Source organism: Thalia democratica, chromosome 5, assembly GCF_965202585.1.
Source record: "Thalia democratica chromosome 5, ktThaDemo2.hap1.1, whole genome shotgun sequence".
NCBI classification, from domain to species: Eukaryota; Metazoa; Chordata; class Thaliacea; order Salpida; family Salpidae; genus Thalia; species Thalia democratica.
Window position 1 is genome coordinate 76,478,766 of NC_139169.1, and position 72,089 is coordinate 76,550,854.

The 72,089-nt window shown below is 27.3% G+C and overlaps 2 protein-coding genes across 5 annotated transcripts in view; one reads left to right on the top strand and one right to left on the bottom strand.

Annotated features, from left to right (window-relative positions):
• The first annotated feature begins 11,074 nt into the window (after positions 1–11,074).
• LOC145835589 (uncharacterized) lies at positions 11,075–56,908 on the top strand. 3 transcript variants are annotated; one of them, XM_082943255.1, is made up of 29 exons: positions 11,075–11,176; positions 11,793–11,843; positions 16,277–16,748; positions 18,451–18,517; positions 18,862–18,970; positions 20,724–21,122; positions 21,837–22,280; positions 26,331–26,412; positions 27,260–27,400; positions 28,834–28,957; positions 30,748–30,970; positions 31,355–31,488; positions 31,776–31,952; positions 33,444–33,518; positions 33,740–33,947; positions 35,095–35,182; positions 35,725–35,977; positions 37,179–37,230; positions 37,552–37,659; positions 37,952–38,053; positions 38,515–38,742; positions 40,338–40,471; positions 43,687–43,772; positions 44,970–45,112; positions 46,519–46,762; positions 48,117–48,283; positions 50,235–50,360; positions 52,376–52,544; positions 55,393–56,908. In XM_082943255.1, the coding sequence occupies exons 2-29, from the start codon at positions 11,841–11,843 to the stop codon at positions 56,583–56,585; spliced, it is 5,751 nt and encodes a 1,916-aa protein (XP_082799381.1). In that variant the 5' UTR covers positions 11,075–11,176; positions 11,793–11,840; the 3' UTR covers positions 56,586–56,908. The 3 variants fall into 3 exon arrangements, with proteins under 3 accessions (XP_082799381.1, XP_082799382.1, XP_082799383.1); XM_082943256.1 differs by having other exon boundaries at positions 33,743–33,947; XM_082943257.1 differs by having other exon boundaries at positions 18,871–18,970.
• Positions 56,909–66,685: 9,777 nt separating this feature from the next.
• Positions 66,686–72,089, bottom strand: part of LOC145835450 (zinc metalloproteinase-disintegrin-like berythractivase) — an 18,242-nt gene continuing 12,838 nt past the window's right edge. The window contains exons 19-24 of one of the 2 annotated variants that reach the window (XM_082943043.1): positions 71,719–72,024; positions 70,366–70,495; positions 69,621–69,659; positions 68,596–68,765; positions 67,860–68,281; positions 66,686–67,592 (exon numbers count right to left, since the gene is read on the bottom strand). In XM_082943043.1, the coding sequence (XP_082799169.1) occupies positions 67,389–67,592; positions 67,860–68,281; positions 68,596–68,765; positions 69,621–69,659; positions 70,366–70,495; positions 71,719–72,024 (1,271 nt within the window). In that variant the 3' untranslated portion in view covers positions 66,686–67,388. The remainder of the gene's footprint in view (positions 67,593–67,859; positions 68,282–68,595; positions 68,766–69,620; positions 69,660–70,365; positions 70,496–71,718; positions 72,025–72,089) is intronic. The other variant, XM_082943044.1, reaches the window with a different exon arrangement.

Consider the following 72,089-nt stretch of genomic DNA (forward strand, 5'->3'; position numbering starts at 1 on the left):
CTTTTTATGTAAGTAAGGCAAATTTAATAGTGAATAAATAATTATCTATAATAGTTAATTTTCTTAAACAATTTGAACATCCTAGAATACTTAGATTACCTGATTGAATAAAATAGATAAAATAAATCACCTCCATAAAAAGTTAACACACAGAAACATCTGTCAGTGTAATAAAAGAAGAATACTGTATAATTTGTTATTATTAAAATAAATTACCTCCATAAAAAGTTAACACAGTTTTTACTTATATTACGAAAAGTTTATTTGAACATTTTCATAATTATATATCAAAATTTTAAAGTTTTTCCAGAAACCAATATACAAAACATTCTTATATACTGTGCTTTTTTAGAACTATCGGAGCCAGGAAGACACTGGGTTGGAGTCACAGACATCGAACACGACAAAATTTTCAATTTGTTAGACGGAAGAGAGTACGATCCGAGCGATCTCAGACAGTCTCATCTTTATTACTGGGATCCACAAGAACCTGGTTATCACGATCAAAGCTGTTGCGTGGAAATTTTTCTAAATATCAATTATAGACGTGGTCTAGCTGATGTAGATTGTTTTAACAAGCAAATGGACGGTTATCCGAGGCTGGAAATATGTGAAATATGCGTTGATTAAACTATAAAACAGTTGGTTGTTCTAAAAACAATTTATTTTTGTTAGTTAATGTTAAGGTTAGCTCGAATTTTTTAAAGAATTTTTTTGTTGTTTAATTATTTATTAAAAATTTTAATAAAAAGGTGAAAGGAATACTTTATATATAAATTGCTAAAGTCAATAAAATCACGATTGGTTTTGAATTTATGTTTTTGATCACTTAAAAATAATAAAGTGTAGTTATTTTTGAAATGAATTTAGTTTTGTTTATTTATGTTCATTTATATTTACATTGTGACATATAAACTTGTTTTTTTTTTTCAAAGTTGTTTCTCTTTATATTTTTAGCAGATATTATAGTAAGTTAAATTGATTACAAAATACTATATGAATCCTTTAGTTATTCTTTGTGGTAATAAGTCTTCAAATTCAACTATTTCTCAAGTTTTATTATCATTTTTTAATTTAATATCTGTGTTTTGTTTACGTGTTAACAACATACATTTTAAATTGTTCAATATACAGTTCTTAGGATTTATCATTACGGTCACAATTTCATCTTATTGAAAAAAATTATAGTTAATTGGTATTAGTTAATCAAACTACCAAATAAAATAATTATAAAAAAGTTAAAAATAAAAAAAAATAATTGAAAAATTATATACTTGCTTTAAACTACTTACTAGCAGATGGATACTGTGTTTTACAATGATTGAATTCATTTTTTATTTAGCTATAGTTTAGGAAATTATATGTCTTTATGTTTTTTTCTTAACATCATTCTAAAAAAATATTTGCTTTATATATTAACAAAAGGGTTGATCATACCAATTCGATCATCAGACAACAAGTTTCAGTAGACTGAGACCGGTTTCGTCCTTATTAGGACTCACCAGTCAGTCACAACCGAGAAACTTAACGTATATTAACGACTGCAAGTTTTTCGGTTGTGATTGACTGATGAGTCCTAATAAGGAGGAAACCGGTCTCAGTCTACCGAAGCTTGTGGTCTGATGATCGAATTGGCATGATCAACCCTTTTGTTAAACTTGAGCTTGTCTCACGGCAAACGAAAGTCCAGGCTTCTGCTCTGCAGACTTTCGCCAATGTTTTTTGTTGCTGTATATATTTTGGTTGAAACGAAGAAACACATGCCATGTTTCTCATGATTTTTAATAAAAAAGTAATAAGTTATACAAGTGTAATACTACTAAAAATAAACTAACTAAAAAAATCATTGAAAGTTTGTTTAAAGTAACATTTTTTTTCATTATGCGGTATTTGTTGGCTTTTAGTTATAAACATTGTATAAAACATAAACAACCATAACTAAAGTAATTTATTGTATTAACAAACATCAGTTATCAAAAAGTTTGTATAAGAAGTACTATGTACAACAATTTTACACTTCTTATTTTTTTGGTTAAATAAAAAAAGTATGTAAAATATAAAACGTTTTTTTAATCACAAAATAATTAGACTTATACATCTTTTATGATTTTGTATGACTCTTCAAAGGTAAAACATAAGCTTGCTAAATTGTATATCTCTTAAAATCAAATTAATTTGTAATAGAAGCTTATACGAGTCTAAGTATGTTATAACTTTTTAGCTCAATAAAAGTACCGGTTATACTAAAATTAACTTGATTGTTTTTGTTTTAAATAATGGATAATTACACTTAAACAAAATAACATTAATATAATTTCAATCAGATCCACTCTCAAAAGAATTATGTGTTTTCGGAATAAAAGTATTAAATTCAAAAAAAAAATTTATAGATAAAACATTTGTTCTTTAAAACTTATGTTTAATAAAAATTGGAGACAGAAGTTCATTTTGCAATTTTTTTTTTGTGAACTTGAAATTTTTCAATCTACGCTTATCAAAAGTTCATGTAGATAACTAAACATATTTGTAAAAAACAGTAAATTTTATAAAATTTTAAGATTATGCGTCATGATAGGTAAATAAAATTATATGTACTATGCGATTCTATTAAAAAAGTTGTTTAACAAAATTTAAAATATAAAGCTAAAGTACTAGAAATTGAAAGCATTAATGGCATTTTTAATAAGAGGAAACAGACTTATTTAAACTTTTTTTAAAATAAAATTAAACAACAAAAACAAAACTTAGCAGCAAATTTAGAATAATTTAAACAAATTAGAATAATAAACAAATTTTTGTTTGCATAAACTTGGCTTATTAGTTTTAATGAATAAAGATTCTAAAACACTTAAATGATACATATTACGTTCTTTACGAACAATGGAAAACATGTTATCGTTATAGTTTTTGAGCATTCTAAGTTATTTAACAAATGTTCATCTATTTCCGATTGACTTTTTATTGGCTTGTTTGTCCCATAGGTCATCCAGCTTCTTAAGACGTTGGTAACATGTTGGTCCCTTCTTGTGTTGAATTGTTGCGAAGTTCTCCCAATATACTCACTATCACAGTGGCATTTGTACTTAAAGACTATGTTGCATTTTTCTGGATCCGGAGTGAGACTTTTAACAATCCCGTTAAGGGGTTTTTTGGTGGAATAAGTTATTCTTAAATTTACTGCCCCAAAAGTATTATCTACGGTTTCTCTAATTTGGTTTTCAAAAAGCTTAGCTTCCTTTCCTAAATAAGGAAGTCTTAAACATACTGAACATTTATTTGGGCCGTGTTTCGTAGGGCTGATAAGTTTTTGCTTTAGTTGTTTTTTCGATAACTTCTAAAGGGTAACCTAAGGAGCCAAAAATACTTTTAATGTTATTAATTTCTTCATTTAGTTTCACCTTGGAACATGTTTTATGTGCTCGTCGAAAAACTAAGCATATATTAAATTGGTTTTTTGTTAGGTGGGACAAAAAGCCTGCCAAGGAATATATTGGCCTACAAAAGTTGGTTTTCTATAAATGGATGTGTTTAAGAAGGTTGGTGTTCGTTGAAGTAATACATCAAGGAAAGGTAGAAAGCCTTCAGCTTCATTAACATAACATTTTCTTATTTTTTGATATATCTGCATAAAATTGATCAAAAGAAAAAAGAAACTTTTGTTAAAAAATTACAACGGATTCGTATAACTAGTTATGTTTACAATTTAGGTAAGCTTATTTAATTACGTGCCATATTTGCCGTGCTATTTTTAATTTATTTTAAATATAACATAATGTTTTTAGAAAGCTAAGACGATGGCCGATTTAAGATGATAGCGAGCCATGATTGTTAGTTGAGTAGAAAAAAAATTATACAAAAGATTTATAAGTAAAAATTTTAGAATTAAGTTAACTATAGAAGCTTAAAGAAAAAAAAACTGCTTGACTGTATATCTAAACGTATAAGGTAAAGTGGACAAAATATTTGAAGTTTATAAAACATAAAACGCTAGAAATCAAAGGTTTAAGACATAAACACTGGTATAAATACAAGTAAGAGATAATGTAAAAAGAGTTAATTCTTAAGAGGTTAGAGGTTATACCTAGGGCTTGAATATTACATATTATGGCTGATACTAATAATTAAAGATATAATGCTTAAAGTAAAATATTTTAGATTATATATCTATATATACATATTAATAATATAAAAAAAACAACTAATTTTCAATTTGTTTACTTAGTTTCATTGCTTTGTGCATCTCCTCAGAACGAAATAAAGAACAAAGTAAGATTTTTAAAGAATTACACAAAAAAACACATTGTGACGTTTCAACTAAAATTGAATGATTTTAGTTAGCCTATTTTAAAAACAACTTCTGTACGAGTTAGCTTATTTTTGCTTTGTTTGTTCTTGTTTTTGGATTTATTTTGTTTTATTTTTTTGACATTATTTAGTGGTTTTTGTTCTTTTAAAACAAATATATATATATTTAGTTATAACCAGACTCTACCACTGACTGTAATGTACATCTGCTTAAATTTATTACTCCGTTGTACTCAATTTTAAAAGACTAACAGTTTGCATTAAAATCCGAATGTTTTTCAAAGTCATATTACATTTATTGCTCTTAGACAGTAAGTAATAGTTTGATAAACATTAGAAACAAAAAGTGTACTTAGAAGCATCATTTAATTCGATTTTATTTGAAATGATATATAAATTGAAACAGGATCTTGAAATGTCAGCGTAAAGTTGAAAAAAAATATGAAAAAAATGCAGATAAAAATAAAAACTCATTCATAAAGCATAGTGATTATCTTAGTAAATTCAAAAACACGTGTTAACTACTTTGATAATAGCATATATTTTCAATGTGTGGAACAGTAAATGTAGTTTTGAATGTTGAACTTTTAATTCAACAAGCCAAGCTTGATTTAAAATCAATTCTAGATATAGAGTTTAACAGTGTTGGTTCACTGAACCTTAATTATTTTTAACTGGTTGTCAGAAATGTTAGTTAGTTTAATAAACTTACTTGTATTTCTCTAGAAATTCTTGAGTTGAAGGTTGCAAGATCAAAACCTAGGTGTTGTCACAAAAGTTTGATCACAAATGCAAAAAAAAAACTGTTTAAAAAATATAACTATTCAAAATATAAATTTAAGTGTTTGTTAACAAAAGATCCTAGTGAAACAAGTCCACTGTAATATATAAAAAAATATATATATATACAGTATCTTCTTTTATTGTACCAACATATGTTTCTATGTGTTAACAGATTAACACACTTCAACTAAGTTATGAATGGAACAAAGAAAAACAATATATAAATCAACAATATATACTAAAAAATATATCAAACTGAAAAAATATTATATTTGATGTCTTTTTTAAATAAATATGGGTTATGGTTAGCTTTAGGTGAGCACCAATATCCAGCTGAATCTATAATACATTTGATGCATTATTTGATCATTATTTCAGACTAAAAATTTATCTTTTATAAATACATAAATAAAATTAAACTTATGAATCTTAAACTAATAAACTTCAGTATTTAATTGCTTTTATTTTACAATATAAAGTGAATATATTAATACAATAATTTGAGTTGATTATGATATTGTAAAATAAAATTGATTTGATGTTTTAGTTTATAATATATCAATTTAGTTCTTTCTTTGTATTTATATAGCTTGTTTAAAACAAAGTATCATTTTTTTAGCCTAAAACTATGGTTAAATAAGACATTGAATGTATTATATTTTCAGTTTGATATTGGTGCTCACCTAAAGTTAACCATAACCTAAATATGTTAGGCATTAACATTAATTTAGCCTAAAATTATGGTTAAAATAGACACAGAATATAATATAATTTCAGTTCAAAATTGATGAGACTTATTCCTAGTTAATTTCCCATTTTTGTATATGTTAGAGACAACTTTATAAATATGTATTTATTAGTTTTGTAAAATTTAATTCAGTATTTTCTAAAATGATTTAATATCCTCAGTCTTTAAAAACTTTTTAGTATTTTTTTTCTCTGTGTGTAAACCACTGGAATTCAATCATGCAATCTTCAACTCAGAGTTTTGGTGAGGTCCGAAGCTCAGTTCCTAGTGCATTAAACTTGCAAGGTGCTTGATGCTAGTATGCCAGGGTTCAATTCTCATTATTGACCCCTTGTACATAAGAATATTGTTTTAACGGGTAGTAGAGCAAGATTTGCTGTGCTATTAATTAAAACATTGATTTAGCCTAAAATTAATCGAATATAAAGACATCCATTGGATTCAAATATGAATATAAGGGCAACTATATAATTTCAGCTCATTATTGGTGTGACATCATGCTAGGTAGTTACCAGAATATCTAATTAAATACTTAATTATCAACCTAATCAACATATTGCAAAGTTCTGTAGCACACCTACAATAACAAAAAAAAAACTGTGGTTAGGACCACTACACATTAACACACATCAAGTTTTTTTTAGTAAATATTATTTTTTATGGTGAAGAAAGACCAGTCTTACTCTTCCATCTACAAAGATAAATGTACAAGCAAGCTAATCAAGTGAGTGATGTTTAGCTACTCCTTAAATTTTAATAACTAACAATAAATTCAAAATAAAATACTACTATAATAACATATACCATAACATAGGGTAAGGTAAAACCTTTTCTTACGAACTTAACTACCAGTAGCCTTCTGAGTTTTTTGAAATTCAAAGTTTAAAGAGATTGATAAGTTATTATTTTAAATTTTATATGTCTACTAAGGTGTTTTATGTAGGAAAAAACTAAAAATACAAACAAAGACTATTTAACTAAAAATCTATTTCATCCTACTTTTTTTGAGCAATTTTTTAAAGGTTTTCAGTCTTATCTTCATAAGATTTTTTAAAAGTCAGTTCAAGAGAGGTTTTTCTGGTAGTTTTTAACCTTATTTCTTAAGTTAAGAATAACAAATTACCTTTATGCTGAAAAATTTTGCATTTTTCAATCCAAAGAAAGTCATTACAGGGTTGCCTAAAATCCTTGAAAAACCTGGAATTAGAGAAAATAAAAAAAAACCTGGAATTTTAATCGATTTTACATGTTATGTAGTAAAAATTTGATTTGACACATAAAATGTATCATATAGATGAAATTTTTTTATCATCATCAATTTTTTTTTTGTTAAGATACACATTTAAAGTAGTTTTACAGTATCTTTTCAATGTTGTTATACTACTTAACATAGTTTCTTACTATAAACTTAATTTTAAACTAAAAAGGTGTACTTGAAAAAAAATTGAAAACCTTGAGAAAATTTGCCAAAATTATTTGGCAACTGTCATTATCACTAGATATTTTGAAATATTGCAAGAAAATAAAAAACTGGAGGTCTCTTACTCAGATTACAAAAAAGAATATATTTTTAGTGAATTTCTAATTTTTCTTAAAGTTGAAAAAAATGTTATAGGTTTGTATTAAATATTAATCAAAACAATTCTATTTTGAATATTAATTAAGTTTTATATTATATAGTTTTTTTTGTACTTTAAGATATCATTGGAGGGCTAGTGTTAATACTAGCACAAGAATTATTTACATCCCTATGGTCTTAAAAAAGAAAACCTTTAGTGACTTGTCATTTGGCAAACACTAACCAAGTCAAGTTATCATTACTAGAAACCAAAAGGGGACATGTTCAAAATCCACCCAGTAAAGTTTGAGAACCTCTTACCAATTGTGGGTAAGAGTTACCGTTGTAGTGAAAAATAAATAAAAAATAAATAAAGAAATTGCAAAAAAAAAAAATTAATAAAAAAAAAATAATCGGGTGAATTTTGATCGGGTGGATTTTAAATGCAGGTGGATTTTGATAGTATACCAACAAAAAGTATCTATAAGCTCAGGTACATGAATATTTTATATACATTCAGGGTTGCCACTTTACCTGGAAACCTGGAAAAACCTGGAATTTGAAAATTTAGGCTAAAATAACTTGGAAAAACCTGGAATTTGAGAAATTTTGAAAAAAACCTGGAAAAACCTGGAAATTTGATCAAAAAATCTGGAAAAACCTGGAATTTTTAATAACTTTAACATTTTCAGTTGTAAAATTTTGATTTGACACAAAAAATCTATCATAAAATTAAGATTTTTTGTCATCATCAAATTTTTTTTTTATTATAAAACAGATTTAAAGTAACTTTACATTATCTTTTCAATGCTTTTATTCTATTTAACACAGTTTCTTTAATAGAAATTAACTTAAAATTAAAAATAGACCGAAAAATGTGTACTTCTAAAAACCTGGAAAAAATTTGGAAAACCTGGAAAAAAATTTGAAAAAATGAGTGGCAACCCTGATACATTGCCGGGTAAAAAAATACTTACACTTTCAGGCAAAATATTTAACAGTTATAACTATTTATTGATTTCATGAATAGTAGCAGAAAAAACTAATTCATAAATTCATAGGTTAAAATTTTAATTATAAGTAGCATGCTAGCTATCATTTTGTTTTACTTTTTAGGTTTTTTTTTCATGAATTGTACAGTACTAGTTATAAAAGTTATTCTAATATCTCTAAGTGAAAATGCACTTATTTTTAGAATTTTCATAAACTATGCAGTTACAAATGTTAATAACTTTCTTTTTAGTATTGATTTTATCAAATAAGTTAATTAAATAACTTAAAATACAAGGTCTTAAAGTCGTGAAGTGTATACTAAAAAATTATAAAGAATACTTATTTTGATTTGATGTGTAACAACTTATGTAAACAAATAGTTAAGCAAAAACTCATTCACAAAATGTATATAATTTCCTGTTTTTTCTGATGTGCTTCAAAAATATTATAAATAAAGGTCAATAGTTATACTTTTATTATATTTGAGAACAACTGTATTGATTAAATTCATTTATACAATTGTTGGCAGGCGTTTTAAGATAATTTTGTTGAAAATATTGCTGAGCTGATTCTACAAACTGAAATAGAGTCTGTTTTAATCTCTGAAAATCTCATTTTCTTTACAATATAATAAGATAATGTGCTTGGTATAAATACATCATGTGCATTTTGATATAAAACCTTTCAAACTTTTTCAATTCAATAAAGTAACTTGCAAAACAAGAAAGATATTTAATAATAAATACTATCATTTCAAGTCTTCTTGTTGAAACTAGATTTAAAACTACATTAGAAATTAACAGGATAAATTAAACTTGATAGTTTTAATTGAATAAGTTCCGAACTTATTAAATTAACTGCTTAACAACAAATGGTCCATTTTAGCAAAAAGTAAGAATTGTATAGTGTTAAAACTTTTGTTACTATATGATTGTTACTCTTGAATTTAACTACAAGTATACAATGTTTTGATTTGATAGTTTGGTCAAACAAGTCATGATAGAGGGATCATTTGTCTTAATGATCAAACTAACTTCTGTCTTGAGTTTGAAGTCATACCTTGTTGCATGTAATAGTACTTTAACGGTTTGATGTTGCCAAAAAACATTTATACTCTTTAAGCAAAAGTGTTTAAGACTACCCTGTCCTTTGATGACATTAAACTTCAATTTAAATTAATTGTTATTTTTTGAAAAAAAAAACTTAAACTGCACCATTACTTAAGTCGGTTAGCCCAATTTTTTGTCAGATTAAACTAAATCTACTGTTTTCAATATTTTAAGCAAAAACTAGTCTTACTGGTAAGGAATAAAAAGAGTTGGTTTTTGGTATGTTAAAAAACTTTAAAGCTAAAAAATATGATTCTGACAATTTAGAATTTATAGTAGTAGTTATTAAATTTTTTACAGCTTAAAACTTTCAAACATAAGCTAGTTTTAAAAAGTTACGGTTTAATTGTACTATTAAAAAAAGCTTAATTAAAGTTAGCCAATTTTTTTAAAACTAATACTTTCAACCCAAGTGTTTTTATATGAACTATATAACTTAAGTGTAGTATAACTTTAAATATGTTTTTTAGTTTCTCTTTTTACAGTTGAAAAAATGACTCTAAACATTTTTTTTAATTATAAGAAATTGTAAGCTTATTAACACTCAATTAACAAAGAAGTATCAAAAACGTTAAAATTAAGTGTTTAAATTTTAATATAGCTCAATTTATTTAACTAAAGTAATGTTACTTAATAAGTTAAGCCGAATTGTGTCTGTTTTATCACAAAAAATGTATTGTATCTACTGGTCAATCAATAAATAATTTATAAGTAAGGTTGAAGATCATGTATACTTCAAAGATGACTAAATAATTTAATATTACTTTTTAAAAACTTTAAAGAATAAGTTTTTAGTTGTTTCTTATATTACCACTTCTTTTTTTTTTCGTTTTTTAAAATGACTTGGCAATTTAAACTTTTATACTAAATAAGGAAATTTTCAACTCACTTTATTAGCCTAACTATACGCGTTGCTTAAAAAGTATTTAATTGTTTACATATAATATTAAAAATTAAAAGCAAATGTGAAATATACACCTGCTAAATCTTCATTTAAAATAGTTCAAAAGTTTACTGAAAGTTTGGTCTTAGTTTTTAAATAAGTATTGAGCAAATATGTTTCAATAAAAGCTAGGAAAGCTTAAATTTTAATTAGTTCTAATGTTCAGCTAACATTTTTTTGTTAAAATATGTTGCTAATTATAGTTTGTAACAAAAGCTTCAAAACACAAAACAAATTACACAAATTATTTGTTCTTTTTTCAATAATAAATGTTTGAAAAAAAAACTTTTTGTTTTTGTACCAAAACACAAACAATTATGATAGTTTAAGTAATAATGCCTATTCATAGGTAGATTAATTTGTGTTCTAAAACTTATCATTATATTTTATTGTTGTCTACTTCTTATCATTCATATTCAAAATGGTTATAACTTGGTTCTTTGAAACAACAATCAACTTTTAAGTAAATTTTTTAAATGTATTATTTAGTTAAGTTTGTATGATGGCTTTTTAAAATAAGTAAGTAAGAAAGTTATATTGTTCTACAAATGTAAATCTAACTGCAGGTTTTGATTGTTTAGTGTTCTTCTTAAGATTTTCAATAAATTAACTTTACACTTTGATTTATTTTTTGCAGAGTTTTAAAAGCTGGTGACACATTTTATAAATAAACACTATTTTGAACAAACTTTCAGAGCTTTTCTTTATAACAGAAAAGAAAAACTAGTCATAAAACAGTAAGTGTTTCGTTGTTGTTATAGTTTTAAAATTATGTTTTGATTAAAATATTTTTAACATTTTAATTTTTTTTTATCTAGGGTAAACTTTGCATTTAAGACATAATTTTTTTAATAGTTATGTTAATAAATATTTATTAAGAAAAAAAAAATATTTCAATATAGTTATAAACGTTATACAATTAAAACTAAAGCGTATAAATTTTAAAGCTTGTTAGTTTAATTTTTTTTCGTAAAATTATTTCAAATATTACTGTGAAAATTTTGTTTTTAAATAGCTTTTTCAATATATGCTAAATTAAATATACCTACAATTTTTTAACAGTTTGTAAGTTTAAACAGATGATGCAAGTAGCTTTAAAATGCCTTTATTGAGTTTAAGTCTTATAACTAATCTTAAATAACAGTTTATTTATTGTACTTCATTTTATTTATAAACAAAAATTACTTGACTGCCAACATGAGTTAATTTAAAACTGATGTAAAAATTCAAATTTTTAATTTACAACTTTTGCATGGTTGCAAACAATTAATATTGCTCATAGCACAATTAAAATGTCACACTAAAAACCGACTGTAAAGCTTCTAAAACATTTTATTAACATTTTGATTGCAGATTCAAACAAATTCTACCAAGACCTCTATGCTTGCTGCCCGTTTTTAAATGGTAAGCCAAACTCTTGCATGCCTTCATTTTTAATTAAAACTAGTTAATTTTTCTTTATATGTAAATTAGAAATTTTTAGTATGAAACCCCTTTTTTTCTATATATACTTTAAACTTTTTTTCTATTGAACGGAGCTTAATAGAATAGCAATAAACTGATATATTTTTTATTGATAGTTTAATTTATAAAAAATAAACTAAAAACACACATTTTTTTTTGTTAGTTGCTTTTAATAACCTTTTTCTACTGATAAAGTAAATTGAAAATAAAATTTACATCAAATTTTAAGCTATCATTTTAATGATAAAAGTTTCAGTCAGTATGAAGATAACAACCATTTTTCACAATATAAAGTTACTGACAGAGTATTATTGTTAACATATTTAAAAAGTTTAAAAGTTCAGCTGCTTTGATTGAAACAAGGTTATTGAATATTTTGAAACAAAAATACATTTTAATGGTTACTTGTTTAAATTAGAGCTTTGGCCTTAACTAATGACTTATTAACTGACAATGCTTTATACTTTAAATGCAAAAAAAAAATTATGAAAAAAGTAAAACAATTTACAAAAGATTAATTAAGATATAATGCATCATTAAAGTTTAGCTGCGCACAGCTGCAATTTGTTTGAATATAGTTTCACTTTTTTGACAATTCAGTTTGATTATTGTTACATTTTCAAACTGTAAAAAGCTATTTACAGTTATAAAGTTTATCATCTAGGTTTAAAATCTAAATATAAATTATTTTTAATGTATAGTTTTTAATTATTGTATAAACCTATTATAAATCTTTTTTAACTCTACAAAAGAACTTGTAGCTAAACAAAAAAAAAAGTTTGGTAAAAATTAAAAAAAGATTAAGGATTTGCTTTATATTTAATATTAAACATTTGATGTTGTGTATCATGTTATGTTGTTTTTATCATTTATACTTGACCATAGACAAAATTTTAATTAAAAATTTTAATTATAATTTTATTTTAAAATATTAAAAAACTATAATTTAATTTAAAATTTTAATGATGTTTTTAATCAATGAAGTGTAACTATAACATAAGCAAGCTTCGTTTCCGCCAAACTAATTATGCTGTTTTAGTTGATTAACCATCTTAAGTGTTAAAACAGTGTTTATGTGGCTTAACTTTTCATCAGTTTATATGCTTTTCACCGCAGCCAAGCTCAAATAAGTTTTAAAGATAAACCAAGCAAGGTGTTCGAAAAATAAAACGTTGCGACAACCCACCCTAGCGCAGGGGCAGAGAAATATTCCGAAAACACAGCACGCACACATATATACAACGTAGCACAAGGTATTTGACAAATTCAAAAGCAGCACAAAGTATGCTGGGAATGTTCACTTCAGCCGTCACGCTCCGCCGCACACCACTACTTTCCTCTTGAGAGGTTAAATTTAGAAAAGTTTTGCTGCTCGTGTTCCGCTGCGTGCTTTTATTTGTTTTTCGCCCCCTGTTTGTTCGGATTCGGCTCTCTCAGGGTGTTTGATTAATGCGTCTTTTGTGCTTGAACGTCGCTGATCTCTCTTTTTCACACTTCAATTGAAAAAATCTCTCTCTTAAATCATTTATACTTGAGTGAGTCTCGGTTTAAAGATGGTTGGTTTGTGTAATTGATAACATGACTAGAGTTCGTTTTCAGTTTATTTGTTTCCATATAATTTGTTATAGCTACATTTAAATAATTACGTAACTTTTTTATAAAAGTTGTATTTTAAATAAATTAAAATTTTATGAAACCATTGTACAATTGCAGTCACAGTCTACTAACTGCTACTTGTACAAATAATAAAAAAAGTTAAACACTTGTAATAATTACAAAATGCCCACTTGAAGACTTGTGAAGAAAGAGAGATTTATACAAAGTAGTGAAAGCGTTTCTGTCAACACTTTTCTCTGATACATCGCCCGGGGGCTTCTTATCACAGTTCAGCTTTTAAAAAGAGCTTATCTTTAATGCTGCGCCTTTTCAACGCTCCTACTGTTTGAGTGTAAAAAACCTACTTTCTGCTTGTAAAGTGTGTTAAAAAAGTTTTTAAAACCTCTGAATATAATGTTGTAATCAACTGCTTTTTTGAGTTTATAAAATAGTTAAAGTAACAACTAGTTTCTGCTCAACTAAAGTTTTAAATAAGTTTTTAAGAAATTTAGTCTTTAACTAATTGTAAAACATTTAGTATTTTGTAGTGAAGTCGACTAGAAAAATGTTACAATAAAAATACACTCCTATTTTGTAGCTCCCGGCTTTGAAATCTATCAAAGAGATTTGAAAAGTATTTAAACCTCTGTGAGTTTGTTCAAACTCCTTTTTCTGTTAGCTGGTTAAATTTACAAAGTCATGTTTTCGGTATGTTAATTGCCACAATTTTCGTTTCTGTAAACACTTTTGTTTCATACACTTTAATTTTCTAGCGTCTAGTCTTGCTAGATTAAGTGAATAAAGTATAAAATAAAAAATATTAACATTTAAGGAAAATTCAATTTTCAACAGTTTTGTGCCAAAAAACAATTTATATTTATATAAATTGTTGCTCATTTACACACAAAAATTGCATACAAAATGTAGATTAGTTTGTAAAAATTAATAATGAATGAAAGCTTACATACATTCCTAAGATTCTCGATTTGTATTTAAGCGTAAAAACAATCAATAAATAGCATAGTATTGATTTTGGTTAAAACATTACCTTTACATTTCAAATTTGTTTAGTATTTAGATGGAGTATGTAGTTAATGAGTCAGAGTTAATTTAAATCACATTTACGCGTTATTCTATTTTATACAGTTATAGCTGTTAATTTTGGAAGCTTCGTTTATTTTAATTATATTATACAATATAATTTAACCAATGTATAACAAATAGAAATTAAGCTTTCCTCTTTATTCAAATAAAAACCAATGTGTTATCAACTCGAAAACTTTATCATATCTGAAAAACCTTCAATGCGTTGAGATAGTATTACGAATTTATCAGCAATTGGCTCAATAAAAAGTGCGTTCTTGCCACAGCTGCTAAGCCCTTGTGATAAACGACTTGTGGTGACTCAGACTTTTTATCAGATTTGTTGGTTTTGTGTGTCATTTCGCCTTCAAATCTGATCCCTGCTAATCTGAACAAATAAACAAACAATTTGGTTTAATTCGCAAATTAGTTATTTGCATACATAGCAGCTTAAAACTAAAACAAAGTTTGTTTTGTTGTAAAAAATGTTCATGATTTTTTGTAAATATTGTACAAAATCAATGTTGAAAAGTTTGGTAAAAATAATTATGCAAATATCTGTTTATTTTTTGTTACCTTTAAATAGACTTACTTTGTTTGCTTGCTTACACCTAGTTGTTTTTTTGGTGGTTTAAAAAAACACTTTTAATTATTTAAAGTTGTATTGGATGATTACCTATTTCTTAATCTTTACCTTTTTTATATATACAGTATGAACTTAGTATTATAATTTTAAGTTTTTCCAAAAGTTTGCATTTATATTAACACTTAAACCTTGAATAATTTGAAATAAGTGAAATATATTGTAAACTGTGCTTTGCCTCAACTAAAAATTTCAATTTTTTTTTTTTTCAAATTAAAAGTTTTAATACTGATAGGTACACTGAAATGCACAAACAGCTTATTGCTTTTTATTTGTGCATACTTTAAATAAGATTGTTCAAAGTCATATTTACTTTTGTTGGTCAGTGACACAAAATCATGGCTCATTTAACAAAATTTCAAAACCAATAAATTTTTTCACAGGCATAAGTAAAGCTTTAACTTTTTTTGTGGTTTAAACAATAGCAATGTTTAATTTCTTATAAACATACATATGCATGTTTATTATTAAAAGTAAAAGTATAGAGGCTCTCAAAAAAAAATAAGTCATTCTAAAGTATCTGCCTAAGACTCAGTGATTTAATAATGTATCAACAATTGAAAACTTAAATTTTCCTTAAACTCCTTTTCGATTTAGGTTTTTCAATAGTGTGATTGTGCACCTGGCTTACTTTAAAAGGCCCAGTGAAACAACTGTTCTTAATAAGATGTTTCATTTAAACTCATATTTATTGTTGTAATACGCATTGAAACTGCAGTAAACGATTTGAAAACTAGTTGCTTATAGTTTTTTGTACTATAATCTCCCTCTCTCTCTATATATATATATGTATAACTTGTACAAAAGTTTTTTTTTAAGATTAGCTACCTAAAATTTATTCAAACTTTTTTAACACTTCATAATACATATTTTTGTTATCATCTAAACAGTTATTAACTTTAATATTGTTCTGATGACACGTTTAAAGCATGAAAAACTGTAATAAACAAATCGAAAATTATTTTTTTTGTTTATATAAAATATATACATGTAAACGTATATTAATTTATAAATATAAACGATTTTTAAAGCTCCCTTCCTCCCCACACAGGCACACACGAAACCAGCGTTCGAACGCTCGCCAACGTTAAACAGCTCGAACCTGCAGCAAGCGGGCAGAAACGCGCTGGTGGCCAGCAGGAAGAACCTGTTCGAACCGAGGCTCCCACCAACCAATCAGGACACCAGCAGCAGGAACAACAGCAACAACCATGTTTACAACACGCTAGACAGCGCGTACGAGACGGGAGGGAGCAACTACAACACGTTGGACTCCTCCGTCATATTCCAAGGAGGGGATTCCTTGAAGAGGCAAGTGAATCACGCCAGTAGAAAGCCGCCGCTGCCGGAACCAGCCAACAGGAGGGGATTTTTTCAAGAGTGCGCCTCGAGCAAGGGATCGTCGAAGAGCAGCGGGGAGATGTCGTACGTCCCGTCGTACATCAGGCCGGTGGAGGACTCGAGTCCGCAGCACACGCCGAACGTGACGAGTAGGAGGAAGCACAAGTATGGAAGGGATGCCAGTTAGTTTTAGTTTTGATGTTAAAAAAATATGTACAAATAAAGGTAATTACCAGTTACTGTAAAGTTATTATGTGCAAGTGTAACTAAAGTATGGAAGCCAGTTAGTTTTGTTTATTGTTGATAAATATTATTTGTGTATCAACTTATCAAAAAACAAAGTAATTTTCTCGGTAGTATGCAAATGATTTGTCTGTTAAGTACAAGTATAGCTCAACTTTGGAAGACAGACTAAGTTGTGTACTTGCTTATAGTTTATTGTTATTTTTATTTAATTTTTAGTAGATTCTTATGTAAAGAGTTCAACAATTTTATATAAAATATAACATATCAAAGTCTAAGCAGCGTAACTATTAAAAAATACATAACCATAAAGTTCTGCTGTAAACGTAAGTGTTCTTAGCTTTTGATTTAAATGTATATTAAACAGCATCAGTTTTAAATGTTTACTGTTGCTTACTACATATTTGTTTTTTGTTTGTAATGAGCAAATAACAATAATTTTGACAGCTTAAATACGTGATTGTAAATAATAACTCCTTTCAAGTCATAAAAATAGAGAAAACTAACTATCTTTGTTTATTTTTAAACTCGTTTGATCAAAACTAACTTCATGAACATTTTAAAAACAAATTTTTTATATAAGATGAGTTGTTATATAAATTATAATCGTAGTAAACACTTATAACTTTTAAAAATACATCAAATAGCTTTTATTGTGTGTGTACAGTTTACAATAGTTTGTTTGTACAAGTTTTGATAAAGTATACTAGACTTTATGTTAAACAAATATTGTTCCTCTATTCATGTTTGATATTCATAATGCTCAAGTTTTTGTTTAATATAAGGTTTACTTTAGTTTAATTTAGTTTTATTGCTTGTGTTTCTAAATAAAAAAGTATTTCAATTTATATAGTATGAGCTGTTAATTTTATCATAAATTATCATTAATTTAAACAAGTCTAATAGCTCTTTTATTTTGTACTAAGTAACAATTGATTTTTAACTATATTAAAACAATTAAGATAAACCGCAAATTAATTTTGAATTTGCTTGTAAAAACATTTTTATTAGTTTTTTATAACTACTTATTTTTTGTTGTCATTTTAAATAAGACTTATAAAAAGTTAAATTTCGCACTTAGTTAGTACGGAAAGTTTTACTTTTCTGATTAAAAAAAAACGTTTACAAAGTTTACTAATTCAAGTATTTTTATTACCAAGTACAAAACAAAGTAGAAAATAACTTTAGTTGTAACAACATACGAATTGGCAATTAAATTTCAATTGGTTATTAAGTGCTTGTGTTTCGTTTAAGTGTACAACTTTCTTTTGAAGATTGAAATTATTTCTAAATGTTTCGTAAAATTGTAAAGTTTGAGAGTTTAAAGGTATTTGATTTAATTCGGTTTGTTATTAAGGAAAAGTTTTAGAATAATTTATTGATTACTCCTGAAACATAATTGTATTAGTGTGTATATAAATTTTTAATTATACAACCTAGAATCTCGCCGAACTTAATTTAACTTTTAATTAATTTCATGATAACTGTATATTATTTAAAAACAAACTGCTAGTGTTTTCAATTGATACATTTTTAAGGTTTTTTTTTAAACTATTTTTGATAGCAAATAAGCTTTAAGTTATTATTCTTTAGCTATATAGTTTGGTACATTTCAATATATCTCAAAATTTTTTTTTTTAGGAAGTACATCCAGTATAAATCGTCCTTCAGTTCCAGTCCCGAGACCTGATCTTAAAAGAGCAATCAGGTAAATAAAAACTAGAAAAAAGAATTAAATAGTTTGATTAAATTTTTTAAAATCAAAAATGAGAAGTGTTTTCGATCAAAAAAAAATTTCTTTGAAAACGAGTTTTTTCAATTAAATAAAGGTAAAAAAAATATAAAATACGCAATATACAAATAAATAAAATAGTAGTACTTCAGATAGAAAATATTTTTTTCAATATTTTTCAATTAAAATATACGTGCAATCACACAAGCTAAATACAAAAATAGTAAGGAAACAATAAATACATATTTTTTCTGTTACTTTCGTTGTATATTTTAAAGATTTAAATGCAAACAACTAAATATGAAATTTTGTATTCAAAGTAAATTCAGGGAGAAACAGAAAAGGCATCAGGAGATGCAGCTGTCTGGGAGAAAATCCCTGAAAGACCGGCTCAGGAGTCTGGAATCCGACGCCGCTGTCGTCCTGAAAGTTTGTTTGTTTAAATAAAACTCCATTGCTTTAATTTCAATTTAGTACAATTTTTTTTGAACTGTTAGTAAATTTAATTTTGTGTTTGTACTTGCTAAGAAAAAATCTTTTAAATAAACTGTGATGAAATAGTTATGCATTCTATTATTCTATCATAAAGTTTATAAAAAAAAAACTTACTTTTCTAGGAACTAAATTTAGATATCTACATATTTTGTTACTATTACTGACAATAATGACAGACATTTAGATCAAAAAGCTTAACAACTTTCATTTCATCATGAAAACTTACAAGCAATAGCTCAGCTTTCCAAAAATTAAAACTCGTCATCAACGTTCCTCAAAATAATTAACGACTACTACATCCATATCTCACCTCCATAAAGCTTCGAACTTCAAAAGTGTTGAAAAACATCTTCGTTAAAATTTAAAACCGGATTTTCCCCACTTTCATTTAAAAAACATCTTGAAATTTTTGTGAGCGAAGATTTAACAGCTGCGCATTGTGAGTCGCGTGTCATTTTCGAGTAAACAAAAGAAGTGTCCGCCATTGTTTGCAAATAATATTAAGTGTTTAAATTTCGCTTAGAGATAGTAAGTGTTTGAACCTTCGCGTTTTTGGTTGAACTACTTTTTAGAATGTTTGTAAGGTTTGCAGTAAGTTAATACTATAAAAAACATACTATATTAAATTTTGCATCTTGGTTTATTTAGTAAACATAAAGTTTCTGTACATTTATATACAAATTTACATAAAAGGTATCAGCTATAGATCAAAAATAAATATAAAGTTTCAAGCTTTCCAGTAGATTGAACTATTTTTAATAGTGTTTTTTCTGCTTGGAATTTTTCAAATGTATACTGCGATAAAAATATTTGTTTAAGGCTTGATTTTAAACATAAGAAAAACACAATTTACTAAATAGAAAACATACAGTTTTTTATCTCTTAAAATCAATTAATACTAAAGGTTTTTTTTTCTTAGTTTTAAATTATTTGATGCTAAAAGTGTTATTAAAAACTTAAATCACGTTTAAAATTCAATTAATTCTAATTAAACAATTAAACTTAAACCAGAGAACCGTATATAAGCATTTTAAAACAAAACGTTAAAAGGTTAATCTGACCTGAAAACATGAAAATTTTTGTTTACTTGCGCGTTAAACTAGTGCGATGCCGGCACGCAAATTTCAAGTTTGTTTTTCACGTTGCAGTGAGGGCATACCATAAACTCATCAATAATTTAACATCGACTGCCTGTTTACTCGCTTCTGAAAAATTTCCTTCGTTTTTAAGCTCGTTTACTTGGATATTAGGAACATAATGGTGCAATTTTAAGTTTAAATTTTTACTTTTATATCAGATGTTAAATTAGATAGATATATAGAAAAACCTCTGAACATTGGTGTAGTGCTTTTGTTGATAAAGTAAAAAAAAATTCAAATAAAAGAATACTACTCTGACAGTAAAAAAACATCTTACAATCTTATAAGGACTTATTTTTTTATTTACTTTCTTTTTAAAGTGATTACGTAACTCCTCGCATATATTTACTTTATACATGTCGTAATTGTTTACTTTAAAACTTTGTACATATCTGAGCAAATTAAATTTACATACTAACTGCAAATAGTTGAATTGAATCTTTTTACGCTTTAAATTTCTAAGGTTAAATTTTACAGATGTCAAATTGAAAATTAGAAAATAATAATATGTTAAAAACAAATATTTTCTACTAAATAAAATTTTTCAGGCCAATTTAACAGCGAGACGCCGAAGCGACAACAAATTCAACTTTCTCCCTCTGAAATCACCTGGCAACAGACAGTTGCGTCACAAAAACTCCCAGGTCGCGTCACCCGCCTCTTCCACGGCCACAATTACGTCACAGAGTTCAAATGTGACGTCACAACGAAACTTGGAGTCGCTGTCGGAGGAAAATAAGTTCATCGATAAAACTCCCAAGAACAAAGAATCAGAAGAAAATTCCCCTCCATCGAAAACCGCGGTGGAAAATTCCCCTTCTACACCCATCAGCGTGTTTAATTCTCCCGTCGAAGAAAAAGCCTCCGAAGCGGAAATAAGACCCAAAGTTGCAGAAGTTGAAAGTTTTCAGAAAAACGAAAGTTGCAGCGAAATTTCAGCTAAAAGCGTGAGTTTTTCACGTTTTCAATTAAAAAAAAAATTATTAATTTTTATTTCCTTAACTTTGTAAAAATTAAAGCCAAAAAGTGTCAAAAATGCTATTGTTAAAATCAAAAGCTTCATTTCCAAATTTATTTTAATAACAGTTTTAAGAGTCAACTGTTCAAAATATAACTGAGACTGTAAAGTTTTTTCAGTTAGTTTAAATTATAAGAGAAACGAAAAACTAGGCTAGTTTCATCTGAAAGTCACTATATTTAAAACTTTTGTTTTTGTACTGTTTACCATTCCGAATATTTCACACAAGAGAGAAAGTCATCATTATCTTTCTAATATTTAATCTCGCGTAACCTCAGTGTGGAGAAATATTTTCAGTATTTGCAGCACGAAGACCGCAATAAAAAGAATTCATTTTTGGGAGTAGCTGCAGATAGCATGAGCTATTTATAATGCATTATTTCAACTTGTTATCAGCTGAAGTTGTAATGAAATTAAAAACAATTAAACGCTTTATTTTTTTTTGTTAAGCTTTCAAATCTATAAAAAGTTTAAAAAAAGTATATAATAGGTAGTATTTTTTTAGTCTAACAGTAAAACAATCAGTAAAAAACAATCATGTGCATAAGAATTTTGAAATAATAAAGTTATAAAGTTAAAGCAAACGTATAATAAAAACTTAATAAAAAGTAAACACAAATTGAGAAATTTTGAACACTTACAGGTCAACAGCAGAACGACAAATGAAAGCTCAAAAAGCGAAAAATATAATGAAACAAAACCATCCCAAGAAAACTTCCCCTCCCCTGAAACCACCGATTACGAGGATTGCGTGGTGAAGCCGGCCCAGGTCAAGTGGAAGGCCGTCAAGAAAGTGACGTCACAAAGCAATGACGCGTCACAATCACTACTGACGTCACGGTCAGTGGAGGACTTGAGTAGGGAGAAAAATCCCCTGCAGCAGAAAAATTTGGTCAAGTGGCGCAAGGTGGGCAGCAACGCCAAGATCGCCGCGGAAAAATCCGCCAATGAGAAGCTCGCGATTGAGAAGTTAACCAATGAGAACGTTTTGAGTTCCAACGTGGATGTTTCAGCTTCTTGCGAGAACTTGATTGTTAAAAAGAACGTTGAAGAATTAAATAAATGCAAATCTGCTGAAAACATAAACGTTAGTTGTGAATTCTTATTGGATATGTAATTTTAAAATATTTTTGATTTACACAAGAATTTCCTTTACAAAATTTTATGCACTTTTTCACATCATTAAAATTTAGAATGATAAACGAATTCAAATAATTTAAGTGACTATCTAATTATCCGTAGTTGATAAAATACTTGAAAATATACGACTGTTTATTTTTGGAATGTCTCATTGGAGGTTTAAGAAAGTTATAAAATTTAACTCCCCATGCATTCACAAAGGCTACTTGATAAAATGTTTCATTAAATCGAATCCATTTTCCCAAGTGTAAAATTAGAATAATTCGTAGGTGGTCAGCTATAAAATGTACAATGGAAATTTGAATTAATAATACAAACATAAGATATTGTAAAGTATTAAAGTATGATGAAACGTAATAGCACAAATATTTACACTAATTAACTTCTATTGTGAGCTTATAAAACATGTTAGTGTTGTAAGCTTCGTGGATTTGAATAACTTTTGTGTTTAAAAACATCACTGTTAGATACATTACGATTTTTATTCGTCGTTACTTAAATAAAAAAGCTAAACGGATTATCAAACAGCATCGTTATAAGCTGCAACTGGTATAAAAATAAGAATAGCTATTGTTAATGATAATTAGTAAAATTGAAAAAGGTTGCTTTGTTTTTATTAATGTAAAACAAGCATTTAAAACCAAAATAAAGGTTATTTTAGATATATAAATCAAACTGATCTTTTACGCAAAAAAAAAATATATCTTGAAAATAACTAAAGTTAATTTATCACGAAATAATGGTATTTTTAGTTTCAATAAATCAAACTAATTTGTTTTACTTAAATTTTTCAAACTACGTGCATTTAATAATGCTAGTTTAAATCACTTCAAGCTGCAGTGTTTGGACAGATTAACTAATCGGAAACTTATTAATTCGTACGAGGGCTTACCCTGTCTAATCAGTTAATTCTGATGTATCGCATGCATACAAAATACTGTGTAAAGTTCGACTTTTGCGCCTTTTTTAACTTTTGAACAGTCGCTGGGTTTTATTTTTATTTAATTTTTTATTATATATGTAAAAGCTTTAATTTAAAGTATGTCCACGCGATACGATGTTTTAAGGCATGTTTTAGGTGTCGACAATTTTTTTTTTTTTTTAAGTATGCCTTCAAGTTTTGCTTGAATGTTTAAGAAAAAAGTGTTGTCTATTATTATTTAATGTAAATTGGACATATTTAGTGGTTTTAAACAATCATGCTGAATTTTTATGAAAATAATTATAATCTTAATTGTTTATAATATATTAGTAAAACTAGTGATTTGTTACGAGTACTAATTCATTTCCAATAACTACCACGAAATTTTTTTTTGTAATTATATTTGACATTTATAACTATACTTAAAAGAAAAGACTCCCAAACTTTTTTACAAGTATGTAGTAACTTCTTTGTTAAGCAGAGACTAACTCCTCAAACAAAGTAAAATTTCTTTTCAAGACATGTTAAAACGGTTTCTCTATAAAAAAAGATTTAAACAGGATTGACTTCGAACATTAGCTTTTTATTTAAAACAAAATAAATTTATTTTAAAGATATGTTAAAAAGGTTTTACTATAGATTTTTTTTGAACATGATTGGCTTTAAACATTGGTTTTTATTGAAAACAATATATTATACGGGTAAACAGAATGATCATTAAAAAAATCACGTTTTTGATGAAAAATTCAACATGACATTATAAAACAAAACTGTTTGAACTTATATAATTTTTATTTGAAGAAAATCAGTGCTTCATAAAAATTTTTAAGCTATAAAATTTGTTTTGAAACTTTTAATTTAGTTTTTACAACTTGGACCAACAAAACTTAATTTAATAAAGCCTCTTTGATAAGCCTATACGATATCAAAAGAAGAGATAAATAATCTTTTTACAGTTATTTAAAGACTCTGTAGTATTTATTTTTTTCTTTAGTAAGAAGTTTTCAAAATTGAAAAAAACATTCAACTTTTAAAGCTCTTTATCAAACACTTGTAGTTTTAAGTTTAGTAATGTATAATTGTTACTGAATACAGATATTTAGCTAGTTTTTAAAACTTTAACACACTCATAATATATTTTAGCAAGTTTTAAGATCATTTAAGTTATTACCACTCAAAAATTAGTAGGTAAATTTAAACTCCTTTTAAAATTATAATGTTTTATTTTTGCTTAAATGTTATTATAAATAATTTTTCTGGTTTTTTTAAGAAGAATTTTTATTTCAAATTAAACAATATAGTTTTAAAAAGTAAACTGTTGTAATATAAACTTTATAAGTTGAGTTTCAAGTATTATTGATAAATATACAAAATTCTTTTACACCTTAGGGACAACACACTTTGTTTTAATAAATAATTTAAGTATTAAATTACTAGAATATTTTTGCTTTCTTTTACAATAAATATGAGTGATTTTTTAAACTAAGATAAGATGAGCTCAAAGTAAAACTATTTATAAGTTTCTTTATAATAATAGTTTAATATGTTTATAATGTTTAAATGTTAATAATGGCAGCATAAAAATAATAATAAACGTTAAACTAAACTAATAAATTCATAAAATATAATTTGTGTTTTAGATTACCATATATTAAATCTCAACACAAGATTTTATCATAAAATTATATTGTTTAAAATAAAATATACTGAAATAAGTAAAGCAACTGTATAATAATTATACTATAACCTATTATACAAAGTAACTTTAAAAAAATTAATATAACGTATGTGCGAACAAGCATTTTTGAAAAGCATTATTATATAAAATTTGTGGTAATAAAACTCAAAAAATATAATTTGTTTTGTCAAATGGTACTTAAAAACGACACTATTGTGGTTAGTAATTGTTTTAATAAAACACAAATATAGAACATACAATTGTTGTTTAAAATTTGTTGTAACTGTATGAAGCTTTAATGATAAAATAAAGTTTTTTGTTGTTTAATCGTTCTTACCTTATATAGAATGTACAATTTTAAGCTAGATAATAAGTAGGCAAAAAACAACTCTAGATAAAAACTATGCCTCAAAAAAAACTCAACAAAATTTGTCAAGTATTAAGCGCTAATACATCAATTAACCGTGAACTTTGCATAGTTATCCGAATGTATTTATGCAACACACCAGTTCATTAAAATTGGTTTCGGCGGTCGCTTTAACATCTTACAGCATAATTAACTTTCACTTCATAAATAGTATTGAGAAATAAATTTTGAACTTTTTCACACAATTTTTTGTCGAAAAATATACTTTTTCACAAGTCTTTACTTCCGTAAAAACTTTAAATGTAAATTATTTTTCATGAAAATCTTCAATTTTTTTTTTAAAGACTCATTAATCTTAAAAAAATCAAGTTTCTTTTCACTCAACTGTTCTTGGACTTACACGAAAATCTTTGAAAACCAGACTCTTTTGTACCGTTAATTTCCAACTTTGTCACATTAGCACTCTGAATTGAAGTCGGGATTGAAACGGTCACGCATCGTTGCACAAACAAAACGTTTTAATCCACACTTGAAACGCGACCATTCTGGCTTATTTGCTTTCGTGCGCAGAAGTGAATGTCAAGTGCTTTCGTGTGACACCTACTACAACGATGTATTAATTGTCTTTTGTTTTGATTCGCCTCCTTTGTTTTCGACAATTTTTTCTTTGTGAGTTCTTGTTCAGGTATGTGAAAGTTTACAATAAAATAAGAAGATTTATTTGAAGAGACAACCTTTTTCGAAATGTCTTTTTTATGACTAAAGTTTTTTTTTGTTTGATTTTTTGTGTAAAAAAGTTATAAGACACTTTTGCTCGAGCGAAAGTGACTGTTGTTAAACTTGATATTTTTCTTGATAATTTATTATCTTGTAGTGTGTTTTGATTTTTTTATTGTGTATAATTCATTGTTTTTATTCATACATAATTCATTGTTTATAGCTAGTTTACAAATTAAGTTTAAATTAAGTTTTTTTTTTTTAATAGTTATAGATTTAATTTTTTTTTGCTAAGTAAGTTTTTTTTTTACAGATTAATAGCACAGAAAGCGATAAATCCAGCAAAGAGCAAAACTCTACCGAGCAAGCTACGGAGACAAAAGAACAATTAAAAAGTAAGTAGTTTAATTTATAGTTTTTTTAATTACACGTTTTTTTTTCTCACTGGCAATGAGCTTACTTCCAAACCGGACTTTTAAGAGCTTTTTATTTCGTATTGATTTTTACTACCAGTTCTGCCTTATGGCGTCTTTAAATTAATTAAAACCATACACTGGTAAGTGTTTGTTTTAAAAATTTAACTCCTAAAAAATTTGATAAGCAAAAGTTTTGTTTGTTCAGCTTCAAAAATCTAAAGCACGCCTTTTTTATACCTTTTTATTTAAGAAAAAATTTAAGTTTTATTTCTGAAAAAATTTAAGATTAACGCAATACAAGTTAGATTATTAAGCTTTATTTGTGTTTCATTGCTTTGAAAATACAAAAAGTTTGCAATTAATCCATTTTGCTTACTTGAAAAGTTCGTGTTTGTAAAACTATTTATCTATTTAAAAAGCTATAACATGTGTTTTGTGCGGCTTAATATTTTTTAAGCTGTAAAACAAGTTTTGTTCTATTTTTTCTTAAATTAATTTTGTATTGAACCTCGTACGAGGATTAAATCTTTGTTTTTAGTAAAAGTTATGCCACTTTCAGTCTTAAGAAGTTGTTATCTTTTATATAACAAAGTTTTTTTAATAAGAATTCAAATAAAAAGCAACGTTTAATTAGGTTTAAACTAATGTGCGACAATTCTTTTTTGAAAGATTGAAAAATATCTGTAAAATGTACCTTTGTACAAGTTAACTTAAAATATAAAACTGTATGTAAACATGTTTGTATAAAAATTACTACAGACTTTAGTTTTTTTTGTATTTTAAGTCTACGTTGTGATATGTTTAGATTAAATTTTTAAAATCACAGACGAGCCAGTCAAAAGCAATATGAAGATGAAAGCAGAAATAGCAAATTTGACGATAAGCATCAAAACTGAAGATGAGCAAATAACTCAAGTTGAGCTAAGAAGCCCTAGAAGCAACTCCACTAAATTTGACTATTCATCAGGTTTTTAACATTTTTATTAAAAAAACTAAAAATTTAAATAGAAGCCCTAGAAGCAATTGAACTAAATTTGATTATTCATCAGGTATAATAAAATTTTTATTTTTTTGTACGTAACAGATATAAAAAAAAACAAAAGAAAAATAAACAATTATACCAAGTTCTACTGTTCATCAGATAACTAATGTCTAATATTTTAAATTTTGAAAAATAGTTAATGAAATGATAACATAAAAAAATACGTTTTTGGTGATTTTGTTGTAGCGTGTCTTGTTTTAATTGTTGAAAAAATTGTTTGTAAACATGCTTGTTAATTTCATTCATAATTATGTTTCTTGCATCTTCTAATCAGATATGAAGACATTGTTCGAATTTTTGGTAGTTGGTTAAGGATATAAGTATGTTGTTGCATTAAATAAATAGCTGCTGTTTCAAAACTCTTTTATGTTTTTTATTTACAAAATGGTTTATTTACATGATGTGCTATTTGAACTAGCATTAAAATAATTATATTTTATAATGTCGTTTATTTTTTAGTAACAAATTTGGGAGTAAAAAAATCTTCAAATCATTTTTTCATGCATTTTACAGCTGTTGTACAATGTTCCTTTTTTAAATGACACTAAATTTAATTATTTAGATACTTTTTTCGTTTAAGACAATTTAAATATGAGCACGTTTAAAGCTAATTCGTTTAAATAAAAGTTAAATATGAAGCTTATAACCAACAGGCAAAAACTGTGTTTACCTAAAACCATTTAGTCTTATAGTTATATTTTTTATGAAATTCCTAATGTGAGAAGAAAATAACTTGATAGTAAACAAAAAAAACTAGAAATAGCTTGACGAAATTTTTACTGCCAATTATTGAATTCTGTTTAGTCAAACCTTTTCAAAATAATGAGAGCTTTAAATGCTTGTTAAATTGTTTAGTACGTGTTTAAATTTTAATTTTGTATAGCTGTAGCTTTGCAAACTTTAAAAAACTTTTAATTTTATCAATTAGATTTTGTAAAACTGAAATTAAAGCTGTTGCAGAAACTTTAAACTTTAGAAGAAAAAAATTTGTATGTTGTTTAAGTTCCATAACTATTCAAATGAACTTCTGAATTTTATAATTACAATAAAATAATATTTAAGTATTATTAAATATCTTTTTATATATGCAACTCGTAAAAATAGTATGGCAATATATTGTTTATTAACATAAAAACAGTAACAAGTTAAATTACAATGAAGCATATTTTACTATTAATTGATATTAAACTCACAGTAATAAGTAAAAGGTCAATGGAATATAGTTTTTTATTTATTAGTATTAAATTTTAGTTACAAGTAGAAGTACTATGAAGGATATTTTAATATTATTAATGTTAATTCACAGTGAAAATTAAAATTAAATGAAGGATATTCAATTATTTATTAATATTTTACAGTCACTAGTAGAAGTACTATGAAGGACAGAAGAAATGCTCGTATGTTCAACATTCCAAATTCTAATAATTCCTCCAACACTTCAGACTGGATGAATTTCGAATTGGAAAACAACATTGATGATAAGTTAGTTTGGTAATATGTTTATATAGAATGTGAATAAAAACAAATTATACAGTAATCTTCCTTTATTGTACCAACATATGTTTCTACATATACTTCAACTGGGTTGTTAGTAGAAAGAATAAATCTTTAAAGTTTAAAATTTGTTTTTATTTATATTGCAGTGAAGTTTTTTCACTAGGATCTTTTGTTAGCAAACGATTAAATCTATATTTTTAAACAGTTATATAGAATGTGTTTATTTTTAAAGCTTGAGGTATTTCACTCAATAAACTTACGTCTGTTTTGTTTTAACAATTTCTAAAAAAATATCGTTGGTTGTATAAAGTAAAGCATGTTTTTAATTGTTTCAATATTTTAATTTATTATAGATAGGTTTGAAAATCTTTAAAAATAGTTTGATTCTTTTGTTCATGAAAAAAAAATATTCATAAAAAGAAACTAGTAGAACATTTTTTTAACATTAATTCAGAATATTAATTAAATTTATCTAACACTAAATAAATTTTCGAAAACCCTTTACTAAAATTTAAGTTAAATTTTAAACACGTATCTCATCTATTTATAATTATTTCACTAGACTTTCATCCACTCACAAGTTGTTTATTTAGCATTTAAAAGTTTTCACAAGAGATTACTTGATTTTCTCAACACTTTGTAAACTCCCGCAAGAAGTTTGTAAATAATCACGAAAGTTTCGCAACTTTTTACGACTATTCCGTGAAAATAATACCATTTTTCGCCATAAAACTTTTTTATGGCGGTGTCTGTTTTCCGGTTGAACTTTGCTTGATGATGAAAAACAATAGTTTTTATTTGATGATGAAAAATAATATTTTTCTTGTCTGTAGAGATTAAGTACACATAAAGTTTGTCGGTGTCGAACAAAGAAACTTTTTTTTTTCAAAAAATGTTTGGTTTGTTGCGAGGTTATTAACAGTGTTTATGGTTAAAATATCATAAGTATGTTTTAATTACAATAAATTAACAAGAAAATATAATTTAATAAGAGAGATTTCATGCAAAAATCTTAAAAATTGTATATAACTTTTTTTTATATAAAAGTATAAAATTATTTTTTCATTTAAAATTTCCAACTGAACATTTTAATTACACAAACAAGAAATGTGAAAAGCTTTCGTTATTTGAGTTTTGTTTTTGAAAACAAATTTAAATGCCTTTGCTTTAATAAAGTTTAAATAATGAAGTTTCAGCAAAAAAAAAACGAATGCATTTCAAATCTTATTTATAACTATACTCAGCTGCATTAATAATAAAACGTGGTAATTAAAACTGATTAAAAATATAAATTAGGTATTGTTTAAAAATAAAGTCAGGTTTAACATAAACAAAACGTGTGTGTTCGTTTAATGACTTGTTAAAATAATTTCATAAATAAACCCGAAGTGAACTTTTGTCTTTATGACGTCACTGTGTGAGGAATTTAAATGGAATATTTAATTGATGACTGCAACATGTTATTAGTTTTCAAATATTTTCCAAAACAACACCGGGTGCTTTGAGTTGCTAAAACTAAAATTCACTTTGTATTTTTACATCACCGCTTTACTGAATTGAAAAAAAATGTTTAGTTTTTAATGAAATGGGTAAAATAACAATAAAATGTGTTAATTAAATGATTAGTTTATAACCAGTGCTTTGTTTTGCATAGTACAATAAAAAGAAATGATCAGAAAGCAATCTTTTGAAAATAAACTAATTTTATTTAAAATAATTACATTTGTGCAATGTTAATATTTATTTTTTTTTGATAAGTGATGATTATTTTTCAGGCCAACAGAAGTTCAGTACGTTGCACCCGAGAAATTCGTTCCCAGCTTGTTGAAGAGAAGCTACTCGCAGAAAAAGCCCCGAAACCAAAACCCGGCTCAACCCGTAGCAGCGGCTGTCGGGGAGTCGCGGTCGTCCAGTCTCAACTCCTTGGTGACCACCAAATGCTGCCCCACCAAGCTCTACTCACCCCACAGTTACTATGGTAACAATAATAAGGGTCAGGTTCGTGAAAGTTTCGATGTTGATTTGTATTTTACAATTTTTTTACCTCTTACATCATAATTAAACTTTTTTTATAATGTATTAATACAAAAATATTACATTTTGCCTTTAGTCCTATATTGAAGAAAACATTTTCACAACATATGAAGACACAAAAACTTACATTCCATTTATTTGACTTCAATTATTTTTCCGACTTAATTTATAACTGAAAATCCCTATTGTTTTGTGATCAAATTTTTTTAAATAAAATTTCTTAAATACAAAAACATTAAAAAAAACTTCGTTCGAGTAACAAAGGTATGATTTACTCATTTAGTTCACTATTGTGTTGCTAACTTGTGATACTAACCTGAGTTTTTCTACATCTTCCAATAACTACAGAGTTCAGGAAAATCTAGAAACAGCTCTCCGAGCAAATCGAATAAAAACAAACCTCAATCGTCACCTGCTAGCAACGAAAAGAAAAAAAGTAAAAGTCCCGAAAAAGCAAAGAAAAAAACTGAGCAACAAAAACCGTGAGTACATTATAAATGAAATTTTAATTGTTGTTGTTAATTGTTTTGCTTTTCACTCTAATTAATGGCTAGGAAAGAAGAATTTTGTAATCTTTGTTTAACCGTTTTAATTACATACTTGTTAATTTAATTACAGTAATATATATAATTTCTGTTTTTGTCATTAAATACTTTGTTATACAAATTATTATTTAATATGTTTAAAAGTTTTATGAAAAAAACATTAATATAACTCCTACTTACTTCAACTAATAGTTGTAAATGAACTCAAACAATCATTCACACAGCAAGCTAACGTCGCCCGAACCTTCCAGCGAGTCCTTCATGCGGCATCCGTCTTCCACGAAGGTGAAGCGGAGCAGGAGCGTGACCAGGAGTCGGTCCTCGCACGAGAGGAGGCTCAACAGGAGGAGCCGGACGATGTCGGGGGACAGGAGAAGAGTCCACGTTCATGAACTTACGAGGTAAAAAATTTTTATATAAAATTAGTTAAAAGTTATTGTTGTTTAGTTGTTAAAAATAATTTGTTTTATGAGTTGACGGGGTAAGAATAAAATATTGTTATTTATTTGTTAATTAATTTGTTAAAGAAAAATGTAACTTATTTGTTAAAAATTATAAAATAGAACAAGAGTCCATGTTGATAAGATGACGAGATAAAAATTAAATTTTGTTTATTTGTTAATTAATAATTTATTTTCATGAGCTGACGAAGTAAGAATAAAAAATATTGTTATTTTATTGTTAAATAATAATTTATTTTCATGAGTTGGCGAGGTAAGAATAAAAAATATTGTTATTTAATTGTTAAATAATAATTTATTTTCATAAGTTGACGAGGTAAGAATAAAAAAAATATTGTTATTTATTTGTTAATTAACAATTTATTTTCATGAGAGGTAAGAACAAAATACTATTATTTATTTGTTATTTAATAATTTATTTTCATGAGTTGACGAGGTAAGAATAAAAAATATTGTTATTTAATTGTTAAATAATAATTTATTTTCATAAGTTGACGAGGTAAGAATAAAAAAATATTATTTGCTGATTAATAATTTATTTTCATTAGCTGACGAGGTAAGAATAAAAAAATATTGTTATTTAATTGTAAATTAATAACTTATTTCCATGATTTGACGAGGTAAGAATAAAAAATATTGTTATTTATTTGTTGATTAATAATTTATTTTCATGAGTTGACGAGATAATAATAAAAAATATTGTAATTTATTTGTTAATTTACAATTTATTTTCATGGGTTAACGAAGTAAGAATAAAAAAAATGTTATTTATTTGTTAATTAATAATAAGATAGAATAAGAGTCCATACTCATGAGTTGATCAGACATGAATGAAAAATAATATTATTTGGTTGTTAAATAAGATGTCAGGGACAAAAAAAAGTTCATGTTGATGAGCTTATAAGGTAAAAAAAAAGTTTACTTGTCATTATTCAGTGAATTAAATTCAATTATTTTAAATTATTTCAATACAAAATGTTGTAATATGCACAATTGTCACACCTTTAATACACATTGTTGAAGTGATCAAACATTGTAACAAATTAGTTAAATGTTTTTGTTAATTAACTCATTGAGTTTGTTTCAATTAAGTATTATGTCATAGTCGTGTTTGCCACTCCTTAAATCTAATTTAAAATAATAGCAAACTCGTTTTCGAACTAGATTTAATTGGTTAAAACTAGTTTGCTGACTTCTGACATATCTAAAAATTAACCTTAATTAATTGAATTTATACAACATGGTAAATAATTTTTTTTCAAGTATCTACAATTTACTGATATACAAAACAGAAAGTTTAAAAAATTTGATGTATTTAGTATTACTATGAAAGAGTGGCAACCGTATTGGTCTTACAAATGAAACTTTTACAAGCATAGTAGAAAACTTTAAAAGTTTTTTTTTCCTTTTTTTATTTCTTTTTTGTTACAGGACAATTTCCAGTGGCAATGAAAATGAGAATTACCACGACGAGGGAAAAATACTTTTGTCCACACTGTCTTTCAGGTATTTAATTAATTATTATTTGAAACAACTTAGCATAAATTTGTCCAAGTAGATTTTATAATTAAAAGTAGAATTAAAATATTAGCAAGTTGATGTGTTTTAACCGAGCTTTAAGTTTTATAAACAAAGCTATATATACTTTTATTAACTGGACAAGTAAAGTTTATTTGCTTTAAACAATCAAATTTAAATAAAACATTTAAAATTTTTCAACTAAACAGCAGCGACAAGTACAATGAGATGGTGGAAGTTTTCAAAACCCCCTCCTCGCCCACAAAAAGCCCCGAAACCCCGCAGTCTCCTAGCAACCAGCACTCCAGCAACAACTCCAACTCCCATTCACAAGTCAAAATGAGGAGCAAGTCCCCGGGGGAGATCCCCTACATCGATGAAAACAGCGTGAACGAGGACGAACCCAGAAACTATAATGTCAGTTGATAAGAAATAAATTTACTATGTGTTTTAGCACTTCTCATAAAATCTTAGCAGCTTTTGAATATCAAAGTACATTAGAAGTTTTTAATTAATATTTATGAAAACGTTTTGCAAAAGTATGTAACAATAAAGGTGCTACCGTTTTCTGAATGGTAGCTGAAATAAAAAGAAAAGTTGTAAAACAAGTTACGCCAGTAAAAAAATACTTAACCATCTTAAAAACTTGTAGTTTTTAAAATATTTTTAAACATTTTTGGTAAATTTAAAACAAGTTTATCGTATTTCATATATCATTAAAATACTGGGAAATATTAAAATTAAGTTAAAGGTTAAATTTAAATTCAATAATAAAATTATTTTTCAAAAAGTAACTATCTTGTTTAATTAATTATCTTAATAACAATTAAAAAAAAAGCTAAGAAAATAAATAAGCAAACAAAGAAATATCCCATAACCAGGTAAAAACTTAGAACATGGATAAAATTGAAAACAATTAAATAATTTTTTTCAAGTAAACTTTCTCTGAAATTGTTAGCATTTTAAAATGATTAAAATTAAAAGCTATTTCAAATCCAACCTGGATGACATGAGTCATGTTATGCTAGTAATCAGCAAATAAGATAAGATCTGATAAAAATTTTAATTAAATTCATCGCACAGATGGATTAGTAATTCAAGTACACTAATCTCGTTTTACGCTCGTTCGAAGTAAATAAAAAAATCTGAATTAAATTAAAAGCCAAATAATTTTATATCGCCGTCTTGACTTATATTTCTCTTATATTATTTTGTGTATTTCAATTATAAGATTTATTAACGTGATTGTGTTTCCTAAGCTGTGCATTGTACAATGCTGAAAGTTATATAAATTATTCATGTTTAGTGTAGCTGGAATCTTTTCATATAAATTTGTTTTGTGATTCTGTATTTTATATTAGTTTAGTGTATGATAACGTTCATAATATAAATAATTCTGTTTGATGGTTAAAATGAATTAGTTTATTGGTTAATATTATAATCTGTTTTCGAAACAAATAACTTGATAGCTTGTTTACACTAAGTTAACATTTTTTTAGTTGATATTTATTTTAAATATAAAATAATTTTTATAAGTTGAAATAAAAAATTATATTGTATTCAGGGAGTATTAGTACACGAAATAGTTGACATAGGATCCATGTTCAAGTCAACTGAAAATCAACCAAAACAATTACCTCCTTTGCCTTATGGTTTGTTTATTGTTTGTATAATATTTATTAACTAAAATAAAATAACGTTGAAAGCCTGTTTTTTAAATATAATAACTTTTTAAAATTGAATATTTTCTAGTACTAAGCTTTTGACATTATCTTTTGTTTAGTATAACATAGACAAAAATGTAAGTTTATTAAAAAAAAAACCTAGTTATTAATTATTGTTTAAAGAAAATATGTAACCAAATATTAATGAAATAAAAAGTAAATCAACAATGTAAGTTTCTTTGGAAAAGACCTAATAATTAATTGTTGTTTAAAAAAAATGTAATCAGAAATTAATTAAAAAAAGAGCGTAAACAGTATGTTTTAAAAAGTTTTTTAGAGTGTAATAGTTTTTGTTATAAAAATAAGTTATAATAACAAAATATTTACAAATTAGCTGTTATGCTTAGAAAATTTAAATAATACTATTTCCTTTAAGTTTTTTTATTACTATAATAGTTAAAAACAATAAAAAAAGTGTTAATGACCTCAAAGTGTTATTATAATATTAATTAAGTAAAACTAACAAACAGGACCTCAAGAAACGTCACCAATCAAGCGTAGCGCTTCGGCTGAATCCGTCCTATCAACTGTTGCCAACGACAACACGTTGCCCGTGGCAACGTCGCCCCGCCATCTCCACGGCAACCACCACGGGGTGCAACTGCGCAACCGGTCGTCAAGCACCGACGGGCGGGGTAAACCCCCTAAATTGAGATATTCCTACCAGATGGCGACTGGAATTCAGCAGGCGCCGAACATAAAGAAATATCTGAAAAATAACGGGTTTGTTTTGATCTTTGATTATAATTTAAAAAATAGTATAAATATGTTGAATACAGTTTTAGTTTTTATTTAAATATAGTAAAATAGTTCTATCATTTTTTTTGAATTACAAATAAGATTTAAAATGAGCCAATTTTTTGTGCTAATATGCTTTTACTGTGTTAAAAGTGTTATGTGTTGACAAAAAAAATTACCATTCTTTTTGTTTTGCTTTGTTTTAAGAAATAAAATAGTTTTATTTAACACATTTTTCAGTGAAATATAATGCATTTTGTTTTAAAAGTAGTTTTTCTACGTGTAAGAAACGGAGTGATTGTGAAATTATTTTTTATGATGAGTATGTTTTATTTTCAGTTAGTTTTTATTTTAAAAAAATATAGTGATATTGCTTAATATTTCTTGACTGAGAAAAAGATTATAAATAATTTAACAAAGTGTTATTTTGTACCAAAATACTCTTACTGTGAATAATACAAAAATGGTATTTGGTTACAAAAAAGTGACTACCATTTTGTTAGTTATTATAAAAAAAATTGTGTTATTTCAGCACACTTTTTCAAGTACAATGATTTAAAATGTGACTTATTTTTAAAAAGCAGGTATACATATTTTAACACTGTAAAATAATATTTTGTTTTCTTTTAGTCTTAAAGAAAAAATTATAGTAGCTACAATATATTTTTCATAACTTAAAATTAGTTTTTTAGTTTATAAAAAACTTGTTTTTTTCTGACTTAAACCTAACAAAGAAACAGATTTAGTCGAATAACAACATCTGATATTTCATGTAATTTAACACAATACATTTGTTTTCAGAAAAACAAAATAAAATCGTCATTCACCACAAGATGTTTTTTATATCTTTTTATTGTTTTTGACAAAGACGGCATATAGTTGCGGTCGACCATTCAACATGACAAAAGAAAAAAAACAAAACATTTATTTTAATATACATTTTACAACAATAAATATTTTTTTGTAGCACACTTGACTACTATGAATTGCATAACAATTTGTATTTTTCAAGTTTGCGCTCGTTACTGGCAACTAGCGGTTAATTTATTTGTATTGACCTACTTAAAATGTCAGTAAACAGCTCAAGACTACTTTTTAATTTTATGCTCACTACCGACATCTAACGGTTGTTTTATTTTTTAATTTCATGCTCACTACCGACAACTAACGGTTGTTTTATTTGCAGCGTCGAAACAGGAAGAGGTCGTCGTTCGTTTTCGAGAAACAAAAAGCAGCGAGTGAGTTTTAAAATAATTGCGGTATTAACTTTTTTTGGTTGTTAAACTATTATAAGCAGCTATCTAAACTTTAATAACCCTTTGATTTCTGTAAGTTTTAAGGCATTACTTGTACAAAAGTTTTAGTAAGCTAAAGTTTTAATTTCGATCAATTAAAAAAATGTACAAAAGTAACACCTTTCAATTTTGTTTTTCTATTTTTTTAACAAAACAATAATACACATTTACGTAGATATTTTATTAAAGTAATTAAATTTGTACACAAACCTGTCACTTGACTTTCTTAGATAATTTTGATAGTTTTAAACTTGCATATTTTAGAACGAAGTGAGCAAAGTAGTGGAAAATGCGAATGAAAAAAACGATTCAGTAGAAAAGACTCCCGTGTTTACTGCTGATGTATACAAGGAACAGTATATGTGTTACAAGGTAGTTTAAAAAATTTCATAATTAAATATATATTTTAAAACGTTTTTGCTTTGCATGCTTATATTTAGAATATTTAATTTTAAGAAAATAAATTTGTATTTCAACGGTTTTCTGATTTTGTTCTCTATTTTTTATTCTTTTTATATATAAATAATTAAACTCGATTTCACTCTTTTATTTCAACATACATCATCAAGCAATATTAATTTAAGTTTGTAGTTATGAACTGATTAAGTTTTTACTTGATATATTTTTATTTCCACAAAATAAAAATTCTTATACTCATAAACAGATAGCTTCAATTGACAAAGGCAAACGAACTCACCAACAAAAATCATGGAAATTAGTTTGGTGCAGACTGCAAAACCATTTCATGTTCTTGTACAAATCTGATGTTAGTAAACTATTTATTATTATTTTTTAATAGTGTAAGAATTTAAAATAATTTCAATAATATTGTATAAATCTAATGTTAGTTTTACAATTGATCTATTTTCAGCAATAACAATATAAATTTTATGCTAATTACCAGATTTATAAATTTAAAAACCATCATAAATTTTACAGTTAAGTTATTTCCAATCGTTACCATATATATTTTCACGTATTTTATATATTTTTTTACATAGTGTTGTAAAATTCAAGTTCAGTAATTATTAGTTGGAAATGTTTTTTTTCCGTCTACCAGAATAGTGGTTTGATAAAATAAGTTGAGTAGTGATAAAGTATTTTCAATTGATTAGTAAAAGTATTAAATAAAATAATACCGACCTAAGTAACTTGATTTTTCTTTTAATATACAGTTAAAATTTGATAAAAAATTTACAACCAATTAAATTTAAACAAAACCTTCAGAACAATGACCTGATGGTCCACTTCACTCAAGATCCAACCGCTAAGGGGCGCGCTTCCAAATCTAAACCAATCGGCGGCGAGCATTTGCCGAAACCGCGCCACCTGGTGATGGAGGGCGCGAAACCGGTCAACCTGATCGGGTGCTTAACCGACATCAAGTTCGGATATTCGAAGCGGATGAACGTATTCAAGTTGAACACGTTCAACGGTTGCGAGTACCTCTTTCAAGTTGGTTTTTATTTATTTTATATTAAAATTTACTCCTTAAATTTACTTTTCATTCTTTTTTTCTAGTTTTTTCAAGTTGGTTGTTCATTGTAATTCAATTTTGCTTTTTTAGATTTTTTTTTGTTTTTCCATATAATTTTCTTTCTTATATAGTTTTGTTTGTTCTTAAAATTTGTGAATTAAAAGAACTAAATGCGTATCTGTTACAAGTTGGTTGCATATTTGTTATAAAAATACATATTTTGTTTTTAAACTATGTTATAAATGTTTATTAGGAAAAATATTCGAAACAGATATGTTTAAAACGTTTTATGTCTTAGAATATAATAATATAAGTATACAAAAATCTAATGCTCTTTGACTAGTTTTTACCTGCCAAGCAAAAAATAAGCCATATTTTTTTTGTGTATTAAGATAAATCTTCCTAAATAAATAAAGCTTGTACGGTGCATATCAATTTACATTAAGTTTTTGAAAAGTGTTTACAAGATAATGTAAGTTGATTTTTTCATCCTAGCTTTAGGCTCAATCCACAGGTTTTAAAATATTCAGTTTGATTCATATGTGTTCAGCCATGTGTTGATTATATATTCAAATTCACCTAACCGCAAAGTATTTATGCTAATTAAGTTTATGAGGTACTGTCTGTAGTTTATGAGCTGTGAGCTTGTATAGAATTTCAGTAGAAATGTATAAGTAAAAAAAAAAACGAAATATAACTCCCTTGCTACAGTTTTTATTTTCATTACTCTTACTCAACATGTTTTAAAAGTAAGGAATGTATTTAAGTGAAAAAAAAAACTAAAAAAACAGCTTACTTTTGAAAATTTGAACTTTTTTATATAAATGAATATTAGGAAAAATTTTTGATACAATTATGTTTAAAACATTTGATTTCTTTAGAATATAATAATATAAGTATGCAAAAAACTAAAGCTATTTGCCTAGTTTTTACCAGCTAAGCAAAAAATAAGCCATATTTTCCTCAATTTTTACCTAATAAACCTTGTATTATTAGCACTCTCAAACTGAAACAAGATCTAAATACTAAAAAATAAAGTTTCACACTAAAATAAACTAGTAAGTTTAAATTCTGAACAAGCTATAAATTTAAATTAAAACCAACACACTTTGAGTAGTGAACATAGCAAAAAAAGTAGTTTGATTGAATTTTTTTTTAATCAATTCTTATATATATTTACATAAAACTGTTCGCTCAATATATGCTGAAAATGGTTATATATAGTTTTTTAAACAGTTTAATTATATTAAATATACTTTGTCAATTACACTTCTATATACTTAACTTTAATGTCATTTGTTTAATTTATAAGTGTTTAGTTTCTACAAGCTTTAGATATTTCTCAACTGCTTTATACACATATTTAACATGAATAAAATAAATTAAATTAAAAATACCCGAGTGCTTGTTAATCCTAAAATGATTATTTTTTGCTTTGAAAAAAAAACTGCAACTGAAGTAAAAAGGATCAAGTTAATTTTAAGCTGAAATAAGTATCACTTACACACTTTTTTTCACTTTAACCATAAATTTTATTTAGTTTAACATTAAATTTAATATATTATTTCAATAGGCACTGAGTGCAAATGACATGAAGAGTTGGATCCAGTCAATAAAAGAACAAAGCGGGAAGAAAAATGATGGAAGCATTAACGTTAATGAGGAACTTATTCTCAAGAAGAAAAAAGAATTGGAAAATTTCAGCCAGTGAGTTCTGTTAGATAAGTTGATGAAAAAATGATTCTTGGATAAAAAGAATAACTTTTATCATGTATCAACAACTTTTTACCAAATATAAACTCTGCTTTATTTGTTCCAAAGAGACATGTCCATAAATAAAAAATCAGAACACTTTTAAAACTGAGAGTTCAATCGAAGCTTTAGTTTTTTAATTAAAAGAAACAATAATATGCAATTTTTTTACAACCAATTATATTTTATAAACCTGTTTATAAATAGTCATCATTTAGTGAAAAGAAATAATAATAAATACTATTGTTACATTTAAGGGTGGCTTAAATAGTTTTAAATTTAATAATTGCTTAACTTTATCTTAAATGCTTGCTTAATGTGTCACAGAACCATTTTTAAAAAGTTACATAACAAAAATATCACAACTTGAGGAATTTATTAACTTAACATTGAGTTACATCACCAATTGAATTTTTGTGATTCACTCACCTAAATTTAGTATCACGTATTTGATAAAATTCTCGTTATGAAAAAGAAGCTATGCTTTTTATAAAAAAATAACTTTAGTTAAGCATTTGCTTTATTTTGAAACAGTGCTCTTATTTTTGAATACAGTACAACATTAAAAAAAAATATTACATAAGTTTTTCTATGTTTATACACTTTAGTTTGTTGGCTTAAATTCTCATCGTGAACAATTGCTTTTAGTATAAAAACAGCAAGGTGAAATTATTTTTTAAAAATATTTAATTAATTAAGGTAAAGTGTTGTAAAGCACATTAAGAACAGACAAATTAGATATATTATTTTAAATCCCATACTTTTCACACGGTTCCCAGTCATTAAAACTTGTAAAAACTCATAAACAATTACTATTTAAGTTGTATGAACATCTGAACTGATTAAGTAATAAATAAGTATTGATTTAATAAAATAATAAATATTGTTTTTATTTAATATAAAATATTATAAATATGTAAGATTAGATAAATCAAATCCCCTTTTGGAAAAATGTGTGAATTCACACACAACCACTTTCTCCTGCTAGATAGCTGTGCATATGAAGTGCGCATTTCGCTGCTACTGTGACGTCATAGTTTCCTGTTATGCATCACACAAAATGCTAGTAGAAAAGTGCAGAAGTGAAAAGCAATTTGTTTGTGACTTTAAATTTTATATCAAAGAGTTTTTAAGTTCAAGTTTTTTTGGTTATTTATTTGAAAGTTTTTTGTTTTAGTTTTGTTAATAAGTATCAGTTAATTACTTTTTTACAGGTTTTATTTATGCTTTTTATTTTTAGCAGAGTTTATTGTAATATAAACTCAGCAGATTATAGATAATGTTTAATTACTTATAATCTGTTTTGATTAGTTTCTACCTTCTTTAACTTTTCTTAATGACTTATATCTTGTTATACAGCTGTTAAAAGAATAAGCTTTACAAATGAAAAGCTTTGAAAATTAAAAATGATTTGTTTTGAGATTTTTTTTCATCAAGTAAAGTATATATTTTGATGTCAGCTTTTTCTGTTGTAATTTTATTTAAAGTTTGTGTTAAATGTTGTAGTTTTTATTTTTATTTTAATAAAAAGAGTAATTTGTTTCAAGTTCAGATAAAACAGCTATGCTATAGTTTTTATAAACAGAGGTTTCACATTAGCTTAATTAGAAATACAGTAGATATATTAAATACTATATATATATATACATAATTTACAGCAACTTATAAATTTTTTTTATATTATAAGGAAACAAAAATGTTTTAAGTTTCGAGTATAGTTAAAGACTTAAACTAAATATTTGTAACTTTTTTAATCATCAGTTGTTAGAAAAATATACTTTGTATACAATAAATTAAAATACTTGAAAAAAAACAAAAGAAAATTGAGAGAAAACAAACAAAGATGCCTCGAAAACTGGTAACTTACCCGGACCCCACGCCACAACAACAAAAGGGCACCAAAGTGGTCACCGACCAGTTCTCGTTCCTTAGCAACAAGCAGCAGTTCCCCAGCAACCAGCAGTCGCCCGTCAAGAGGGCGTCGTCGGCAGCCTACTCCCACTCCGAAATAATCTCCAAATCCCAAGTGACCAGGTCCTTGTCAGATTCGCATTCATTAGTTTACAGCACGAGAGCGCCTCCGAGTGTTAACAGCAAAACTTCGTCGACCACCAACCTGGCGGATATGAGGCTGAGCCCCAAGCCCGTCGTCAGGCGCAACAAGTCCCCGACGTCGGGTGGTGGCCATGGCAACAACAGAAGGAGGGGGATGGTCTTTAACATTTCGCCGCCAATTTTCGATCCAAACTCACCCAAGCGTAACGGAGCATCGCCAATCGCAGATCAGGAGAAAATGCTGCAGAGGCTGCTGGACGATAGCCAAAAGTCCCCGAATGAGCAACCCGTGGTCGTTGTCAATAGAAACAGGATGGCCGACCGGATACAGCGGACCATAAGGGCCTTGTACAAAGACACTTCCGCGAAAAATTCCCCTAAAAACTCGCCGCAAGTGGTAAAAAAACGGGGAAGCACCAAAGCGAAGAAGCAGAAGAACAGGGGCGCGTTGGAAAATGGCGACACTAGTGGCGGGGTGGTCGGCATGGCGACGAAGCCCTCCGTGGTGATTTCGGGCCCCGTGATCGACCCGGATAATTTCAAAAACACAATTCCCATGCCCCCACGTGTTGATACAAGGTTTTATAAAAAATAAAAATTATCTGATTGAAAAATTGTTAATAAAAAGTCATTTATTATTACAATTAAATTGTTGCTTATTGATTGTTTGCCTGAGTTTACTTGCCACAAAATAAGCTAATATAAGCATATTTTGCCAAGAAAATTATACATTTAGGGCAATGAGTAGTTTAATTGGTTGATTTAATTAACAAATTATGAGACTAAAGTGTTCTTCAAAATACTGTTTTAAAAAGTGTACCCCTTTTTTTTAAATAATTGTACTAACCACACATCCAGTATTCGATATATCTTAAATACAGTTTAAACTATTAATAAATGTAGTAATAATAAGCAAAATCGTTACTGACCTGATGTCATTACTGCTTACTAAAAAAAAGCTTTTGACATAATGTCGTGTTTTCGATGGTAATTTTTTTGTAAGAACAACCTAAAATAATTAGTTTTACTGTCATTAAAATAAACAAAAAAGTTCTACTATTTTTTAAAACGTTTTATTGAGTTTTATTTGTTTTAAATAACTTTTTCTTTTCAAGTGCGAAGTCTGAGAAAAAGAATGTGAATCAAAAGAAAAGGTCTCCCAAACCGTCAAGACAATCATTTAATCCGCCCAGCAAAGATGGTTTGTTTATTAGTTATGAATTAGGTTTTTTTTTACTTGTGTTTTTATAATTGGTTTAGTTATGGAGTTTGAGTTATATGTATTTTTGTTTTTTTAACTACATCGTGTTCAAACTTTTTTTAAGTAACATTTCAAGTTTTTTGCTGTACAATCTATTAGTAATATAAACTTTTATAATTGCTTGTAAGTAAACAGCTGTTTATTTTCTATTTTCCTAAACAATCAGTTTAACATGAATTAAGTGTTTGAGCAATCAGAACTATAGTTAGCCAGTTTTGACTTTTTTATTTATTTAGCTTTTAGTTGTTTTAAATGTTTTAAACCGAATTTATGTTTATGTTATTATATATAATGTTTTTGTAATATAAAATTATTTAATTGTATGTATGCAAAACATCTATAATACAATGATATTTTTTTTAATTTCAAATTTAAAACATGCAACAAATAAAAATAAAAAAAACTTTTTACTAACTAATTAAAACTTTGAAAATATCTGGTCATAGAAATAATATTAATCATTATGACATGTATGTACGAATTTATTGTTTTACGCGTAATGTACTAATTTGTAATTGGTTAAATTTTTATTTATACTTTACCAAGCTAAGTTTTATGAAAGTTTATTAAAAGTAAGTTTGTTACATAAATTTTATTCGTAAACTTTTATTTCTTCAAAAATTTAAAAAAAATTTTAAAAACTTTTAAAACTAAGTTTTATATTCAGATATTAAGTTGATTAAGTTTTTTTTGCTTACTTTGTTTATAAAAGTTTTTGTTTGTATATTTTGATATGTAAAAAAAGTAGTAAGTGTATTGTTTTGATCAATGTAGTTTCTTACACACAACTAACCAAGCATTATAAATTCAATTTTAAATATCATAACAGCTTGCTTCTTCTTTTATGTTTGATAGCTTTTTATTTATTGAGATTTAAAGTCAAACTTTTTTTTAATGAATTTTGACTTTCTATAAATAAGTGCATTTTTTTAAACATATTTTTTTTAATAACTAAAAATAATTTTATACAAAATAAATCATGTTATAGTTTCTAACTGTGTCCTGGACTGAATTTAAAAAATAAGTAAATTCATTACCAAGATGGGAAACGAAGTGCATTAATTATCAACAAAAAATCACACTTTATTTGATTCAAATCTGAAAAAAAAACGTTTTTTTGAAATTTAATTATTTCAGTGGACGGATCGCGAAGGTTCAAATGGCGAGGTTCGGTCAACCGGATCGCGAAGAAGTTCGGTCAGGGGGCAGTGAGCGGCAACAGTGCTCTCCAGGCGTTCGGATCACACCTTGAAGATATACAAGCCTCTCCTAATAATCCTGTTAGTTTATTGTTGAATTTTTTAGTTTTTAAAAAATTAATAGATTGTATACATTTGTTTTATTATGATATATACAATATGTTATATGCACTACAAGCATCTCCTAATAATCCTGTTAGATTTTTATTGAAATCTTTTATTAAATTTTTATATTATACCTGGAAGATATTCAAGCATCACATAATAACCCTGTTAGTTTTTAATTTTATTTTTTAGTAAAAACTTGTATTTTGTCTGAATATATACAAGCCTCTTCTAATAATCCTGTTAGAGTTTTATTAAAAATTTTTATTAAATTTTTGAATTATATCTGAAGGTATACAAGCCTCTCCTAGTAATCCTGTTAGATTTTCATTTTTTATTTTACTAATTAAAAAATTAGTACATTACATACATTTATTACATATTATAGACAATATATTATATACATTTATTACAAATGTAATATATACTCACTAAATAACCCTCTTGGTTTTTTTATTGAAATTTTTTATCAACTTTTGAATTATATCTGAATATATACAAGCCTTGCCTAATAACCCTGTTAGAGTTTTATTGTTTATTTAAAATAAGTAAATATTTTATTTGGAACACATACAAGCCTCACGAAATATACCTGTGAGATTTTATAATGTGAAACTTTTGATTTACACATTCAAGCTTCTGATTTATCTTGTTTTTGTTAATTTTCCTTTTATGATAATACCAGCTACTTCCAACAACCATGTGCAGTTTTATTTAAAGGTCTTTTTATTCTTACATGTTTAAAAAATTATAAAAACATATTTGAAAGCATATTTCTTTTTTGTACTAAATGTAAAGCTTGGGACACATCTTCAGATAGTCCCGTGAGTCGTAATCTTTAAATTATAATCTTTATGAAAATGAAAAAAAAAATTAAATAAAAAATGTGGGTTATGGACAGTTTAAAATACAGTGCATAACTTTAGCATATCAATTGTATTTGTATATAATTCAATAGTTGTAAAAACATACATAATTTAATGTCATCTACAGTTTATAATTACCTATGTTATTCAATTAGTTTGTATAAATGTGTATAAAGTTGTTGTTAAAAATAAGTTTTCTTTCATTATATCTAACTGCAATAAACGTGTAATAACTAATGCATTAAATATCAGTTTCTCAACAAACACCTTAATATTATTTAATTTTCTAAAAACTTTAACAACGATAATTTTACAATAGAGTGACCAATGCTTTTCTTTTTTCATGTTTCTGTCGTTTTAGTTGATTTTAAATTAAATAGAGTTTATAAAATATGATTTTTTAATTTCCAACAAACAGTATGCTTTTTTCTTCTCAATAAATTACTAAATAAAAAAATTTACATATTTTTATACCTGGTTTTAATTAAATTAAATTAATTTTTTTTCATTCAACAGATGGTGCCGTACCTGGTCGAAATCTGCTGCAACATCGTCGAGGAGAAGGGGCTGAAAACGAAGGGGATCTACCGGGTGCCGGGCAACAGCAGCGTTACCAAGCAACTGCAGGAGGAGATAAACGCGAGGGGCGTGGAGTGCCTGACCGACCCGGACGACCCCAAGTTCAATACCGAGCTGAACTGCGTGTCCTCGCTGCTCAAGCAGTACTTCAGGAACTTGCTGGATCCCCTGTTCACCAACGGTCGGTTGCTCTGAAGGGTTATTTGAATAAATAAATTAAAAATTATAAAAGTTTCAGAAACTATTGATATAGTTCAGTTTTCAAAAAAGTTAATCTTTTTAAACTTTAGCAAGACTTTTAGAAAGCACTAGAAAGAAAGTAAATAAGTTAAAAGTTATAAGAGTGTTTCAACTTTCAGAAAATTTAACTTTTTTGAGCTTCCAATTGTTGATCTTAGAAAGTGCCTGGAATAAGTTTTGTAAAAAAAGTATAGTTTAACAGTAATTTAACAAAGAAGTCAGAAATACTTCATACAGAGTGGAAAAATCACATATTTTATTTGATAAATGTCTAATTAGATTTCTTTGTTTTACTTATATTTAATTACAAACATGATTACATACAAATTCTTACTAATAATTATTCAAACAAAATTATACGAAAAGTTCATGATAGTTTTTACTCAAGTAGAGTTATACAAGTTCACAATAACAGTTTTTACTTACACCTTTAATATCACACAGAATTATACGAGAAATTCTCTTATTATTATACTAATTTAATTACAAACACAATTAAACAACAGATTCATACTATATATATATTTACCAATAGTTAATTCAAACAGGATTTTACAACAAAGTTTTACTATCTGTTTAGTATTTGCTAAATATCTAATAAGATTTTCTTGTTTTTACACATATTAAATTGCATATTTAATTTCCAACACTAATTTAACGAAGAAGTCAGAAGTACTTCATACAGAGTGGAAAAATCACATATTTTATTTGTTTAGTATCTGATTAGATTTAATTGTTTTTACACATATTTAATTGCAAACATGGTTACAAACAAGCTCTTACTAATAGTTATTCAAACAATTATACGAAAAGTTCGTGATAGTTTTTACTCAAACAGAATTATAAAAGTTCACAATGACAGTTATTTCTTACACCATCAATATCACACAGAGTTGTACTAGAAGTTCTCTTGTTTTTATACAAATTCAATATCACACAGAATCATACAAGAAGTTCATACTTAACATGTTTACCAATATTCAATATTCGAACAGAATTGTACGAGAAGTTCTCTTGTTTTTATACAAATTCAATATTCGAACAGAATTGTACGAGAAGTTCTCTTGTTTTTATACAAATTCAATATTCGAACAGAATTGTACGAGAAGTTCTCTTGTTTTTATACAAATTCAATATTCGAACAGAATTGTACGAGAAGTTCTCTTGTTTTTATACAAATTCAATATTCGAACAGAATTGTACGAGAAGTTCTCTTGTTTTTATACAAATTCAATATTCAAACAGAACTGTACGAGAAGTTCTCTTGTTTTTATACAAATTCAATATTCAAACAGAACTGTACGAGAAGTTCATCGCGGCGTCGCGGGACGAGAAGGACGAGATGAAGAGGCTGGAAGACCTGAGGAGGCACGTTCACCTGCTGCCAGCCCCGCACTACGAGACGCTCAAGTTCCTCGTGCGCCACCTGAGAAAAATCGCCGACAATCAGCAGGACAATATGGTGGGTTTGAATATTTAAATTAGTATTTTTATTTTTATTCAGGGTTGCCACCCTCGGGAAACTCAGGAAGTTTGATTCATTTTTTTTAACTAGCAGGATTTTAACAGCAGGATAATATGGTGGGTTTGGAATATTTAAATTAGTGTTTTTACAGGGTTGCCACACACTCAGGGAATTTTCAAGTTATAGAATATCTCAGGGAAGTTTGATTCTTTTTTTTTAGCTCAGGGCAACTCAGGGCAGCTTTGGTTTTTTCTAAAAATTTCAGGGAAATTATTAGATTTGTAAAAAATCTCAGGGAAATTTTTTTCTATATCTAGAATGAGATTTAGTTAATCCAGTTTCAATATTTTGTTAGAAAAAGTTAATTTTATTTATTTATTTGTGTTTATTTAGAAATTTTTTAGCCTTGTGGCTAGTTCTTCGAAATTCTTAAAATTAACATTGTAATTTTTTGTTAATAATAAAAATTTTAAGGATTTAAAAAAAAAACTCAGGGAAACTCAGGGAAGTTTAAGGTTACTCAGGGGAAATTTTTTTGACTCAAAGAGTGGCAACCCTGTTTTATTTTTATTTAGTTTCATTACAAGAACGGATCAGCATAGTAAAATTAAGTAATTTGTGAGTTTAACACAACTTCGATTTAATTTTGATCAGTATATGTATATGTGTATTTACGTGATAATGTGAGAACATTTTTTAAATTAAGTAATTTGAGTTATATAGATAAATTAATGCAATATGGTGGGAAGGTTTATAAACATCAAAAGCTGTTTGACATAATATTTTTTTTCATATCACCCAAACTTAAAATTAGATATAAAATTCAAGAATGTAGCGTGGTGAATGAGTAAATATTTTCTGATTTATTTTTATAACTTATGCTTACTCATAACTACCAGTGGTTTTTTTTTGTAGAATATACGTAGAAAAAATTATTGCCTTTGACTCTACTAAACGGTAAGCTTTATTGAAAAGTGATTTTCAATGACTCACCTTTTTATATTTTACATCAAACTTTTATAACTGTTTCATAACTGTTGTGCAAGCGCTTTTAAATACTTTTAAAGTTTTGTTTTATTCAATTTTCCAAATAAATTCTTCAAATATTCGTGTTTCTTGTAAGGCCTTGTAAACTTTAATATGCCAATTAAACGTTCTAGTATTGCAAATGAATCAGCCACGAATTTATTTTCAACAACTCTTTTCTACAAACAATTAGGAAATAGTTATAAATAAAAGTTTCTGTTCCCAAACATTTGCTGTATAAATGTTTACTAAATGTTTTTTTTTAATTGATCTGTTGTTTAAGTTCCCAACAGTTTTTATGTTGTTGTGTTAAAAAAAGGTATTTAAAACAAAGTAAGCAGTTTAATTTGTATTTATTGTTTAAAACAAAGTTTAAAAGACTCACTTAGAGCTGTTGTTTCGATTATTAATTTTGTAAACTCAAATATATATTACATTATAGTTATTTTATTAACAGATGAAAGTAAAAAAACACGGCGATAGTTGTACTGCCTTTATTCAATGTTGGTATTAGCCTAAAAAAAATATTTGCTGATTTTAAATTAATTAAATACACAGATGAACGTAAAGAACTTGGCGATAATGTTCGGACCAACTTTAGTCGGAGTGATAAATAAATAAAAAATATTAGAATTAATTAAATACGCAGATGAAAGTAAAGAACATGGCGATAATGTTCGGACCAACTTTAGTCGGAGTGATAAATAAATAAAAAATATTAGAATTAATTAAATACGCAGATGAAAGTAAAGAACATGGCGATAATGTTCGGACCAACTTTAGTCGGAGTGATAAATAAATAAAAAATATTAGAATTAATTAAATACGCAGATGAAAGTAAAGAACATGGCGATAATGTTCGGACCAACTTTAGTCGGAGTGATAAATAGTTCAAAAATATTAAAATTAATTAAATACACAGATGAACGTAAAGAACTTGGCGATAATGTTCGGACCGACCCTGGTCAGGAAGGAACCGGAAAACGTGGCTGTCATGATAGGGGACATGAGCGAACAGTGCAAAATTATCGAAGCCATACTGACCAATGTTAGTTTGTTACATTTAAAAAATATAAACTAATAATTATTTATGTTGACTATAAAAATTGCTCATATTACTTGGTAAAAAACTTAAGAATTGATACAAGTGCGAAAAAGCTGTTTTGTTTACTACCAGACAGGGAGTTACCTATTGACAAGGAACTTTTTGCCATTTAAACCTGGTAATAAATAGAATAGTTGATTTGCAATGTATTATTACTTAAATATTGAAACATTTTATATAATAATACTTACCAGTGCTACTTAGTAACTTGGCTAACTTTAACGGTTTTCAGAAAATTGTAAATTTTACTTGTAGTTCTTGTTATATCTATGTTTAAAGACTACGTTCTGATGAGCATATTATTTGTTATAACATGAGTTGGTTGAACACTTGTTTTACAATGAAACTGATGAGTAATGTTGTTTGTAATTTTTTGGAATTTATATTTTTGTAGATATACAATTTTCAAAGTCTTATAAAAACTTACCATTTCTAAGCAGGATTTTTATTGTAATTTGTGGTACATTTTAAAAATTTAGTTTATATAAATTTATATAAATTTAGTTTATTTAAGAAGTATTTATTATTAAATTAATAAGTCTAAAACTTATTAATTTAACATTCACCTCAATATTTTCCGAAAACTGAATAAATTTGATTATCAGTATTCAATTATTTCTAGTAAAACATTTATAATTTTTTCTACTCCAGCTTAATTCAATAATATTTTAATTGTTACTGTCATCAAACACACAAAATTATTATTTAGGGGAATTACTTTTTTACTGGTGAACACGAGGAGATACCAGCGTTTCAACAAAAATAAATTTTATTTTTATTTTTATATTTATTTTTTTAATTTTCACCACCTAAATGCTGCTACTAGATTCAATTTGCTGTATTTTTACAACGAAGATTTTTTAATGTTTCCTTGCAATACTCTCTTTTTTTTCCTTAAACTTTAATCTTTTCACTTGTTGAACTGCATTTCTCTTTAGTTTTTTAAGATTCCTTTTCACTTTTCTTCATTTGATGACGTTCACTCGAACCGAAAAGCAGTGAAAACTTTCTCTTTATTTTCTCATCGCTTCAAAATATTTTACTGTGCAATAAACTGTAAAACCCGAGAAGTTGTTTAGTTATTATTTTTTTGTTATCTAAAAACGAGGAGTTCACGACAAAAAGAAATGAACACAAATCGTCAGAAAAACGACAGCCTTCCGCGTCTTTGACGAAGATAAAAGGTTCATTGTTACGTCATACAAAACTTGAATGTTACATCATAAAGCAAAAAGAATTAGTTGTACAAATCATGCATGTTGAGAATTATTTGAAATTAAAATTTTATGTTTTTTTTTTCTTTTGCCTTTCAAACTCATGCTGCTCCTTATTTGTTTTTGAATGTTGTATTTCAACTAAATTTTATTTGTACTTTCTATCATTTCAGTATGCGCTATCTATTCAGGGTGTTTTATGTTTATTTTACGACTAGCTTTGCATTTTATTTTGAGTTTTATTTAGTTTTATGCCTTGCTTTTAGCATAATAAAAATTTTTGATAACAAAAAAAACTTATTCGGCTTTTAAAGTTTGACTTTTTTTTATGTTAACAAGTTTTTGCTTTAAATTTTATTGTGCTTGAATATTTCATTTGATGTACATCACAAATACTTGTATCAAGCCATTTGTAAAATTGTTTTTTTTCTAAATAAGCATATTTAGTACATAAAAAGAAGCATTTTTAAATGTTTTATATACTTTGCCACACCAAATTGAATTCGATATCAAAGTTTTATTTATTTGCATATATTATTTATTACCCAATAATTAATACATTTTTTGAATTTTTTTTATAATTTGATAACTAATAACAACTAGTCATAATAATTAGTAATAACAACTAAAATAGACAAATTAGAATTTATGCAGGAAAACTCTGCTTAGTATAAACTATTTTATAAATTCGATCAAATTTAAAATATTATAAAACTTAGTTTTAAAACCTTTTTATTTTTTTAGAGTCAGTGGTTTTTCGCGCCAATTTCCCGTTCCGCTTCTGAGGAAAACGGGCTCGACAATTATGACGTAGCAAACGAAATACAGCCCATTATTACGTCACCGTCGGAAGACAACAAAAATCTTCAACTTCTGCTGGACAACGTGCAGCATCTGAACAAAAAACAAGAAGGTATTATTTAGTTTTGATGTAAATAAGACATATAGTTTAAAAAAATAATAATTAAAAACAAATAAAAGAATCTTAATAACTTTACCTTGATAATTAATTTTGTATTATAGGCTTTAAGATATGAGTTTAAATAATCGATTAGTATATTTAATGTTTTATAACATACCTACTTTGTGCATCAAACTTAAACAACTGACAGAAAAAAGCATGTAAATTTTGCACAGCATGTCTCGTTATGTTAGTGGTTAGTGATTTAAGTTGGTGATTAATACAAAGTGAGGTAGCACTTGAAACTTTTATAGTTATTGGGTCAAGGGGCTAAAATGTTGAGCTGCAGGGTGGCGAGCATGCTTGTTATTAGGCATCGTTTTGTTCACTCGAGCGTGAAATTATTAACATAAAACAAACAAAGTTTTCTACGCTCATCCGGTATAGTAACTGTTAGCATTTTGTTAACTCCGATGTTGACTTAACCAAGAATTGGACAGAGTAAAAAAAAAGTCGACTTGAATTTTCCGTTGTAATAATCAGTTTCATTTTTGCCTCTTTTAAACTACTACACTCATTCCTTAATAGACATTCTTATAATCTGATTCAGTAAGCTAGCTTTGGTGAGGTGGAAACGTTTTATTTGATCTTTTTGGATCTGCTCTGTTTTTGTCCCTAATCTTTGGCATTTTTTTAAAAGTTGGGCTGAGAACTTTACTACTTTGACATAACCCTGTAAATTTTGCAGCCTTTCAGTTTTATAGGGATGAACTTAATTATTTTTTATCAAAAACTATGATTTTTTCCTCACAGTATAGTGTCCTCAACCTTTGGTATCATTTGTTAACTTATCTTTGTTTTTCTCGAAACGGTGTTTTTGAAGTTTAAAGTCTAAACCTACATCAACCTTTTATTTTTATGTTATAAGTAGTGATGTACCGGACCCGGACTTTTTTTTCAAATTAGAATCCGGCCGGAACCGGACCTGGACTTTTTTTTTTCAAATTAGAATCCGGCTGGAACCGGATCCGGACTTTTTTTTCAAATTAGAATCCGGCCGGATCCGGATATCAGACGAAAATGGCAATATCCGGCCGGACCCGGATAGTGAGTCCGGTACATCACTAGTATAAACTAGCCTGAGTCAGAATGAGGTTTTTAAAAACTGAAAAAAAAGAACTTTAATCTAATAATAAGTAGAACAGCTAGCCACAAGGCTTACAAATTTAGGTGTTATTTACAATTAAAAATCTGAAATCAAGTTCTTGAACAAAATACACTATAAAATTACCAAATATTGAAAACTGGTTTAGCTCAAACTCATTCAAAATTTAATAGAAAACTAGCCTGAGTTTTTATAAAAAACTTAACTAGCCTGAGGCAGTCCAAGACTTTCTAAAATTCCCAAAAATTTTCAAACTAGCAGGGTTGCCTGTGTTTAAAATAAAACTAGCTAGAGTGAGTATAAACAAGCCTGAGTCAGAATGAGGTTTTTAAAAACTGAAAAAATTACTTTAATCTAATAATCAGTAGAACAGCTAGCAAAGATTGACAATTTGGTAGTAAAGTTGTGGACTGATTGTGGTACACTTAACTTATTAGTACTACCCATCATAATTAAATCCTACCTTATTTAATTAATTTCTAACAAATACTAAATTCTAACTGAGACTATTTTCTATAATCAGACACGACAGTTTTGAGTGATGAATCTTTTATATAAAACACAACAATAAATACTAGCATATACAAAATTATTAATTACTTTGGTAACACTTTAAAAACTGAAAGCTTTTTAAATCTATATCAAAAGACTTAAAACAATAAACTAAAAATTTAATAAAACTTTTAGTAAAGAAGAAACTGTAAATTTTTTAATAAACTATTAAACTATAAACCTGGCTTAAATATTTAAACAATTAAACACCAGTTAAAATATTCACTTTTAAAACAAAACACTACTTACAATAAGCATTCACAAAAAAGTTCAAGATATTTTGTTGCTTCAAGCTGCATACCAAACTAACTAACTGCTTATACATAAACTACCTGTCATGTTCTGATGTTTTGTTGCATCAGTATTTAGTTTGAAACATTTCGTCATATGATTCTCATTGGCTCGTACATTCAACCGTATTAACTCTAAATATTCTCTGAGCCCAACTTTAAACAATAATTAATGCAAGTATTCATTCCAAAGTTTTCTATTTTACAACATATCTAAAGAGTTGCATTTCATGAAATGTTTATTTCATAGTTTAAATGTAAACAAATGTAAATTAGTAACGTGTACAAAATGAGCCAATCACGGTAGGTGTTTAATTTTGACTGACGAAAAAGACTCTTATTAATTTACACAGGGTTTGTTTTTGAAAAAATACTTTTCAGTATGCTCTTTTTTACTAACTAGATCCGGGTCCGGCCGGATCTCTGTTAGGATCCGGCCGGACCCGGATCCGGACTTTTTTTTCAAATTAGAATCCGGCCGGAACCGGATCCGGACTTTTTTTTTCAAATTAGAGTCCGGCCGGATCCGGATATCAGACAAAAATGGCAATATCCGGCCGGACCCGGATAGTGAGTCCGGTACATCACTAGTTATAAGGCAACGTAAAAGGGGCTTGGGTTTAACTCTATATTAGGGGCACAGAGTTGACATTTAAGGTTTATCCGTGCAAAAGTAATACTGATTATACATAAATATATATATATATAATATAAATTTACTTAAAAGTTCATAAGATAAAAGTATGATACATAAGGTTAAATTTGGGTTTAGCAGTGCAAAAGTGACTCTTGTTATAAAGATATACACATATATACCTGAATGTTACATAACTCTAAGAACTTTTTCCAACAGAAACGGCGAGCGAATCGATGAAGTCGAACTCTTCATCGGACATGCTGAAGGACAACTCCTCCTCCGGCACGTCCTTCTCCAGGGACGTGTTCCGCCACCTGAAGGACATCATCAGGAAGACGCCGCACACCACCACCGAGGAGGACACCGACGACGAGGAGTCGTACGGCTTCAAGCAGCTCGAGCAGAAGCTCAAGGAGAGGCGAGAGAAGGAGAAGGCGGCGGAGGAGCAGAAGAAGGAGGAGGAGTCGCGGCTGCGGGAGCTGGAGCGGGAGCAGTGCAAAAAACTCCCCGAACCGAGACTGTCGGCGCAGCTGCCCGCCAGGACGAGGAACTCGATCGCCGCGTGCACTCGCGCCAGGAGGTCGCACGACGGCGTTGTGACGTCACACCAGCGGCACAACAACTTCGTCAGGACGCCCAACCTGAACCGCAAGCAGCGGGAGCACATCGTGCAGAGGCTGGAAAAGTTCAAGAAAAATCCCCCGAACCAGGACGCGGCGACAACGAGCCAGCAGAGGAGAAAAGAGTCGACGGCGTCGCTGCAGCAGGGGAGCAGCGTGGCGAAGTACCAGGTGAAGTACCTGAAGGACGTCAAGTACTGCAACGACCCGCGCAACAGGAGGTTCAACGTGGAGCAGGCGGCGCATAAGGCGCAGTCCTCCTACCACTCGCCCCACATACTTCCCTTCGTCCTCGCCAAGGTGACCCAGAACAACAACAACAACCGGCCTTCCAACGTTTACTATGACGACACAAACGCGTCGCGGCCCGACGACAAAAACCCCCGACCCGAAACCAACTTGAACCGGAACCTGGCGTTCATGACGTCGCAGGAGATGTACGAGGAGAAGAGGGACGCGCGGCGGAAGCTGAGGACGCACCAGAAGGCTCAGCGGGGGCGACCGCTGGACGGCGGCAGAGAGAAGGGGGTGAGGGAGAGGTGCGCGTCGGAGGAGAACGTCTTCAGCAAGGCGCAGCAGTTCCGCCGGAACCTCCACCGCCAGAAGTCGTGCGAGGACCCTCAGGGGCGCGACGCTCCCTCTTCAGTGAGGAGGAGGCACACCCTCCGCGACGACGACGACGTCGCAAACCGCAACCTCAAAAGCAGGAAGGGCCAGGAGCCGCCGGACTACGACCGGGCCGTGACGTCGTCGAACCAGCGGCGCCACAAGATGGAGTCCTACTTGTGATGTGACGTCACAATCGAAAAACTGCAGTGTTGCTATTTGAACTGATGATTTGTTTTGATGAAACTCGAAAACTTGGTGTTGAAATAAAAAAAAGTGTTTTTTGTCTTCAAATTTTTTATCGAGGTAGAAAATTTCGAGCGGCCTTCTTGCCTGGGAGTTTAATTTTTCATCGTGTTTTTAGACAATTTCGCGCCAACCACAAAGACACCCGTTGAATTGTGTTCGAACACGCTTGGTTTAACTTTATTTATTTTTTCCGATCATGCTCACAATGATTGCTTTTTCCTTCTGAAAGTTGTCACTGCAATTTTAAAATCGCGTTTCTCCTTTCGTTTTTTGTATTTTTCATTATCTATTTTTTCGTCAATAAACTTTTTGTTTTAAGAATAAAACTTGTTTTATTGCTACACAGTATTTATTTTTTAAGTTGAAATTTTCAAGTTTATGTTAAAAGTTACTAAACTTTTTTAAAGTTGTGTATCATTACTGAAAGTGATTTCAACGTAAATTCATAATATCTTCTGAAATAAGTTGTATGTCAATGCATTTATATTCGAAACAAAACACCAATCTAAACAACGTAAACCCAAAATTTCAACATTTACAACTAACTTTGGTATGTATATTAACGCTCCTACGTTGACTTTTAAACCTTAAATTGTTAGTATTATCACAATCAAATCCCATAACCTTTTATCCCTTAAGAACTAATCCCTTAACTTGTATATAGACCAGTATTTATATCAATACTTTTTAATTTATAGCGTCTAGACCTTTAATTTTTGTCCTTTTTTACCTAATAGTGAAAATAGATATATAGTACAGTAATTTATTTAACAGTAAATATTGTTTATTTAACTCATATACTTTTTCATAATAGTTTTTTCTACGTATATAGTTTTTATTACACCATAAGAATTCATGGCCTGCTTCCATATTTTTAACTATAAAAAAGTTTAGCTGAATAAAATAAATAAAACTGAGAAACAACTTTAAGAAGCACACTCTAGAAATATCTTATAGTAATCTGGGACACTTCTACAATTTTTGTTAGCTTGGAGATCTTTTACTTTAGGTCAGATGCTTTCCATGTAAATTTGCTTTTCTTCATCTTTCCAGGCAACATTTTTCCACCATCATTGCCTTCTAGTTTTTGTTCGTTTGTTTGAGATATACGACATCTAAGAATATAAGCAGTTTTAAATTGATTCAATATTATGCATAAAGGGATCACAGTGTAATAATGAAAAAGTAACTTGACATCGTTGATATAAAAATATAAATTTACTTTTATTGCTATTTAAATAGTACTAAAACACTAGATAAAATAACTACAGCATTTGTTTAGTAAAAGTGTTTAAAACTAATAAATCTAACTATAAGAACTATATCCTGAAGGTTTTTTGTTACAAACAAAGTTTAAAGCAATGGTTTTTTTTTTAGCCAAATAAACTTAAATAACAGGATATTGAAGAATTTTAATTTAAAAAGGCTGACAAGCAATAAAATATCAAACTGATTCAACCTCTCATACTTTAAAGTAGATTAGATGTTTTCGCACATAAAGCAAAAACAGATGTTGTTAGTTTATTTAACAGTAAAAAACTTACCGTCATTGATGCTAAATTGAGAAAATTTTTGAGGTGTCTGCAGTGTGTAAAATGATAAAATAAACCATCAGATATTTTTTATCATGTTAAAATTATCCTTAGAACCTTTTGAAAAGCTGCATTAACTTTAAGACGCTTTAAAAATACACATATATCTCATTACTCTTATCACAACAGTAGAGCTTGTTTTATATAAATCAGTACTTGTAAGTTTTTACGTTTAATATACAAAGCTAGTAAAAAATGTAATTATAAAGTCTATAGTGGTGCACGACTCGATAACCGAAAGGTTTTTTCGTACACCTGTCTTTAGACCAAACTTTTTGAGCGTTTTTTTTATTGCTCAATAAAAAATTTAAGAATAAAGAGATGTTAACTACATGATTTAAAGTAAAACTTCTTTTTTTGAATTACCAACTATGCTACTGTTGTTTTTTACTACTCATAGTTTTACTTAACTTTTATTAAAAAATATTTTTGAGATACATTTGATCAAAGTTATAGAGTTCAATAGGTTTCTTATAAAAACCAAGCTAAATAATGGGAACAGCTTAAAACATATTTGCACTACAGTTTATGAACAAACTTTTTCAAAAGTTCTACGTTTTATAGAATAATGAACATTTTGTAAGAAAAAAAAATAATAATAAACAAAATTTTATTTCAATTAAATGTAACCATATAATAACTTTTATTCCTATTTCAAATATTTAAATTTTCATGAAAAATTGATTTCTATAAGTTGTTCTTGTTATTGCAAGGAACGCCAACAAGAAAATTGAGGTAATCGCTTTAAAAAAGTAGGTAGAATGTAATTTTTTTAATTCTGAAAAGATTTCCTTGGAAAAGTTATCTTCTTCAAAATTATATTGAATTTCTTTTAAACTTTATTGTAACTATATTTTAAGGCAATTAAAAAACTTACTTGCTCCATAAAAAATACGATATAGCATATACAACTTTTCAACTGATATCTATTTTATATAAAAAATATTGGACTCCTACTATGGAATTTTTAAAAGTCTTCTTTGTGTCCCATTGATATTTAACTCATTTAAAAAAAGTTAGTAGTAACACAAAAAGACAAAGAGAAAGCTTCAATTAATTTTTTTTAACTTGTGTTAAAGTAAAATACTGACACTTCACTAAAGCATATTAAAACTTACAAACGTCTGAAATATGGTTTATGACTTTTATAAACTGATAGTAATATTTTCTTATATATTTTTGTAATAGTTATGAAAACTTAGGTGCTGCAGCTCATTTTTCACCAATAAACAGTTTAGTCTTTGTAATTGTGTTGACCTGATAAGTTTATTAAAAAAGTTTGTAAAAATTTTTGCAAGATATATCGTAGTATTACTACACTAAAAGTGTTTTTGTAACATTAGCAAATAGTATTTACAAACTTTTAATTGATTTTAAGTTGTTTGTATATATAAGCAAAGTTATTATCAAGTGTAAAACACTTTTAATTTGTGAGTTATGTATCACTATAACTTAAAATATACTTATTTGCTTTTTTCATTTACTTAGGACTTTATCAAACAAAGTTTTCTAACTTTATTTTTGAAATTGTGTTTTTCATTTATAATTTTTCCAGTTTGTTACTTGAGCGTTTAAATAAAATACAGCAAAGTGTTGCAGAATTTAAAACTTTCAGGGAATGTTGCAACGTCAAAGGAGGCAAAATTAGTTTAGAAAACTGTGTACTACACAGTAAGGTTCATGTGTTGCTCAAACCTTGAAATTAGCTTAGTTCAACTTTTTGTTCGTCGCAAATAACATTATTAAAAAAAAAGTTTCTTAGATTTTACCACCGTTGTGTTTTACATTCTTCTGAAAACAACCCCTATGTAAATTGTATGGCACCTTAAAAGTTCGAACTTTAAGGTTTGGCTGAATTTTTTTGTACATGTAGCATTTATCACAAAAACACAATCTACTAGTTTTCAAGACGATTTGAAGAAAGTTTTACAGATGAATTTCTTGATTTTCTGTACTCTTTTATAATTTTTTGAAATTCCTCCATGAAACTTTCTTCAAATCGTCTGAAAATGCTTTGTATGTGTTACTGTGTTGATTGTTACACGTACAAAAGTTTTCAACCCGAAACTTGAACTAAGCTTTACTCAAAAACTTTCAATTTTGAGGGGCAACAGATGCACCCTACTACACAGTGGATCAAAGTCATTTTTAATTAAAGCTCACCACGATAAAGAAAATAATTAATCTTAATTGTTGAAAAATCAATGTTCAAATAGTTATATATTTCTCTAAAATATTATTTAATACTAAAAAACTAACCCTAACATAGTATCAATTTAGAAACTTTATTTTAATATTTTACTTCTAATCAGTGGGTGTTTTACTATGTTTTTGTAAAATAAAACTTTCCAGAGTATTCCAACCTAAATTATGCATTTGTTCAAGTATGCAATTAAGTATATAATTCAATGTATATAAACCTTTAGTTAGTAACTTTATAGGTTGCCCTCTTGTATATGATAGTACATTTCATTTTAACCAAAGTAATAACACCAGGGAGGTCACTGGTTTTTTTAATGGTTTTTCAGATTTTCTTCAGTTTCAAAAAAAGTATAAGTTTTGTTGTTTCTTTTTAGCACAAAACTAAGTTTGAGGCAAAAATAATGTATATAAATTACTGAAAAGATACTTTAATGCTGCTTTAAATGTGTTAAAATAATAAAATGTGTTAAATAAATAAAATTCTGAATGATATAAAAAAAAAAATAATCTATTACTTATTGTTAGGCATGTAAAGTTTTAAAAAATTAAGCTTGTTTTTACCTAAAACTTCAAATTCCGGATTTAATAGCCACACTGTAATACATTTCTACTACTGTTAACCTACTATATTACAGATAAAAACAATTTATCAGACACTAGTAATGAATCTACTGTCGCTTTTACACCACTGAAAACGACCTAAAAAACAAAACTATTAAAAATAAACTAATTTTTTTACATATTAAAATAAGAAAATTTTTATATACATATCCTGAATAATAACTTAATAGTTTATCTAAAAATTTTCCTAAAAAACAACCATAAATATAGATCAAGTTAAGGATATTCATTGCTTTGGTTTTTAAAATTTTGTTGATGGTTCGCAGACATTTGGTGGTCGCAAGCCCCATCTTCTAATTTCTTTTCAAAAAATTTTTCAGAAACCCTGATATGCATTAAAAGACTTTATATTTAATCTTAATTTTTCATTTTAACTAATTAAATTTCTATTACGGTACAAAACACTTAAAAACTTTTACAAATAAAAGTTTTATACCCACTAGTATGTCTTAATTTTATAAGTTTAATTCAAAATTAAGCTTAAACTAAAAATTAATTAACCAAAGACTAATTTTAAGACAAAAACATTTCTCAATAACAACATGTAGAAAAACACCATAAAACTGAACAATTTTTAGACTTCGTACAAATAGTTGTAGAAAAGGACTACTATAGTTTTCAGATGCCAATTGTTTTATTGCTTTTAGTGGTGATAATCGCCCAAGTCGTTGAAATAAGGTTGGAAACTTAAATGTTATAATGTGGTAATAACAAAACTTTTAACTTTAGTTTAATTTATAGATTTTTAATGCAGTAAATTGTATATTAGTATTAAATAAAAAATTAGTAAAACAGAATTGAATTTTAATGTTCATTAAATTTACATCTTTTTGGTACTTAAAAAATGGACTAAAAACAAACAAATTTAAAACAAAGAGATTCAAAACGTATCCTGAAAAGTTTGAAAGAAAAGTACGGCCAGTTATAAGAAGAACGAACAAAATGTTGTAACAACTGTTTTATCTGTGAAAATAAACTGTACATTAAACTAAACGAATTTTTTTTCTCGCTTAGCAAGAGTTATAAACAAATCATTTTAGTTTGACTAATAAACTTCAATCTTTAAAGTTTAGCTATACTTAGTTGTTAGTAGAAAATAAGTTTATGCGAAGCAATGTTTTATTAACATCAAGTATATATCAACTAAAAATAAAGTTTTGCTAAAACAGATATCTCAAGACTTTAACTATAAAATTTCTTAAAAAATATTGGATAGCATTGTTTAATTTTTGAATTTTATTTTTAAAACGGTTCACTAAAAACTTAACTTGTTTTAAATATAGTTATATTTGAACGTTTTTTTCTACAAGTTATTGTTTAAAGATATTTTTGTTTTAAAATGACTTTTATGAAAATTGTTTTTGGTTGTAGTTTAAATTTGAATTTATAATTTAAGACATTCTAGTTGGTATAAACAATCTTTTTTAAAATAAAATCTTTTAGACTTTGGTACCATAACAGGTTTAATTATTTGAAATGATATATCAAGATCAAATATAAAATCTGTTAATGTACATCAGGGTTTCCAAAACTTTTTTTCAAAGATCCTCCTAAAAAGACGTTAACAAAGGTATGACCACTTCCAAAAGATTTCTCTAAAAACTACCATTAAAACCGCCCTAAGATCTTATTTTAGCTATTGATCATCAATTCTAGAATAAATAGTATAAGTTTCAATTCATAGCCTTGTGGTTACCCCTTTTACGGCTTGTGGCTTCTTAAATTTCCTAACTTTTTCCCATAATATCAAATATAAGTTTCAAAGCTAGCAATGAAAACGCCTGACACTTTACTATTTTGAACATTTTTATTTTATTTTGCTCTTTGTCATCAACTCCATAATATCTATTGTAAGTTTCAAATTATGGCGTTGTGGCCATTTTTCTGCTCATGGCACCCTAAATTTTTGTAATGGGCCTAAGAGGGCTACTTGGTCCAACTTGGGAAACCCTGAAGTATTGTATATACATATGTCAACTATACATGTCCTTTAAAGCAGTGAAAAAGGAAGAGAACGTTTAATTTTTTATTTAAGTGTGTAAAAAATACTAATTACAGAATAAATATAAATAGTCTTTTTACTTTAATCCAAATTTTCTCCAGCAGAAGTAGCTTGAGTAAAACCAAGCGGGAAAAACAAAAGAATTCCAATAAAAATATTTTTTGTCATGTCTATGTTTGTAACTGCAATTAGAAATATTTTAACATTGTGCAAATGCTCCTCAAAAGCAGAGCTTATAATCAAAACTTTTTAAAAGTATAAGAGAATTAAAACAAAAAGAGTTTTATGTTTTATTAATAAAATTTTACCTCAATGTCAAACATTGAACACCAAGCTAAAAGTAGTAAAATAAAGAAAAAGTAAAAGTTCTATGATTGCAAAAAAAAATAAAATGTACAAATACTACAACTGAAATATTTAAGTAGTAGACCTGAATCAAATGCTTAAGCAAAATTTAACCAATGTTTTTAAAAGTTGTTTTTGAAAATTATATAATTAAGAAATAAAACTAATTCATGATAAAAAAAACAGATTTATCAAGGTTCATGCAAATTAAATAATTCTATTATAAAAGAGGCGGCTAAAGAAATTTTAAGGTAGGATAGAAAGAAAATTTAAACGTTCACAACTATGGTCAATGAATTGGTGTGAAGAAAACATTTTGGTCATCTAGCTGCATACCATTTGTTAGTAATCAACGCTTTCAAATATAAAATTTAAGCTAAAAACTTGGTATGCACTTTTTTTAACCCATTACTGCCAAAATTGACCATGGAAACCATAGTCTACCATAAACTATACACCGTCTCCTCCCTTAGATGTTTATGATCATTTACGTTCACATTTTTTTTGTTGCCATTTCTGCAAGAACAACAAAAAAAAACACAACAAACAACCAAAATAAAAAATTGTGAGAAGTGGTAATGTCACCATAAACCATTTAGTATAATTATAATACTGTAAAGCACCATGAATTTTTAAATATTGTCTATAAATTTTTAGTCTATGTGGTTGTAGCTAGGTAGAGTTATAGAGTTATGTGACAAAGAGTTTAATTTTAAAATAAAGTAAATGTTTATTGTTTGTTAAACGATGTTTATTTCATTATAAAGTTACTTAGCAACTGATAGAATTACTATTAATTGCTTTTGTAATCATAGAATTTTATTTTAAAAGTAAAAATGAAAATTACCAATAACATATTTTTCTTTATGTTAACTTCAAGTTCATATTTTTATACTTCATTCAAACTTTACTATAAGTACCTATTAGTAACCTTTCTTAAGTCTAAAAAATTTAGATTAAGCTTTTTTTGGCAAACGCATTTTAATAGTATGTAACTTCTTTTAATATTACCAAATATAAACAAAATATCTTAGCTGAGTGATTATTAACGCAATGATTAATTGTGTTTCAACATGACGAAAAAGTTTGAGAAATAAAAGCAGTTTTAGTTTTTTTCATAAGCGACACGAATTTAAAATTTCAAGGAGAAAACTATACAATCTGTAACAAACTATGAATACTATATTAATAAACCATAACCTCAACTATGTTCAATAACCACAGCTTAAATAGTACTAAAAACGCAGTAAAACATCTTTTTTGCTTTTTATATTTTCTCAACTTTTTTTATATGTAAAAAGTAATATTTAATCGCTAATTAAAGGTTGTATAACAGCAGATTTGTTTATAAAAAGGTTTAAAACTACTTGTTGTATTGTTTATTTGGTTCTAAGACAGTTTTAAACTCATAACTTAAAATAAACTAATGTGTTTGCAAAACTACTTGGTGATCTTTTTAAGAAATTTTGTTTGGCCTCAGCTGATTTCATAACTTACAAATATAAAAGTTAATTCACAATTTTATAAAATAACTTAACTTGAGTGATAGTATTTTTAAACATAAAAGTCTAACTTTTATAAAATTTCTTAAAATAGTAATCGCATACTCAACGTTTAGTAAATTTTAACTAATTCTGGCTTAAAGACTATAAAGTAATTTTAAAATGACTAAATCAGTAGAAAATAATAATAAAAGTTTGGTATTAATATTATTAAACTATCTGCCTCTAAACTAAGAAATTCAATAAAAATTAAATATCTACAGTTTTTATTTATACAGTGTGGTTTAAAAATCGTCATCAAAAATTTAAAAAAATAACTGGCGTTAAAGCTACAATTCTAGCTTAAATAAGCATAAAAAATTAACACAAGTGTAGTATAATACTATTCTTATTATAATACTTATAACAACTTATTTTTTATACAATTTAACTAAGGTTTGATTTTTAGACTGTATTTAAAATCCGTAACTGAGTAAATCATAATAAAATGATAATTTGTTTTACTACATACTTAATAATAAATAAAATGAGCTATTATGACATACTCTTAAAATTTTAATTTAAACCGTTTGATTAAAATCAGTAAATATTAACAAAAGAAAACAAGTTAATTTACTTGATAGTTGCAAGAAGTCATCTGTGTAAAAAATGTTTAAGAGAAATTAATTTAAAGCTTATTTCAAGAAAACACTTTGTAAAACGTTACTATTGAAAAATATGCTACGTTTTTGCGGTCTAACCAAAAATTTTAATGCTCATTTATCATATATCCTTTATACATACATATTAACAGATTTGATGTAAAAGCTATTTTCAAACTCATGTTGTACAAGTTTCAAAAATTAAGTTTGAAAGTAATTTGCTACGAAGTTTTTAAACTTAAAACATTCATAAAGTTTTAGATTAAACTTAAATGAACAATTTATAAATGCTTAAACAGCAAGTCTTTAAAACTTTATTATAATGTTTTTTAAACAAGACTTATCAAATTCTAGTGTCGTAATAGTTAAAAACTTATTTATTATCCAGAAAATACTACTTATCAGAATAAGTACACTCTATGTAGATTACTTATAACATGAATAATAATAAAAACATTCTAAACAACAATTCTTATAGAAAAAAAAGTTTATATATTAAAAAAATGTATTCAAAGAGTTTAAATGTAAATTGCAATAAAATTAAACATGAAAGATGTAGGAGTAGAAATTGTATGTATGTTATTTTTTATATATAGAAGAGTTATTATATATTGCTTGAAAATGATTTGTTAAGAATAAATTTCAAATAAATACTAAGCTCATCATACTATTTAGTATCAAAAATATTTTATAAGCTTGAAGAACTGAATTTTTTTTTTTTAACTTGAGTAAAACTTCTTTTGAAAATATTATTTAGAAAAATTTAGCTGAAGTCTATTAAAACACACTTTTACAAAATGTAAATTTTTGCGTTGATAGACTCATATGTAGAAACTTATTATGTATAAAAAGTCAAATTGATTACTTGTAATAAAAACATAAGTATGATGTTGTAAACTTTGACAAGTTAAAAAAGATTTTAGGAGCTTTCAAAAACTAAAACACATAAAAAGTTAAAGTTGAAACAAGATAATTCTTTGTTTTTGTGTAAGATTGTATAAGGTTTGCATAAAGTAAACAAAAATACAGTGCAAATCTGTATTTTTTATGTTACTTTAAGTATTTCTATTTATTAAAAAGCAGCATCTAATAACATATAAATTTTAAATAAACGTAGGATAGCTTTTAATGTGGCAATTTCAGTAATAACTATTGCAAAATTAAATTTTATGTTAGTATAAAATGTACTGTAGTAAAGTATTTATAAAAGACTAGTTAGAATTTAATTAAATGTGCAACACTAATTACAACTTGATAAAAATTCTACACTAACAATTAAAACATTAAAATACTTGTTAAAGCTAAAGAGGCTTATAAATAAAATAAAATAAAGTTCAATGCAATTAAATCTCGTAGTAAAATTTAATAATAATTCTCTTAACTTCGGAATGTGATCATATACTTCAGATGTTAAAGATATGAAAAAAAAATTAAAAATATAAATATTAACCACTTGATATCATAATCGTATGAAAATGAAAATTGAAGCAAGAGGAACTTAAGCTTGGTAAATATAATGGCGTAACGGAATTTAAACAAAATTAATTTCCTTGTTCTTAAATTTCAAACAAGGTTGTTGATAAAACTAAATTTGTTTTTAAAAATTTAACAAAAAGGTCTATAATTTTACAAAACGTAAATATAACCTTAAATTCAAATCACTTGATTTTGAGCTTATGAAAAAAAGTAAATCCTGTACAGCGCAACATTGAAAATAGTAAAAAACATTTAATCTTGTTTTAGTTGTTCTTAGAACTTGGCGGCAGATCGAAACTTGAGAAAAACTTCTGTTTGCTTCTTGCCACTTGCTCATTCAACGTGTGTTTCTCGCTTTATTGCTGCTCGTTGAATTTGGCGCGCAAAGCGGAAAACGACGAAAGATAGGGGGGAGGGGAGCGGTCTTCGTTTGAGGGAAAACCCCCTGTTCTTCCCGCGTGATCCCCCGAGCTTTCAGGGTAACTCCCTCTTGCTGGTGCTTGTTGGGGTTTTTTCGGGTGGCCGAAGCTGGACACGTTACTGGAACTGTTGTTCTCGTTCTAAAAAAAAAGTATCACAAGTATTTTAAAAAATATATGAACGTGTAACAGTGTATATTTGTATTTAAGACTTTTTAATAGGAAGTAAATATTAAAAAAATTGGAAAACTGTTGTGAAATTTGTTCGTCAGTCAAACCTGAAGTAAAATAAGAAAGCTACAACTTCAAATAAAAATCAAAAAAGACATTAAAATCAATTTCGCATATACAAGAAAAAATAAATCTTGCTGGCGAAATACTTTATAAATATAAAAACAAAAATGTCACCTTGCTGGCGAAATGAGGTTTCTGAGGGGTGGCGGGCCTTGACTGCGCCTTCCTTCCCCCCATCCACGGCGACGGTTTCCTTGACGACGGCGGGGGAAGGGGCGGGGTGTGCGAGCCCCCCTGTGACCTCAGGTGGCCGTTGTCCTTAGCAACCGGGGGTTTTCTGGGCGTCACCGGCTTCCCGAACGACGACGTCTTGACGACGGGCTTGGCGGGAATCTTGGGGGGAATTTTCACAATTGGGTCTTCGTTTGGGGGATTTTGCGGTCTCGGAGGAGGATCTTTTTGTTGGAGGAGGGGCGAGGGTTTGTTTGAGGGAGGGGGTGGTGGTCGACGGTTGGGGCGAGGGGAGGCTCTCGGGGTGTTCCCCTGAAGTTGGGTATTCCCCTGGTGTGAGGGTGGTGCATGAAGCTGGACGGTTGCTGTTAAAAATAAAAAATTGATAAAGTTAATGAATGTAATGAATGTCTAAGTAGAATAGAGTCAATTAATTTGGCCTACTTTCTGTTGATATATAACCCTTAACACAGTTTGAATAACAGAAATAGTAAAGCTTTATTCGTTTATAAATTTAATAAAGTGTTGTCTAAGAGTAAAAATAAAATAAATCATATTGGCTCAGTTGGCATAAAATAAGTAAACTTCCCATATAACTTTAAGTCATTTCAAAAATTTTCTTTGCATAAAACATTTGAGGAATTTACGTGACTAATTCAAATAACAATTTTCTCATTACCGTGCATGTTGCTACGCAACGGCGACTGGTTGCTTACGTCATTCCTGACGTCGTTGACGATCAACCTGGACTGTGACGTGTTGCCGAAGCTGTAGTTTCTCCCTCCTACTTGGTTGTGGTCGTATTTGTTGCTGTTTTTAGATTTGGCCACCGCGGCGAGTCTCTCTTTTCTGAATTTTATAAAAAATTGATTATTTTGATAAAAAAGTTTAAATAGAAATTCCTAGTAAAATTAAACAAATTAGATTTTAAGTGATAAGGCTTTTAAATAAGATTGTTCGGTTTTGACTGTTGGAGAAAGAGAAAAATATTAACAACATTTAAGTATTAAATTTGATAGCTTTCTCTTCAATTGTAATTTAAAATAAGATTTAAAAAACTTTAATTTATTGGCGAATAACTAATTAATTTTTTAGCAACCATGCAAAAGCATTTTTTTTACAAAACGCAAACATATTAGTAAATGCTACAAAGACTAAAGTTTTTTTTTAATCATTGTAAATTAAAGATCAAAATTATTAATTTTAATACTAAAGCAATTGATACGCACTATAAAATACTGGAAAAAAAAATTAGTTTACATCTAATATTTCAAAAGTAGTGAAAGTTTAAGAAATATTACAGCTAACTAAATAAGTAAAAACAAACTAAGCAGCTTGAAAATTAAATTCAAATTATATTGTAAAAATAATATACACTTATCATATACATTACTTTGTATAAAAAGTTCACACTTAAAGATCAGAAATGACAAATTAAAAAAAGAACAAAGGTTTTAGTTTATTTTAATGATTTTTCAAATAAGTTAACTAATGTGAAGCATTTTTGTTTTAAAATCAATAAAAGTTTATGGCAAAGTAAAGCGGCAAGTCTATGCATTATTGAGCAAATAAAAGATAGATAAATAAATCTTACCATTGGCCAAATATAAACTAGATTTAAAAAATGTTTTAAGCGAATAATAGCTTTTAAATTAATGTTAGTAGAGTTTATTAAGCAAATAAAAGCTAGCTAAAACATCTTACTCTTCAGAAATTGCATTGATTTGCTGTAGTCTTTTTTCCCTGGTATTAACACAATAAAACATTAATAAGAAATAAGATAATATCAAGAAAAAAACGTTATAGTTTAAAAAAATCTTTATAAAGTTATACAGTCATATCTTTGAAGTAATGCTTCCTTTCTGACTTAAAAAAAAGTTCAAACTTTTAACTTGTCGAAGTAATAAATTAAATAACTTGATATTTCATAATTTTTAATAGTAGAATAGATATTTAATATACTTAAATAAAAATTTAAACAATTTTAAGAAGGTAGTGAATAAAATGACTGCTCAAACTAAGTTTTGTTTTTAAGATAATAAGTAAAACTCAAATACTACAATCTTTAAATGTATTTTTACGGTTTTTAAAATTACGTTTGAATGAATAAAACGGCAAAAGTTTCTCTATACTTTTATTAACTTAAATTTATTAACTTAACACTTACAAATTAATAAGCTTAATAGCGTAATTAACCAAATTAATTTTTACTTAAACTTTTTTTTAAAGTATATTAATTTTCAATTTCCTAAAAAACTATTTACAAATTAATGCAAAACTTTAATTAAAACGTTTTAAACAAATCAAAAAAAAAAGCGTACCATAAGTTTAGTGATAGTATAGCAACTGAAAAGATTAACTGGTAACGTTTAAATAGGTTTAATAAATTTAATACAAAAATCATTTTTTTTAAACTATTAATTTTTATATTTTTTAACAAGTCACCAACCTGTCCCTTTTAACTTTTTTCACGTGTTCCTTCCCGCCAAAATATCGGTACCACACAAACGTGCCGATGACCAGCAAAAGGGGAAGCACCACACACAAGAACGTTATTAGCAGCACCACGTCTTGAGGGACTGTTGAAAAATTAAATTTAGTTATATACAGTAATCAACTGTACAGATTAAAAAAAATTAACTGTTGAAATAATCACATTTTTTGTGTAAAACAATCAAGTATAGAGATGCAAGAATTTTTAAAAACATTTAAACTACTTTACAAATGTACTTCTTTAAATATAATCAGTATTTTTTACGATTATATTTTTTTACTAAATTACTACGTTTTAAGCTGTCTAAAGCTTGAGTGTTTAGGAAAGTTAACTAAAAGTTTATATCTTTAAATAAGGTTTTATGTCAATAAGTAATCAAATAAATTATTTTTGGTGTATCATATACAAATATAAATCTATCAGTTCCGTGTTAATAAAATTAAAATAAAGTTGCATCATAAGTAAATTTTGTTTCGAAGAGATAAAGTAAGTCTTTTTTAATAACTTAACACTATAACTTTACAGAACTTCGTTTCATTAAGTTATGATCATGCAAATGTAAAGAAACAAAATATAAATTAATTTTTTTTTTTTAACTTGCTGAAACTTGCTTTTTAAAGCTGAAAAAGTTAATCAGTATGTTTAATATAAGTCCTTAAAAGTACATTTTTGAAGATTTATTTTAGACTTTTGAAGATTATAGAACACTTTGAGATATTTTAACTTAAGTCTAAATACGTGCAACATTAATTAAGTTATTGATATCAATACATAATTATTAGTCCGTTGATTAACAAGTATAAAACTCATTCAAGTTTAAACTGTGTGAATTTAGTTTTTTTTAAATTTTTTGCTACAACAACTAAGAACAAGTAAACAAAATTCATTACTGGAGGGTTTTTGTATTTACCGATAAAACTACTAATTACTAAAAAAACTAAAGTAACAGCTACTTTTAGCGTTGTAAAAACTTCTACATAAAAACTAATAAGACGTTGTCTACAACAACCATTAATATTGTGTTTTACAATATAATAAATTTTACTATTAATATTGTGTTTATCTCTAAGAAAATTATAAACAATTGCTATGTTTGCTATGACGTCTTGTTACTAAATACAGTTTTTTTTCAAAACAAATAGCTATTTTGAAACTATGAAAGTGATTTTCAAGCTAAACACGAGTTTACAAGCTACAAGCAGCATTGTAGTTTGGCATGATTTGATGAGACGATATATTTTGTTTTTGTATGAAGATTATGGCATGCTTCTGTTAATACTGATTGCAAAGCATAGCGTTTGTGCTTACTGTGAGCTTTGGAGACTTTTGTTTTTGTTGATATTGTATTGTTAACTTTTTCCGTGATAATGGTAGTGCCTTCATAGACCTTTTTCGTTGTAGCTTCAATGGTGGAGTAGAAATCTGTAGGCTTTTGTTCAGGTTTTGTACCTTTTTCTGGTTTTCCAGTAACAATACCCCTGTGGTCTGGTTCTTCAGGTTTTGTCGTGGTCTTTATTGTAGTTTTTTCAGTTGTTGTTGTCGTTGGAGTTGTTTTCATAGTAGTTGTTGTTTGCAAAGTAGTAGAAGTAGTAGTTGTCTTAATAGCAGTTGTTGCTGTTTTGTTAAAACTTGAATAAAGAACACTTTTCAAAATGAAAACCAAAGAGATAAAAAAGTTT

Coding starts and splice junctions, on each gene's coding strand:
- LOC145835589 (XM_082943255.1), top strand. Junction 26,413..27,259: donor GACAAAAGAACAATTAAAAA/GTAAGTAGTTTA, acceptor TTAAAATCACAG/ACGAGCCAGTCAAAAGCAAT. Junction 31,489..31,775: donor AAAACTGAGCAACAAAAACC/GTGAGTACATTA, acceptor TCATTCACACAG/CAAGCTAACGTCGCCCGAAC.